We start from the raw sequence: 72,089 nt of genomic DNA on the forward strand, positions 1-72,089 counted from the left end.
AAAATTTTGCCAGTAATATAACTAAGTTTTACTACAGTGTGACTCCAAAATGTTTTATCTCATATGGCAACATACCGTAATACCGCTATACCGGCTGGAGAGTGGAAAATACCTTGATATGAATTTTAGCTCATACCGCCCACCCTTAGCGCTAATTCAAAATAAGTGTTCGGAGTATCGTGTGTGGTTCCTTTTTCCAAAATATGTGTCCTGCGTGTCGAGAGACCCTGTGTGCATCACGTGTTTTGTCAAAATAAGTGCCTGCTGTACACACGTCAAAACAGTTTATGATAAAAGAGACGATCATGTACACAAAATACACACAAGACACTCCCTTAACATTAAACTCTGATTACACATGAGATTATGCGAGTATCTGGCAAACGCCAGCGTCTCTTTTATCATAAACCCTTTAGACGCGTCTGCAGCAGGCACTTTTTTTGGCAGGACACATGATGCACACATGATCTCTCAAAACACATATTTTGACAAAAAGAACCACACACATGACGGGCTAAATACATGTTGTGATGAACTTCGCATCGAGCACCCTCAATAAAAGAAGTCACCAGCCGCCACTGTGTACCACTGTTTAGAAATGTAGTAATGTTCAATACTTGCAGGGTGCTGAAACTCAATTTATGTGCTGAAAGTGCCTAATAATATTTCTTTAGGCTAATAAAATAATATCTGCATTATAATTGTTTTCATTAGGCTATTTTTGGTGCCCCCTCAGCACTTGGTGTCCTACGCACAGCGTGTGATGCGCGTGGTGTGAGTGGTGGCGCTGAATTAATGTCATCGACAAATAAAAAAAAAGCACTTGACAATGTTCAAATCCTTTATCGAGCTGCAAAAATTGCTTTTATTTCCAAAAACATGCAGCAATCGGAAAAACAAAAGTGCGTACATCTGCTAAGACCCTAACGTGGTGCTAAGCACTTTTCCACGTCAAAGACGTAAATATTTAGCCATGGATGTTCCTGTACGCACACTTTACAATCAAACAGCAGTGGCTCATGTGTTTCCATTGGCAAGAATCTTCACTATACTGTGTAGTGGTTTCTCAAGCCATCAGACTCCTCAGTACATACATACATACATAAAACATGCTGTTATTAAATTGTCTTGCAAATCCAGTTGTGTCACAACACTGTTTTTATGTCAATTACATTTCACTGAGTTTTTTCTGCACTTTACACTTTAAAATGCTGTATTTTTCACACTACCTACTGCTGTTAAACGTGTAGATATGTTATAATGATTTTCTTCCGTAGTTAGAGACATATTGTACTGGCTGGTGCTACTTTTTTATGCATAATGCAGTGTATTGTATTGTTTTTGCACTGTTTCTTGTTCGGCACTGTTTGCACTAGGTTGTACAAATGCACTTTATGTGGCTAGGCAAAAATTACATTTTTAGTCCTTAGCACCATGTTTTTTTATGTAGTTCAGTGTCTCTATGTACCACCATGGTCCTGGAGAAACTTCTCATTTCACTGTGTACATATGGTTGAAATGACAATACAGCTTCCTTTAAGAATGTGACGGCAGATGAAAATAATATGTACACAAAGATCACTCATTTTACATTTGATCACTGGGTTGCTTAAAGGGGACATATAATGAAATTCTGTTTTTTTTTCATGTTTAAGTGCTATATTTGGGTCCCCAGTGCTTCTATCAGCAAAGAAAACGTGAAAAAGACCCAGTACAACCCGGTAAATTTGTTTTGGTAAACCATTTTCTGCAAGCACATGAAGGGGATCTTCTTATAATAATAAAGCCCCTTAATCTGACCACAGCACTGCCATTTAGTGCAGAGAGAAAAATTGACAGCAAAATTGAATTTCAATTTCCACAACCACCATTGTGTCGATCAGTGTTTGCATTTTATCAGGTCACTTGCATTTACAGGGACACACCCAAAAATGGGACATTTTGCTCACACCTATAAAGTGGCAATTTTAACATGCTGTAATAAATTATATATGGGGTATTTTGAGCTATAACTTCACAGAAACAATCTGGGGACACTGAATACTTATTTTACATTTCAAAAAAGTCTTTTTAAATAAAAGACAGTGATTCTCACATTGAACTTGGCCAAAATTGGTTAAAGAGCAACACAGTGAAACAAGAGCAGAGACATTGAAGAATAACAGTTTTTCAATCCTGATCTCTTTAATACTTACAAAAAACTTTTCCTGAAACAATTATTCAGTATTATTAAAAATGATACAAAAGATACTGTTATTTGAAATATTAGCTGGCACCTGGGGAAACATGCCATACATAATGTTGTAAACATGGTGAATGTATATTGGGCAAGGCCACAAAAATGTCAGTGTAACCAAAGCCTGCCATTAATTTTATGGACCATGCTGGCTCACAGCTCCTCTGGAGGGCCGATCACAGTCTGACCTCTGTAGATGCTTGTGACATCACCATGTATCCCTTTCCAGGTGGGATACCAGAAGCAAGTGCTTTTGTCCAATCTTTGGTCTCATAAAAAGCCAGCAGGATTTCAAACACTAAAATATAACAGCTTGTTCAATTGTACACTCAATTTCAAAAAAGGTTAAGAATTATGACCTCCGATTTGTCTGCTGATGTGCTTACCTTGATTGATGGCTAAGATTTTGGAGTGGAAGTTTTTGGGGTTGGACCTCTTCACCATGTACTCATCAATAGGCAGTCTTACCATGCGGACTCCAAGCTCTTTTGCTCTTGTAAAGGTTATTTTCTGTCAAAGACAACGTCGAGATCTTGTTTAAAAATGGCTTTTAGATTTAGGTATTTATTCAGTTAACTATAGTATGGAGAAGAAAGTGAATTTATTTTTAATAAATTATAATATGACCACCTTTTTTATGCTTTCATCCACTAAACCCCCTAAGATATAAACTTTATTTTCCTCCAAGTGTTCCAAAGCTAAGGGACAAAAGCAGAATTTCAGAAATCAGAACAGAGTCATAAATTTAAAAATATAAACATAGCAACAAAATGAAAAACAAACTTAGGCTCTATTTGTGTGTGTGTGTGTGTGTGTGTGTGTGTGTGTATGTATATGTGTGTATATGTATATATGAAGAGTTTGGTTCCAAAACGCAATAAATCCATTTTGACAAATTTCGGTAAAAACGTGTTTTCTATACCAAGAAAGTAACAAGATGAAAACCACTATTTTCTGTTACAGACTTTCACATAGCATCTTTAGGTTATAAAAACATAAAAAATTCAAATCCATAACTAGATTTTCAAAAATTTATTATAAAAACGGATTATTTTTTCCACAAAATGCTATAAATCCATGACAAGTTTTTATTCAAAATGCTATAATAAATCTATTGAATCAATAGCCTATATAAATGTGCATTCATATATTCATATACATTCGTATATTCATTTAGTTGACTAGTTGTACACACTAATTAAAAATATAAACATTAATGTCATTAATGTCAAAACACTTACACTTTGTCATATTAACCCTTAAGAGATCCTTAAAAAAACTTACGTATGTTTTCCTAAGGACAGAAAATGTCACCTTCCCAAAAACTGCTCTAAAATATCATACATCAATATTTTTTCCCACTTTAAACGATTCAGTCTTGTAAACTACTTCTGCTTGAAACATACATATAAAATATTAATTAGATTTGTGAAAATTTTAACCCTTTATATGCCATGTTGTTTACATTAACCCCTGTTTTTTTAACAGGAAAAAACAAAAAAACTAAATATTTTCCAAAAAAAACTTTTGAACTACCATTTGATTATTTTAATTATTAGACCCTGGGATGGGTCAAAGATTGGTAGCAACATTGTTCAAAAAATAACAATGCATTAAAATCAGAGTCAGATTTTATAAAAAACTCACACTTGTGATCCTAAGGCCACAAAATGTCACCTTCCCAAAACTGCTCTAAAAATATCATACATCAATATTTTTTTCCACTTTAAACGATTCAGTCTTTTAAAACTACTTCTGCCTGAAACATACATATCAAATATTAATATAATTTGTGAAAATTTTAACCCTTTATATGCCTGTTTGTTTACATTAGCCCATGTTTTTTTTAAACAGAAAAAAAAAAAAATATTTTCCAAAAAACACATTTGAACCACCATGTGATTATTATTATTATTATACCCTGAGATGTGTCAAAGATTGGTAGCAACATTAATTTTCATGCATTGTTATTTTTTGAACAAGGTCAGATTTTATAAAAAACTTCCTTAAGTGTTCCTAAGGCCACAAAATGACACCTTCCTAAAAATTGCTCTAAAAATATCATATGTCAACATTTTATTACACTTTAAATGATTCAGTCTTTTAGAACTTCTTCTGCCTGAAACATACATATGAAATATTAATTAAATTTGTGGAAATTTTAACCCTTTACATGCCAGTTTGTTTACATTAACCCATGTTTTTTCAACAGAAAAAAACAAAAATCTAAATATTTTCCCCCAAAAAAACATTTGAACTACCATTTGATTATAATTATTATTAGACCCTAGGATGGGTAAAAGATTGGTAGTAACATTGATTTTGATGCATTGTTATTTTTTGAACAGGGTCAGATTTTATACAAAACTCACACTTCCTAAGGCCAAAATGATCCTAAGGCCAAAATGACACCTTCCCAAAAACTGCTCTAAAAATATCATACATCAATCATTTTTTCCACTTTAAACTATTAAATCTTTTAACACTACTTCTTCCTGAAACATACATGTCAAATATTAATTAAATTTGTGGAAATTTTAACCCTTTAAATGCCAATATGTTAACATGAATCAAACCACAGTGTTCGGCTGATGTCGTGAAAACTTTTGTGTGACATCGTTGCCCAGATAGTGACCTGTCCTGATTTCTCACTCCAGAGACTGAGGGCTGATTCATTTTTTATCTGTAAACACCAGTCAGAATGAGCAGCCCCACATAAGCCTGCAGTTTCTCTGTCTCAAGATCTCTCCAGTCTGTGACTGTCTCCCATGTAGGTTTGTCATGGCCCCAATATGCTGCAGGATTTCATGCATCAATGAAAAGCTTGAAGTCAGGGCACTGATTTGGGCAGTGGCATAGTGTGTGAGCCCTGGGATCAAATCTCTGGCTGCTGGGAAGTAGCGGAGCGTCTCCATGTTTGTGGGAGACCAAAAGATTTTTCAATTTTTGATGTCCATCCTGCCGCCACTTCATCCATCTCCTCTCCGCTCTCACCTTCTGACAAGTCTTCTGAAGATCCTTCTTATGAATTAGACTCCAGCTGGTCTACTTCTACCTCTGAGGCCTCCGTGTCGACCTCAGAATCCTCGGAGGAAGATGAGGAGCCATCCTCGCTCTTGAAATGCATGATTATTTCAGGAGCCTTGTGTGTGCTGTAATGCCTTGCCATTTTTACTACTTCTGCTATACTGTTCATACTTATAGCAGTGTACTTGCATAAACAACATGAGCGAGAACCAAAATGAACATTGATTTTGTTTCGGTTCTGACCTCTCATCGTTTTTATTACTGAATTAGTTTATAATGCAGAATGTGCCCTTCAAAGAGAGAAGAATTTGGATATGTTGAATATGCCCCCCTGCCCCACTCAACATCGACTCCACCCCGACATCATCACCACCCCCTTACCACTCAGACACACTTTTTTTACACACACACACCAATTTTCAACATTAAAGGTTTATCTTTTCAGCAGCTATGCGGTCCGCAGAAAACAGCAAAAATTGTGACATTTTGATGAATGCATGAAATGGTAAAAAGTAGCGCCACCTGGTGGACAAGTATAAAAATCGAAACTTCAAGGCCAGTATTGACCTGGAAACTTTCTAGAGGGAGACGAGACACGCTGGCTGTGACTGGATCATTGGGGCTATTTACACTTGGGTGGACGAGAGAGACTCATTACGTTTACACCTGGTATTCAAATCTGTCTCTTTGGTCCACTTTTGACCGCTTCTGTCCTGAATACTGTAAGGGGATGGTGTAATGCCTTGCCATTTTTACTACTTCTGCTATACTGTTCATACTTATAGCAGTGTATTTGCATAAACAACATGAGCGAGAACCAAAATGAACATTGATTTTGTTTCGGTTCTGACCTCTCATCGTTTTTATTACTGAATTAGTTTATAATGCAGAATGTGCCCTTCAAAGAGAGAAGAATTTGGATATGTTGAATATGCCCCCCTGCCCCACTCAACATCGACTCCACCCCGACATCATCACCACCCCCTTACCACTCAGACACACTTTTTTTACACACACACACCAATTTTCAACATTAAAGGTTTATCTTTTCAGCAGCTATGCGGTCCGCAGAAAACAGCAAAAATTGTGACATTTTGATGAATGCATGAAATGGTAAAAAGTAGCGCCACCTGGTGGACAAGTATAAAAATCGAAACTTCAAGGCCAGTAGTTTAAAATGATATATTGACATAAAGGTATGTATTAGTTTATGTTAAGATAAATGGGGGGTCAAAAATGGTAGTTATAATGGGTTTCAATGGGACATTTTTTGCCGCTAGGATCACATGTGTCGGTTTTTGCGTAGCTTAGCCATTTTAAGCTAATTTAAAAAACTGAAACCAAAATTCTAAAATTCATCAAAAATGATTAACCTCTCGCAAGTTTGGGCAATATTCAATCAACACAGCCAAGATGGTTTAAAAGTAAAAATCAAAATGGCAAAATTCTTCATATGTATATGTATATATATATGTGTGTGTGTGTGTGTGTGTGTGTATATGTGTATATGTATATGTACAGATGAACGCGTTATTTTGACAGCCCTATATATATATAGGGCTGTCAAAATAGCGCGTTCATTTCGATGAATTAATCTGAGAGAAAAAAAATAATGCTGATTAATCCATTCCGTATTGACCTGGAAACTTTCTAGAGGGAGACGAGACACGCTGGCTGTGACTGGATCATTGGGGCTATTTACACTTGGGTGGACGAGAGAGACTCATTACGTTTACACCTGGTATTCAAATCTGTCTCTTTGGTCCACTTTTGACCGCTTCTGTCCTGAATACTGTAAGGGGATGGTCTGTCTAGACGGTGGGCGAGTCTCTCCGCTGTCTTTTGAACGCAAGCGGGAGTAATGATGAGTTTATATGGACGCAAACTAATATGTTGGAGTCCGCTGCCTGGGTTTAAGTAAACATGCTGCACAGTGTTTTGTACATGTATATGTTAGAGCTTTCTCTGAATTTTCAGCACAATTGATGAAATAGGATTGCGCAATTTTCACACGCTTGCAAAATTAAAGGGAAACTTCACCCATTTGCATTAAGCTTTGTATCGTTAGAACCCCCGTCATGTTTTTGAATGGTCTTGCATTATTCCCTCAGTTTCTCCTAAGATGGGAGAAATACTGATTTCGGTGAGGCACTTTCTTCTTTCAATGATGTAAAAATCGTCATTTTGCATCATTGAAAGAAGGAAATCCTGTATCTCTATTGAGTGTGAAAGACTACAGACACTCATTCCTCATTTTTCCAAGGTGGGGGCTATGGGTGGGACTCACTCACGCTACAGACCTATTACAGATCAGTGGGTGGGACTTACGAAAATTTATGAACACAGATGGGGAAAAAAACGATCAGCCGCTATCTTTATGCTAAGCTAAGCTAAACAGAAGTTGTGAGGCGAGCCAGACTTCATGTTACAATAACAGTGGAAGTTAATCAATATTATATGGAAGAGGGTGATTTCGCAAGCGTGCTGCTCTAATCCGCTGTTCATTGCACCTTTATGAGCCACAATACAGCAAAGAGCTCAGGCAGATAGAGGAACAAAAGCCCGAGGAGAAGGCCAGAGCCTGGGCTTCGGCTGAGTAGAGGAGCCCGTGGAAGACGCAGCAACCATTGGCCTCTGCTGCGTAGAGAAGCTTGGACAGATACTGCCTGTACTCTCGCTGTGTGCTTGCTTTATAACATTTCTGCATCAGATAAGGATATGGACGTTTGTTTGGTGAATTTTCCAGGCAAAAGAGCAACTTTGCGCGTGTTTGTACGTGTTTATTTACAGACGTGTTTCGGCTTACTAGCAGACGCGCTGCGGAGTATATGAGCTTGGACAGACTCGCGCTGTGTGCTTTCTGTTTAACATTTCTGGATCAGATATGGATATGAAAGTTTGTTTTGTGAATGAAATAAGCACGCGTCCGGAAACAAAGACGTGTTTCGGCTTATGATCACAAGCTCCAAGAGCTGAGGCAGTGTGTCTGTGGAGATATTGTGCAGGGGACGCGTTTGTGTGGAGGATGCAGGGATAAACGGACGTCTGACTGTGAAGTGAGTGTTTCTATTTACTTTGTTATACTAAGGTGGCATTTATGTACACAATAGCATATCTGAGCGGTGTTTTATATGTCTATGTGAAAGCAATGAGGCTGATATTACAAAGATGTAATTACAGTAAACAAGAGACAAAAAGAAAATTGGTAAAACTAAATAAACATTTAAAATGCATACCCTTTTTTTAAGTACTTGAAAAGACATTTGTACTGCAGATCTGACACCTCACGTTACTGTTTGAATAAGACTTTGCTACACACCAGACCAGAGTGTTATTGTGTGTAACACAATGTAACATCACGTTTAAAAGCAAGTCATGATTGGTGTCTGTCAGACACAGTGGTGGCTATTTTCTTTTTTATACTAACGTGGCATTTATGTACACAATAGCATATCTGAGCGGTGTTCCGATTAATGGGAGTGGCTTGCAGAGCTGTGCATTGTGGTGCATAGTGGCAGTTGTAGTTTTTCACACAAATGTGCTCTAAAGTCACGTTCTGTCTTTTCTCGGGCAAATATGCACAAAATCGACTACAAATATGACCCACTTTCCATAAAGATTAATGTTCCTATCGGTGAAATGGCCCTTTAAACTGCGGAGATCAGCCGCTTTAGTTTTATCAATGAAAGGCTAAAAATAGCACTGTTCACTGTGTGTTTGCGCCAGAAGTCAGAAAAGACGTAAAACATTGTGTTTAGTACCTCAGATTAGATAAATGGGTGGAGGGAAGGCGGTCGCGTGTTGCTGTTCGAACACATTCAACCACATTTACACTACAAAAGCAATCCGATCAAAAGGGGTTTCGACTACCTCTGAATGTGGTTGAAAGTGGTCAAAAGTGGACAAGCTTAAAACGTTTTGAACACCGTTTACACTTGGCATTAACGTTGTCCACTTGTGATCCGATCGATGAAAACGCATGTTAAAGCCAAGTGTAAACAGCCTCTCAGAGTCTCATAATCGCATTGCAGATTGCCATGTAACGGCTAGCTACAGTACTGATTAGTGAAAGCAAGTGAAATATCTTGAGATAAAGAAAACTGATTTTATGCTTACAAAATCACCCTTTACAAGGCGTTAAGTTGAAGAATTAATAAAGGCTTAAGGAGCTTGGACCAGATTGAGCAGCAGGAAATGATCATGGTCGAGTTTGGTCGAAAAGTGCTTTTCCAGGACTTATGGCAAACGAAGTTGACTAACATTAGCAGGATGCTACAGTATGTAAGTCATCATGATATTTATTGTTTTTAATGTTTGCGGTTTCAAAGTTTGCTAATAGACTGCCCCAAAACTTTGTGGCGCATTTGAGCTGCCACTGCGTAGACAAGATGCTCAGATAATCCGGTATTTTCTGTGGCTTGGTCAACTTTGTTGCAAAGTACTGGTCTGTGAATAGGCACCTTACTCTGTGTGTGTGCGATTGCGTGCATGTGTGTGTGTGCGCACATGCATGTGTCAGATCGGGTTAACCAAAGTGTAAATGGAAGAATGCGAGATCAACCTCCAGAACTAGGGCTGCACGAAAACCGCATGTGATTGTCACGCACATCTCGTCAGTAAAGCCGGTTCCTTGATAAGTAATAAATCACCATCAGCTGCTTTCAGATTGAGCGGCATTTACTACCCGTAGCCGTAGTTTACTGTCAAGCGGGGAAATATTGTATGCATAACCGTGGATGAATCGCCTGAGATTATGAATGCAATATTTCCTAGTTTTCAGTTAAATTATGGCTCATTGTAATAAATGCCGCTCCATCTAAAAAGCAGCTTATGGCGATTTATTACTCATCAAGCAACAGAGGTGTAAAAAGTACTCAAAAATGTTACTCAAGTGAAAGTACAAGTACTGAGTGTAAATTTTACTCAATTAAAAGTAAAAGTATCTGGCCATAATCATACTTGAGTAAAAGTAAAAAAGGAAAACATTAAAATTGTACTTGAGTATTAAAAAAGTAAAAGTAACGAGAAGAATGAAAACTAGAGATTCTTGTTGAAGCTTTTAATCTCCAAAAACATGAAGTGAATGAAACATAAAAGGTTTTATCCTTCTTTACAACTGTTTGTATTTAGTTTTATTTATTTATAAATATTGAATGCTTGATTCTGATTGGCTGAGAAATGTTCCATGGGTGTTGATTATTTTTTAATAATCGCACACCTAACTTTTAAAATGTCTTAAAAATAGGCACCAGAGCAATGTTTGTGGTAACTATGGTATAAGCGGAATAAATGACTCCGGTCCTTTGAATTATTCAAAAATAATGCACACCCGCAGTGTAACGGCACTCCGTTTTGCGTCATGCCGGATTACCACCTAGGGTTTGCATTATTTTCTTATAATTCAGCTGCCCGTCGTCAATTATTCCTTACTTATCAAACTACAGTGTAAGACTACCTAATTTCAGTATGCAACATGCTACTAAAAGTTGTAAAACCTCGAATTTAACTTAAGCAGAAGCTAATTTTCAAAATTCAAGCTCTATCAAGCCTTTTACAGGCAGCCGATGCAGGAAGAGGTGTATTAGATCTTGTTCACACTGTCAGTCATTTCCGGAAATCCATTTCAGTCTGACCATCCTGATCGCTATTGTCTAGCTTTTCGGTTATGTCATGCTGTTGGGTCACGTGAAAAAAAGTCTAAAGCAACTTGGTGTGTGAATGATTACATTAATTAGTTCATTACTGATAATAAACCCACATTATACTCAAATTCATTCATACTCAAAAGGACTACTTTCTAAACACTGGGGAGTTACAAGGCTGGATGTACACAAAGGCTTCGTCTTAAAAGTGGAGCAATTCCAACTACACTCTGGTTCTGCTGACTGACATCCTGTAAGTAGCCGATGTTTTCATATTTAATGAATTTCCTACTGACAAATAAAACACAAGTTTTGAGCTGTGACGCGCCTGTGTTTTCATATTTAATGAATTTCCTACTGACGTTTCAAAAACGAGTTTGACCATATTTGAGTTTGAACACACAACCATTTTCATTTTAACTTCATGGGGCCTCCTTGCACCAGCTACAAAACAAGAGCTGTTGCGAAAAGGAAGGAACCAAGGAAAATCCTTTTTTCACTATATCTATTTTATCTATAAATTTTCTTTTTTTGTTTCTCCCTTACTTTCATTTGGTAAAGTTGCTTCTGTTGTTTTTTCCTCGTGGGCTCGTTTGGGGTTTTCCTAGATGACTTTAAAATATTTAATATTTATTTTTCCTGTCAACACGCGCAACCAGCAGCGGTGTAGAAATTATGGGCGCATTACTTAGGAATTGTGGGTTGTACGATATGATTGAATGTAGCACGTATTTTGTGGCTAAAAAGCATATTACTTTGTGTATTTGGTGTAATACAATGTGTTTGCGTGGTTTATTGTTAAAAAAAATGCATTATTTTCCAAATACTGTTAATTTTTGTAGCACCTCTACGTCCCACCCATCTGCAACAGATCATTTTGTACAAAGCTCATCGTTGTGAGAATTACCATGTTTTGAAAGATGAGAACCCACAGCAATAGTGAGAGCCAGGAGATACTATTGTATTTACTGTCTTATCAATACGAGCCTGACCCAGAGAATGCAGATGACAAGCTGATCGATCAACTTTACCAGCGCAATGTGAGCAGAACATAACAGATTGGTATGGTAAGGATACTTAAACATAAAAACATGTCTGCATTTGTGATAGTAGAATTAGTAGAATAATTGGAGTGTTTCTTGCTAGCCCTATGATAATACATCACGATATCTGCCACACTATGCGCGGTCTCTGCCAAACTAAGTGCAACTTTTGTCTCTTTATTTAAGTCCACAAAAATAGTTTTTGTATAAGTTGAATTGTTCCAGACTACCTTTTTTTTACTGGAAACACTGTAGCCCCTGACTGAAAATTTCAGGAGAACAAGCTAAAAATTTGGGAGCACACATTATATCAATGAATGCAATTATTCACTTTTTCCCCAAAATAACTGCATTACTGACAAATACTTTTATAATAAATAGACTTGATATGCATTTGTTGCACGTCATTATGCACAATTGATCAAACTTTAAGAATAATAAGTGAAATATAGATGTCTCTAAAATCATCAATGAAGATTCCATATGCTTAGTTCTGCAGCTAGTAAATACCAGTAGTTATGTTGTAATTGATTTGTTGCATGTAACATACATTATTTTATTATAATATATATACAATAGTTATATCCAGTGTTATCCAGTAAGCATATTGTGGGGACAATTTGGCATGGCTTTTATACATACTGTTATCCTTTACACGTTTCTTGTCCTCTATCCAATTTTGGTGACGTGGGCACCTAATACCTATACAAGTATATTTTCTATAGACGTGTAAAACCATATTTTTGCCGATTGTTTTACCTTCACTGTTTCACGAGTTTGCCCGCCCATTTAGTCTTACTAATTATTGGTACATGAACTTGGCTTGCTGTTCTCGAAGGCAGCTTGAACCTTAAGTCAGGCTCGAGCCCCAATTTTAGGTAACAGAACAGAAGAAAAACATTTCAGCAAAGGAGGAGATGAGGAGGGGCGATTCCAGAAAAATTGCGGCTGGGCACAGAGATCCCCCTTAACCATATGATTTTAATGATTGATACAGGTCTAAATGTTTAGGTTCCTTTCAAACCTACATTTAAAGTGGACCCGTTTAAATATTATTACTGCAATAAAAGAGTATTTTGATCATGGTGCCGCAATCGCTGGATAATTCTGTTGTTGTTTTGCAGAAGCCTGCAATTACTTTTCAGTCATTTGCGATGTCACAGAGTTGAACATCTTCACGTTTTTACATGATTTGCGAGGTACATTTGCAAATGATTCATAAAGTCATACATCTGCAATTCTTTGATTGGTTGTGTTTTAGAAGTACTGTATGTTCAAACTCTAATGGCAGCAAAGTGATCACCGATGAGTAGAGAAAGAGACACGCAGAAAAAGAGAGAGCGCAGCCGATGTTTTTTGAAGTTAGATCTTAAAGGTCCCATTCTTTCTGTGTTTTTGAAGCTTTGATTGTGTTTACAGTGCGCAATATAACTAGTGTTGCTTTCGTCAACGAACCTTTTTCACGTGATGAAAACGAGACGCAACAAAAATGATGGTCTATGACGATGACTATAATAAAATGTATAATGCAATATTGGTAACGAATAAAAATTAGACTTAAAGTGGTTTACAAAATAAAAACTAAGCTAAAATGTTTCTTCATTTTCATTAACCAAAACAAGCCGAGACGAAATGTTATGACGTTATTTCATCTTTTTAGCCATCCCAGCATCTCCGCGCCCCGCCACCTGACTGCAGATGAACACGTGTGTTGGCACTGCGCAGATCAATCAAAACATAAAAGTAAAGCGAGAGCAAGTAGAAAGCAGGCAATGCTTTGATATCATACGCCTCCGTTTGCACAGTAATGGGCGTTTCACACGGTACGCGGCAACTGCGAGTGTTTAGTTCTTTTTCAATAGTAGACTTGCGGAAAGCGGCAAAACGGGGGCGGTTACAGAAGTGAAGCGGAGTTTGGTCCACACGCCTTGCTTGTGCACCCAAAATCCTATTCCTTTTGTGGACATGACTCTTAATGGTAGGTGCCATTAAAGATAAACAGATTGGCACTAAATGCTGCACAAAACGCTTCCACTACACGAGAAAGGTTGTAGCCACGGTTGAAAAGGTTGAAACAGCCATACACAATTGATGGACCGTTATGACCGGAAAGATGCAGCATTCGGTCTCCAAATGGTAAATAAAAGTCCAAAATAAAGCCTGTGCATTATTTGCAGGTCAGTTTACAAGCCTGTTAAAATGTACAGCTTTGATTGCTGACACCACCAAATCATCTGCGTGATGTAAAATTGCATAACAAAGTTAAATTTATATCATGTAACAGTTGTTTAAATGACATTGTGCTGCGTTGCGTTTTGAAACATGGTAAAGATATCTATGCTTAATACATTTGTTGTATTATGCTAATAACTACACTTATTTATTATTTGAATGAACAAAACCTACTTAGGGGCCAGTCACACCAATAGCGTTTATGGCAGTTGCAGGCGCCTTTTTTGAATGATATTCTATGGGCAGGGCGCGTTTGCGCGCTGTTTATGCGCGCCGAGCGCCTTGCGTTTTTTTGCCGCCTGCCGCGGACGCGTTTTTGAAGGAGCGCTGAGAGCGGAGAAGCGCCCGACGTCATTCGTGTCTTTCCATTGTCCAATCGAATGAGGGGAGAGGCGGGCCTTACATTGTGGCGAGGGAAGTTTACAGTTGCTTTGAAGAACCGGACTCCACTCGCTCACTCTCTCCTGCGTGTTTGTGCACCTCTCATCCTCAAACAAGGTCAGAGCAAGCGTCCTCTTTTTAAAGTTTCTGCTGATATGACAGTTAACAGCAAAAGAGCGCTCACGCTTCAATATTTGATTGACAAGACAGCTGACTCAGTGGTTGCTTAGCAATATGAAAAGCCGCGTCGCACTGCTCTTTTTTTAAAAAAGGCAGTGCGTCGCGCCTTGCGTTTGCAAGCGTTTAAAGCGCTTTTGGTGTGACTGAAGCCTTAGCTGAATACTTGAGTGTTAAATCAATCAAACACCTGTATTATTGAGAACATAACCATACATATTAACTTTTGCTTTTATTAATAGATATCTTAAAACTGACTTTTAATTTACTTACAAGAAAGACATTTATTAATTCTCCAAAATTGCTTAGATTTATACTGACATGTAAGATCAGCTTTGCAACATTAGATTAAGCCAAAGTCAATTAACTACACAGGTACAGATACAGAAATATAGGCTACAATATATAATTGCATATTTGTATGATTGTAGTTTGTGCTGCTGTCAAAGCACAATTATAAATTATAACAATAGATAGCATATTTTTATTCTAACACATACTATAGTTGTGTGTGACCATTTGACCAGTAGCGGCCCTGTGTGTATGTTTTGGCATAGACTACTTCTGTTTTGATTATGTAGACTTTTATGTAGACTCTTACAAAAATCAAGTCACTCACTCAGACGATAGTAAAATAAATATCTTGTAAATTCAAATCAGAGCATCTACCATGTCTGGAATGGATGTATTCTTGAGTTTATAAGGTAACAATAATATAACAAGATAACTTTTGTTTGAAATGGTTTGGCTAAAAGCAGGGTTCCCGCGGGGTCTTAAAAAGTCTAAAATACAGAATGCTAAATTTAAGGCCTTAAAAAGTCTTAAAAACGCCCAGATTTTTATCCTAGGTCTTAAATTTAATTTACTCAAGTCTTAAATTTCTTACCTCCTTTCATTCCCGAAAAGCGTTGTCCGCAGAAAATAAAATAGTAATTTAAAACGCTGAAGAACTAATCAGTGGCGGAGGCAGAAAGATGGGTGGGTCTCTAAAAAAGAAACCGGCATCCGCACTTTGTCATAATCCACGCAAATCGTGCCATTAGCTATATTACAGGTATTGTCTGACTGTATACTGTGGGCTGGGCAAGAAACAAACCTTAAACTTAGTTTTGTGTACGCAAAAATCTTTTCTGGGTTAATTTAACCAATTAGCCTGTGGCTTATCTGAGTATTTGCCAGGTTCTGAAACAGAGGACCCAGAAGCTAACAGACTGCATTAGTGATATTAGAGGCTGTTTACACTTGGCATTAACATGCGTTTTTGTCGATCGGATCACAAGTGGACGACGTTAATGCCAGGTGTAAACGGTGTTCAAAACGTTTTGAACGCGTCCACTTTCGACCACTTTCAACCAATGTTCCCTTTAAGCTGCGCGCGTGCGCGGCCCGCGCAGGCCAGTCAAAGTGGCCGCGCAATAGATTTGTCAGACCGCGCACATTTTTCAGACCGCACATAAACATTGATGCATTTGCCGTTGTAAAAGAATTAAGAGAGAGTGAAGACGAGTGTTCTAGAAGGAGAAGAAACTTTCAACCAATCGCTGATCTTGCTACGGTGACAGACACTTTTATGAGCCAATGGTAGCAGCGCATTCAGTTCACACAGGTACCGCTTCCAGCACGAGCACAAAGTGAGAGCGAGTCAGATGAGCGAGTCAGATGAGCAGCTGCACGGGGCGATCTCAAGAAACTAAAATATTTATTAAGAGGAAAAAGTGATTCAAAACAGTGATTTAAAACAAATTATTGGATTCCTGAAGTGATGTGATAACTTGGAAAAGCTGTCGCTAGAGTGAGGAGAGAGCAAAATAGAGAATTAGAACGGAGGCAGATTCAGAATCACAGAGCATCAAAACACTGCGAATGAACTTCTTCTTTTAAATAAGAAGTTAAAATTTATGCTTTGGTGAGTTATATTCTAAATATTAACTTGACATTATGGCATAAGTGTTGCAAATTTGGCAGCAAACTATGAGTTTTATTAGTTTGTTTACATTGGCCGTTATAACGAACGAGCTGAAGCTATTTACATTTGAAAGTTAACAGTCAAGTAACGTAAATGTGATTAAAAAATAACATTTGTTCAATAAGTGTTGAAACCCTGAGTTAGGTTGTTATTTGAAATGTTTACATGATGCTTATTTATAAATCTGTTGAATTGAATATTAATTACTGTTCTGCCTTGTGTTTTTACAAGGCTGGGTTTTTTTTGTGAGAATTGCGAACATCTGTAAAGTTCTCCTGCTCCATCTTGGACACGCGAGACAATTAAGTATATACTGAAGGTGTATACAAAAAGGCGAGACAACCAGAACTGTGCTTTGAATTCATCAGAACTGGTAGGAGGATATTTTTCCTTTTTGTTTCGGACAACTACAGTACTAGGACGTGAATTCGCTGAAACTTCATTTTCCGTATTTTCTTGGATTTTCTTCAAAGGACACTTACTTTGAACTGAACTATTTAAACTATTTAAAGGAACGGTCCTTTGAACCGAGTCAATTGATTCATAAATTCAACCCAACTGAGTCATTTAAGTGAATCATTAATTTGGATTACAAACAAAATGAAACAGTGTTACACTTTTACAAGTATTTTATTTATTTATTTATATATTTGCTCTGTAGTATATGAGAACTGATTTTCAGCTTGAGTTGAACGGTTCAATCTGCTAAACCCAGGTACCTGGTAAATTTCAAAGAGAGGAGTATTGGGATTTATTGCATATTGTTTCTTGTATTTGAGATTTATATTCCTTAAGCAAGATACAGAAAAGAGAAACACTTTCTTAAATTAATATTTTCAATATAAATCTACAAATAATCAGAAACCAAGACTCTGTGTTGATCTTTTACTTACCTGTCATCTCTCCAGTAGCCGTGCCTTTCTCTTCTGATACACAGGCCCACATTGAACATTATACGTGTGTATACACTAAACCCCGTTACACGCTACACTGTCATCTCTTTGAATCTCCTATGGTTAACGCAAGCTCGTGGTCATTTTCGGCAGGTCGTGTGGTTGCGAATTGCTCACAGTACTAAAAATGTGCGCTCAGAAAAAAAAGAATTTGCTCAGTGCTGTAAAAAATTAGAGGGAACATTGCTTTCAACCACATTCAGAGGTAGTCGAAACCACTTTCGATCGGATCGCTTTGGAGTTGCGGAACGCAATGTGGTTGAATGCGTTCAAACAGCCACACGCGACCGCCTTCTCTCCGCCCATTTATCTAATCTGAGGTATTAAACACCAATTTTACGTCTTTTTTTGACTTCTGCCGTGAACATACGGTGAACAGCGCTATTTTTAGCCTTTCATTGATAAAACTACTGCGAGTGTTCTCCGTAGTTTCGTTTTGAAAGCGTGAAAGTTGCGCGATCCTATTTCATCAATTGCGCTGAAAATTCAGAGAAAGCTCCAACAAATAAACGTACAAAACACTGTGCAGCATGTATACTTGCTAAACAAGCAGCGGGCTCCGACATAATATAAGTTTGCGTCCATATAAACTCATAATTACTCCCGCTCGCGTTTGAATGACAGCAGAGAGACTCGCCCACCGTCTCACAGACCACCCCCTCACAGTATTCAGGACAGATGCGGTCGAAAGTGGACAAAAGAAACGGATTTAAATACCAGGTGTAAACGTAATGTGTCTCTCTCGTCCACTTGTGATCCGATCGATGAAAACACATCTTAATACCAAGTGTAAACAGCCAGTTAGGGACTGGATGGCACATACATTTCTTATGCTATACTCCAATAAGACAGAGATACTTATTATTGAACCGAATCGCTACAAACATAATATGTCAGATTACAAGTTGCCCATAGATGGCTGCACGGTTGTGCCATCTTCCACGGTTAAGAATTTAGGCGTGATGTTCGACAGCAATCTAGCTTTTGATAGTCATATCTCCAACGTCTGCCGCACAGCATTCTTCCATCTTAGAAATATCTCAAAAATACGCCATATGCTGTCTGCATCAGATGCAGAAAAGCTTATCCATGCTTTTATGACCTCTAGAATAGACTATTGTAACTCGTTACTCGGGGGATGCCATGCAAATCAGTTAAACAAGCTACAGCTGGTTCAAAACGCCGCCGCAAGAGTGCTTACTCGATCTAAAAAGTATGACAACATCAGTCCAATTCTGGCATCTTTACACTGGCTACCAGTTAAATATCGCATACAATTTAAAATATTACTAATCACCTACAAAGCCTTAAATGGCCTAGCGCCCTCGTATATTAAAGAACTACTATCAGAATACAATCCATCACGTAAACTGCGCTCACAAAATTCTGGTCACTTAATTATCCCTAGAATATCAAAAGTGTCTAAAGGTGGTAGATCCTTTTCCTACTTAGCCCCTAAGCTCTGGAATGATTTACCAAATAATGTTCGAGTATCAGACACAGCCGATCAATTTAAATCTAAACTTAAGACATTCTTCTTTAACAAAGCATTCACATAGAATGTCCAGTAAATGTACTTTTCCCGCAGTAATTATTTTTGTCTAGAGCAAAGCACTCACATACCTCATATGGGTAATATGCTATTGCCGCAATAGTTAGCCTGTCTGGAACCGAGCTGAATTAAACCACTATAATGTATGACACTTGCATTACATGCGAACGGCCCCTACGCTAATAGAATTCTGTTTTTGTCTCCCTGTCTCGTCCTCGACCCCGAGGACAATGAGACAAACAGACGCAGTTCCTGCTGCTGTGAAGGTCATCGCACCACTGATCTACTGGCTGTCCTTCAACGTGATGCCCAGCCGATGCGCGACCAACGACCACCGGCTGAACCACTTTAATCCGCTTACCCGCTTCCTATCCTTACCGTGTCTATATATATAAATATATATTAATTTCTCCCTAGGGTTTTTTGTCCTTCTAGGAGTTTTCTCTAGGAGTCCCACCGGGTTTTCTCCTAAGGGGGTTTTTTAGTCCCAGGGAGAGTCAGCCAACTTTGGCTTAACTTAGCACTTTACTGTATACGTTACATTATTAATATGCACGCTTGTACGGTTTTAACCTTAGCCGCTATATTCTACTTCTTATACTATCTATTGATTTTCTGTGTTCTCCTCTACATCTTCTCATGTAAAACTGCTTTGCAACAATTAACACTTGTGAAAAGCGCTATATAAATAAAGTTGAATTGAATTGAATAGAAGCGAAAAAAAAATCAACTTTATTGAAAATCAACTTAAAACAGTCGGGCCGTCGAGTCACGATCCACCAACAGCGAGTCAACTTTAGTGTTACACAGTTTTCACTTTGGAGGATTTTGTTTACCTCACTGCTCAAAGCGCTTTTACTCCTTTGACTTTAATTGCTCTCTGCTGCAATGCACTCGAACCTAATGCGCTTCCCCTTCAGCTCTCAACAAACAGCAGCGAGTGGCGGACGGAAAGCAAGAAAGTACCGTAATAAACCATATATTGCCAAAAAGCGCAATTGTCTTCTTTTAGGAACAATTCAAACTTTTCATAGCGCAAATGCTTCAGGAGTTACAGTTAAATGAATACCGGTAGAATCAGAGCGTTTCTTAATCTGAAGGCTGTATCTTCCGGGAGTCGAATAGGAAGGCTGCTGCATACATTATCAAGCCTGGTTTATTAGTTAAGTTAACTGAGCATTACATTCACAAGTCATAATAAGCATATTACAACAATTTATGATTAACAAAACAATAATAATCAATATTTTAAAGTTAATTTTAATGTTAATATTCTGAAATAAGACCTAGAAATGCGATCTCTGGCTATAGCCTTCGGATTGAGAAACGGTCTTCGTGGATAACGTTAGCAACACATAATAAACCACGAATAGCCTTTTAATGGTCAATTTTGTTTTCTTAATGCAGATAAACATGCATAAACATTATGGGGTGGTTTCCTGGACAGGGATTAGCTTAAGCCAGGACTAGGCCTTAGTTTAAGTAATCTCTTATTAGTGGATTTTATTTGTCAAAAAACATTGTTGATAGAATTTTATAAAAAATACTACTTGCACATATTAGTGTGATATATAAATATTGTAAATCAATGCATTTCTTGACTATTAATTAAGAAAAATCACAGCTCTTTGCCTCTAACTCAATGTATTTTCAATGGCTCACTATGAGCTTCCAGGAACTAACTGAAGTCTTCATGAATCACGTAACAGCCGAGCTTTTTGGACTACCACTATCAGAAGTTTCTTCCTAAAGAGGCTATGGATAGAATTTGTCAGCGCAAACACTCGTGGTCTAATAGGGTTAAGCATAATGTATTTCTGTGTATTTTGAGTATTTGTTTTAATAGTGTGTTTATTTGAGATTTTTCTATAACTGAATCAATAAAAATAGAACGTCTTGAGAATTTCTGAGATCATTCGAATGCTTCTAGTAATGTGTCGTGTTGGTCTTAAATTTTACTCATAATGGTCTTAAAAAGGTCTTAAATTTAACTTGCTGAAGCCTGCAAGAACCCTGTAAAAGAAAATATTGTTTTGTCTATACTATTAATAGGTCATTATACTATATAGGTTAAATAGAATTGCAATACTAAAAAGAGAGTAAAATACAATTTCACTGACTAAAACTAGACTAAAATGTCTTCAGTTTTCATAGACTAAAACTAGACAAAAATAGTCATGGACAAGTCTGACTAAAATACCCAAGACTTTTAGTCAACTTAAACTTGACTAGACTAAAAAGAGTATGAACGTGACTTAAACTAATAAAAACTAAAATTACAGCTTGACACAAAGACTAGACTAAAACTTAAATTAAAACAGGCTGCCAAAAGCAACACTAAATATAACATGTGTTCATGTTTCACATGTAAAAAACACATTATTTTTCACACAATTTACTTATCTCTGATCTCTATACAGATCTCTATATCTCTATACAGTTTTCACTGTCCTAACAATGGGCTGATGTCTTCCTTGTTCTATGAAGTCCCTCCTTCAGAAATACGTATGGAGTACTAATTGTGTAGCTTGTTAAGTGTGTTGTGATTTAACAGCAGTTTAGCTTGCCTTTAGCTTAGCTGGCGACTAACATATCCCTGTGGGCGGAGCTTAGTCAAAAAACTGTTCTACTGACGTCATTAAAGCAGGAAGTAGAGGGCTGTAGTCCAAACCGGACGTTCGCAGTAGGCTTTGAAAGGGGAATTCTTCCAAAGAAAATAAACCGCCTGGCAGTGAACTTTGAGCTTTATCATTTTACAGGTATAATTTATGCTATTATAGCAACATTGCACACTAACTATGGTTTAAAAAAATGGGATCAGAAAGAATGTGATCTTTGAAGGACAAAATACCCGGTTAATCCGTTACGTAGTTATTATACAAATTTTTTTAGGACGTTCTTAAGACCCGGTGGCAACTTGTCCCCGGCCAGGTGCGACCCAGTGGTTGGGGACCTCTGGCGTAGACCATCAGTAGATTACTGAGCTCACGGTGACAAAGAATAGACGCTTGTGCAAATGAGTAGTAAAACATGGTCACACCTTTCAGTTTTTTGTGTGCTCACAATCTACTCGTCTTGTAAAATTAAATAATTCGAGAAAATTCCAAATTTTCAGGTCCCACATGCACGAGTAATAATAAATGCTTGCGCTGTCTCATTTGGACGCAGTCTGTAGCCCTGAGGTAAATTAACAACATATTAGCAATGTGCAACATTTCAAGTACATTAAACATTTTACGTTTAAATTAATAGATTTTCTTTGTAAACTGACACAGGTAACAACATAACAATGTGTTTTTTATAAACCTGGTACATTTTTTATTTTACCAGCCCATCATATTTAAAAGGAATAAAAGCATTTGGACTTAAACGTGGCTAAAGCACCTTATACTAATTAGTGATGTGCACGAATGCTTTAATTTTCGAGTGTAGATCTGCAATAATAATTCAATAAAAAAAAATAATAATAATAATAAAAAATGGTTTTCGAATGTTTGCAGTGTTAATTTTGGCAGCAAATTCTGATTTAGTCTTAGTCTTTTGAATAACACACATTTAGTTTAAGTCTTATTTTAGTCATCTTAAATATTTTAGTCTTAGTCTAGTTTTAGTCGACTAAATATCATAAGAGTTTTAGTCTTAGTCTAGTCTTAAGTTTTTTAGTCATTGGAAGTATCCTCAGTCTGTTATGGAATGGTAAGGTTTGAATATGCAATACAGACACAGATTTAATGGTTGTTGTAGAAAACACCTATTTTATTTTATTCTTAATGTCAAAAACACTGACCGTGGCTTTCTCACAAAAGATAATCTCACATAAAATAAGCATAAGGCCCGCTCTACCTAAAAAATATACATGGTCCCAGAAAAGATATGCATTCTCTTTGAAGGACATGCACACACAGACACACACGCGCGCAGACACGCAGGCACGCACTTTGTCCAGTCATGTAACAGCACAACATCTATTATAATAGTAACGTTACACATTTCATTTAATTTGAGGACACTGAATATTTATACTTAAATACCTGTCTTAATTCAGACAATCCAATACAGTTTAGATGCGTATTCCTTTCGTTTCTATGTTATTCCAAGTTAAGCGAAAACATGGTGGTTTATCTGATAAAATAACCTTAGCGTTAGGGGTGGGCGATATGACCAAAATCTTCTATCACGATAGGATTAATTTTATATCATGATAACGATATGTATCACGGTAGAGTTTTTTATGTTTTAATAAGGTTTAAATCTTTAATACCATAGAAATGTTCATAATTCTCACAAAAAACATATACAAGCATAGAAAGAAGATAAAAACAAACAAAACTCAAGCTCTCTGAAGATACACAGTCAATAAGAATGATAATAAATAATTATGCATGTATGTATAGGCCTATATATATTTTTATTTAAGGTAGAAAAGTGATTTAATCAGGAGCAGTGAGAGATTTTTTCTCAATGCTGTTTGATTAACACGAGTGACAGACAGGAGCAAAATTAGGTAACTTCCCCTTTAAGACCAAAGTCCGGATCCAATACACTGTTACACATGCGCTTTCTCTTTTAGCTGTTTACTTTCTCTTAAGACCTTACTGGTCGTGTTTATGATGATGCTTGCAAAGACGGGAATTTTGACGCATATGTGTATTTAAGGCCAATAAAGCGGGAAAAATGCTCACGAGCTTAATAAGCAGAGGTCGCGCGACTTGCGCACTCCTCACAGACAGAAAGAGCAGCGGTTGCGCGACTTGTCCGCTCCTGACACACAGAAAGAACGCACGCATACAGATCTGTTGTCTGTGTTTCAATGGCTTAAAATAAGTTGTTTTAAAACTGCAGTGCTTAAATACGTGTACAAACGTTACGTTTTCGCGACCACACGCACAGGAGCGTGACGTGGGCACGTAACCTCGATAGAAACGATAGTCCAAAATCTCTACCGGTTGACAAATTTCTACCGGTTAATTTTGGTTTATCGCCCACCCCTACTTAGCGTGTATGCTTACCTCCGCATGTATTTCGGGATGAGTCCTCTTTACAGGCAGTCTTGTTGTAATATTAAGTGTGACCAGATTAGACGTTAGCTCTGACATTTTTGTTGTCAATGAGACATGTCTTCGGACCGGGTGTACTGCAAACAGGGCCGGCGTCAAGAGGGGGCATTCGCGGGCAGTGCCCCCCCAAACAGGTTGTTGTCAGGCATGAAAACGGGTCAGGGGTGAAAAAGGTGAGAAGGGCGCTCGAGGGGCGATGTGGCCTCTCATGGGGCCGTGAGGTGGGAGGACCCCCCAGAATAAATATTATGGCCTCATTAGGGAACATGCTGTAACTTAACTTATTTATTCTTCAGGCATGTGATTGGCCAAGGACAAAAAAGAAGGAAGGAACGCAACATCCCTCCATGTGCGCAGAAACAAAATGCACACCATAACATACGCAAAAAATACATTATGACCATTATTTCAATTATTTAATTCTTTCAAATTTAAAATGTAAACATTTAACTAGTGACAGAAACCATGTTTAATTAAATGGGTTGATAAATGTGGAAAGCTGTAGCAAGTAGCATTGCCTTACTATTTTAAATCTGCAATAATTTTATTTTGCCATAATCTGACCATCAGTCGCAAGGCCATACAATTTTAAGTTGGCTTGCAATATGGTGGACCTGAAGGCCTACATCTAATTTAAAATGAATTAATTTTACAATATAGTACTGGTTAAATGAATTAAATTATGGTTTTTGAGTCATGGGTTGAATAATTTTCAGATAAGCAAAAAAGTGATGTGGGAAAATAAAATAATATTTAATTTAATAACAAATCAAGACATTACAAGCATATAAAATAGAAAAGAACAAAGTTACAAATAAAGTGAGATCTAACAGTATTGATTAGGTTGAAAAAACAGTATCAAATTAACATAACACTGTTTTTATTATATAAATTAAATATAATTGATCTTTTTAAAGCTATAAAAGTGATTTTCCTTTTGTCTTCTGTAGTTTGATTAACATAAGGACTCAAACATATGCATTTCTTATGAGACGAACTGTCCCTTTAACAACGGAGAAGCGATCACTGACACATGATCAACTGCTCACTTATAATAAACGACTGTTTTTATGAGAATACTTGCAGAGACTGTGGTATTACAATATAGTTTGTGCGTATATCTCCTGTCAAGCCCAAAAAAATATGCGTTTGCTTTGCGTGATTTTTGAAACGCGCGTTGGGCGTGGGCTTTTGAGTTTGTGCGCGTATGCGCACTGAAAACAGTTCACTTTAGCATCTTTGTCGCTCAAATAGTCTAAAATCGCTTAAATGTTACTGTAAACTTTCTTATTAGCAGTATTAATAATAGTATGTTCTTATTACAGCATTTCATGCAATATTTTGCAGTTTCACCATATTTACATTTAAGTACTTACAGCCGTAGACCAATGACTTACAAGCGAGGAGTACGTCCATAATTCGTTCCAATCCATTCCAACAAAAATATTTTAGGTCACTTTGCAGTGTCAGTCTGTGTAGATATGTTGTTTTAATTGGTTGATGCCTTACAATTCCACAATGATAGTTTTACAGCGTTTTGTGTTGACTTTACGTCCCGAAGGCAGTCGCTCTACGCATCTTCAACAAGCTTGTATGACGAAGAACACAGAAATGCGGATGACATCACAGTACCGCGAGAGCCGTTCGAAAGCAGACTTCCTTATGACTTCTTGATTCACTCTCGTAATACTTTGATGTCACCTGCCTGCCTGTCGGGTTTTGCAACGCAGCATGAACTCAAACAAATCTAATGTGTGGGATACATGTTGGATGACAGCGAAGGGCGCGTCTACAAACAACGCGCGCATCCCCCCCCCCAAAAAAAATGTGCCCTTTTTTGGCTTCAAAACGGCGAATTTCGCCGAAAGGTGAGGGATTTTCATGCCTGTGTTGTGCCCCCCTACAAAGTTTTTTATTATTTAATATATATCAAGAATAATTAAAATAAATTAAACATTGAATGTTTCATGACCTGTAATGTAATCAAATGAGGAAAATATAATTGAGGTTTTCTTTAATTAAAATAGACCAGTTTCTCTGATTGGATGTATTGCCGCGTCTCACCCGTCTTGCGTCTTTAGCATATTTGTGACTTGATACTAGCAACGTGTTTTTTCACGGCATTTTATGGATCGTGTAAAATATGGATATTAGAACATTTAGAACGAACCAGCACCGCCTGCTCCATATGACTTCATGCAAACACAGACTGGCTCAAACTCAGAGATTAGAGGTCGAGGTGGAATTTACAAATCTACAGGACACAGTTTTAAGGAAGTTTTAATGTTCGTATACGCCGTCTTCAGCTATTTTAAAGGTAAGTTAGCGTTGTTTTAAATTACGTAAGCTTAAATGTGAAGTGTGTCTATAAACCGTTAACAGCATTACGACATGATTATGGTAAAGCGGCTTTTTTAAAGCTGGGACGCGGTGTGCGCTGCGCTATGAAACCCATTCATTTCAATGGCTTGCGCCGCGCGAGGGCGGTTTGTTGTTGCGTCGAGCAAAGCGCGAGCGCAGCGGAGCTCAGCTTGCGCTCACGCCGCGGTCGAAGTTCAATAGTTTTGCGCATAGTTTGTGGTCTTTTGCACTTTATACGGGAAATGAGCTGACAGTCTGTATCAGTTGTATGAGTGTGTGCTTGCACTGTATTTATTGTTTTAATGTCTTGTTTTTGCAAGTTGTTGTTGCTATTGCGTGCCCCCCGTTGGAAGCCAAGTGCCCCCCTGTTAGTTATGGTCTGGCGCCGGCTCTGACTGCAAAACGTTAGCGTGTTGCTAACGAGCGAAGTCATCTGACATCAGCCAAAGCTGGGTAACTAAGACTGTACAACTAAATATAATGTAAACAACATTTTGTGAAAACGAACTTTGCCGCGGGTTTTTAAAATGCCTCTGCTGCCTGCATAGATCAACCTACCCTCAAAGATTCGCTCTGATTGGATTTCTTCACAACTTGTCCCACAAAATGAATCTTCTCCATTCGTCCCTCCCTAACATTTTCGTCTTATTTTTATTCGTTGACTAGTGTCAGATATATTTCGTTACAGTCTTCTTCATCATATCTGACTTTTATTTAGTTTTTATTTAGTTTTCGTCCGTGAAAAAGGTTCATTGACGAATATTTTTCGCCATTGTCTTCGTCAACAACAATTAACACTGAATGTTTGTTTGTTTTTAATGTGCCACCAAAGGATTACGACTTATTTAAAGGAACAGTATGTAAGAAATTTATATCAATTAATCATAAAATGGCCCTGACATGTCACTAGACATTAAGAAATCATTTTCATTTCAAATACTTATATCACTAACAAAAGTGGTCCGGCCAGGATATTGTCATTTAAAAAGTGGAGTTGCAGCCCTCAACTGATGTTTATGTCGTGTTGTGTACTGGCCACCAGTTGTGAGATTGCAGTACCAGTTTTGGCCACAATCCTACATACTGCTCCTTTAATGCTTTATCACTTAATCTATACTGTCTTTTACATACTTTATTGTTAGATATACATTAACGTTTATTTGCATGTATTTCTGATAGTTTGGCAATTCAGATTGCAGAATAATTTAATTTAGTTTTATCTCCGGGTTGTCTGTTTTTGGCCACCGGCTCACGTGTTATTTAGACTGTTTAAATTTTACAAAAAATATCTGTTCTATTTTTAGTAATTTGTTTTGGTTTGTCCAACTAAAAAAAAATAATCACATAACTGACATTAAGAGATTTTATTAAGTTACTTTAATCATTTATTTTAGAGATATTTACAAAGCCACTGAATAATTTTTTACAGTGTGTACCATATGATCTTACGGTAGCCTATTATTAAATGCATATAAATAAAAATATGTAAAACTAAATAAAGAAGATATCATACACGGACTATAAGCATACGTTTTCTTGTTCGGTCCACGTGGGTTTAAACACCGTTTTTCTAAAGAAGAATTATAAAACTTTATTGATGGTAGTTGAGAAGAATTCCTCTTTCCATATCTAAATCATTTTGAGCAATATAAATGTATCATATTGTTATTCTTATTATATAAGAATACGTATTTTTTTACAACATTTTTAACATATTGAAAATACAAGTTAAGCGTGTTGTGTGTATTTCCTAATTATAAGCTTTTGGTGAAATTGCACCAAAACTAAACGTGCTTAAAAATCTTTTTTATGAGCTCAAAAATTTGAATATAATGTGCTATTGCGGAAAATTGCCCATCTCTAAAGGAGAATATTCATCTTTAAAGTTGAAGAAACAAAAAAGTAATGTGCTGATAAGCATGTCAAAAAAAGTACAGTTACATATTCTGCAAGCACTCATTTCTCCATAATGATGCAATTTATTTTTCAATAACATATTGTAGATGTCGGGCAAAGATAACCTCTTATAAAATAACCTCTTATCTTGTTATTTTTATTTAATTTCAGAAGTCAACTGTTAATCACACTTCATATGAATTTTGTGAACATTTAACAAATTATCAAACTGTTGGCAAGACATCTAGCCCCCTGGAATATTCGAGGACTAACGTGAAAAACTATGTATGTTAATCCATTAAGACAGGTCAATTAAAATATACAATTATTATTAAAACATGTAAGGGCAAACAGGTGCACCCAAAATATAAACACAACGAGTTTAATCTATAGATTAAATTACACATTAAATGCTTATAAGTAAAATTTTCAACATGGTTAAATGCTAAAACTAGTTGTTAAGATAGAAAGAGCTTGGAAAAAAACTTTAAAATGACATCAATACCATGTTTATGGGTTCAAAAATAACAAAATACTGGCCATTTGAAACTCGAAAGTCATTACTTTATATTTTTAGGGCCCGAGCACACCATGGTGTGAGGACCCTATTGTTCTTCAAGGAGTTTTTTTTTTTCTTCGACTTCAGCAGGACTTTAGAGGGCCTAAACATACTCGAAAACTCATGAGTGATGAAAATTTACATGTGGTGTAGGCTTTGGAATTAGGCGTGGGAAAATGGCTCTATAGCGCCACCTACAAATTTTCAACGAAGCTGCCCTCGGACTGTGTTTAACGTACAATTACGAAATTCGGTACGCTTCTGTAGCATGACAAGACCTACAAAAAAGTCTCTTGGAGCGAAGCCGTAAACCAAACAGGAAGTCAGCTATTCTGAGTTATTTTTGTGATTTGGGCGCAGTTTTTGTCATTTCCAGGCGTCATACTTTAACTAACTCCTTCACAGTTTTCGTCGGATCATCTTCATATTTGGTGAGTGTCATCTTAAGGCCTTTGTGATGCTAAATTGCGAAGGATTTGACTCTACGTAAAAATTTGTGTCGGTTCTGGCCCGACAAAGTTTGATGTTTTCCAATGAAACAGGAAGTTGCTGGAACTCATGCATACAATGTCCGATCTGTCCCAAATTTCACATGATTGCTAAGAGTCCTGACCTGAACACATCTACATAACAATTTTCATTTATAGCCATAGCGCCACCAGCTGGCAACCTGAAGGAACATGTTTTAGCGCCACTTTCAAATATTGAATGAAGCAGCCCTTGGACTGTGTTTAATGTACATGTACGAATTTCGGTATGCTCATGTATTATTACAAGCCCTACAAAAATGTCTCTTGGAGCAACGCCCTACACCAAACAGGAAGTCAGCTATTTTGAATTATTTCTCAGATTTTGGCTCAGTTTTTCTTATTTCCAGCAGTCATACTTTAACTAACTCCTCCTACAGTTTTCGTCGGATCATCAACATATTTGGCGAGTCTAATCTTAAGGCCTTTGTGATGCTAAATTGCGAAGGATTTGATTCCATGTTAAAATTTGTGTCTGTTTCGGCCAGCCAAAGTTTGATGTTTCGCTATGAAACAGGTTGCTGGAACTCAGGCATACAGTGTCCGATCTGTCCCAAACTTCACATGATTGCTAAGAGTCCTGACCTGAACACATCTACATGTCAATAGTCACTTATGGTTATAGCGCCACCAGCTGGCAACAGGAAGTGACATGTTTACATTGATTATGCAATGTCTGATCCGTCCCAAACTTCACATGATTAATAAGAGTCCTGGACTAAACACATCTACATGTCAATAGTCACTTATGGTCATAGCGCCACCAGCTGGCAACAGGAAGTGACATGTTTACAATGATTATGCAATGTCTGATCTGTCCCAAACTTTACATAATTGACAAGAGTCCTGGACTGAACACATCTACATGCCAATAGTCACTTATGGCCATAGCGCCACCTGCTGGCAACAAGAAGTAACATGTTTTACACTGAATATTCAAAGTCAGATCTGCCCTACATTTTACATGATCAATAAGAGTCCTGGACTGAACACATCTACGTACCAATATTTACATGTAGTCACTCATACTCACACACACACACTCGCTCACTCTCTCTCTCTCTCTGTGTGTCTCTCTCTCTCTCTCTCTCTCTCTCTCATGCTATCTTACACAATGCTACCTCGCTGTAATTTGTAATTAGCAACAGGAAATGTGGCACATTATACTACACTTTTAAATAGTTCACCTATGTTTACATGCTTAAATGCCTATTTACTACTGTTCCCTTTAATTCTTATGCCACAGCGTGGCGGTGTCATGTGTGCGAGGGCCCATTGTTTTCCATTTGCGGGTGGTATAACTCCTGTGCGCGTCATTCAAATTCATTGAAATTTCGTTCACTTGTAGTTTAGCAATTAAACTACATTTATATTGCAATTTCTGTAATGTTTTTACCCTGCACATCATCTGAGGAAATCCGAAGTTGCGTCGAGGGGAACCAAACTGACAGCCGTGACAGCTGAGATTATCACGTACCTACAAAAGGGTATAGGAAAAAGCTTGCGTCTGACCTGCAACAAAATCATTCTGGCTTGGTGGGATGTCAGCCAGCGAGTCCTCTGATTCTGACCTTGTTCTTTTACTACTTTTACTACTCATAGTCTAAAACCGGAGGGCATATTAAGTGTTCATTGTATTTTCATTTTAACCGAGCAGCTATGGTTGCGCATTTTGCACACCTCTCCAGACCACGTTGTTAACACTAGGCTTGTTCGACTTCATGCGGCGCCGCAAGAACCGACAGCCAGATGACTTCAAAGTTATGCAGGAATGATTCAAGAAATCATATTTCGTCTCGCTCTCGTGATACTTTGACGTCATCTGGCTGTCGATTCTTGTGGCACCAAATGAAGTCAAACAAGCCCATTGACAGCAGCAAAAGCGACGCATGCGCTTTTAACTTGTAAAACTCAAGGGTGTGTGGATAATGTAGTCTCTGCTCTCGGAGGAAGCGTGCATTGTAAAGGGCACTTTGAAAAGTGGCAGTGCAGCAAAATGATTAAATTAAACTTTTGATTTAAACGCTACGCTAAAAGCACGTTCTGGGTGCACAGAGAGGTGGTTAGCTCAAGAGCTATATTTGGAAGTGGCAGCACTGAGTACTTGCGCCTACCGGCCCACTAAAAGGAATAGTCTATCCATTTTCCATATTTAACTATGTTATTAACTTAACTAAGAAGAGTTGATACATACCTCTATCATCTTAGTGCGTGCACGTAAGCGCTGGGGCGATAGCATTACACTTCGATAGCATTTAGCTTAGCCCCATTCATTCAATGGTACCAAACAGAGATAAAGTTAGAAGTGACCAAACACATCAACGTTTTTCCTATTTAAGATGAGTAGTTATACGAGCAAGTATGGTGGCACAAAATAAAACGTAGCGCTTTTCTGAGCGGATTTAAAAGGTTAACTATATTGTACGCCGGAATAGCACTTTTGGGAGTACTTCGACTTGGCGCAGTAACACTCTCCCTCTCCCATTATGAGAGGGAGAAGGGGAGCGGATTTTTCAGTCGAAGTACTCCCAAAAGTGTAATCTTCCTGATTTAATCACGTAAAACACAAGTCTGATAATCGCAAACATCCAAGAGTTTGTAAACCAATTGTTTGTAAAACATATTTAATGGTAACTTAACTTTACTAAATATTTTTTACAGTGTATAAATAAAACTACATGAAGAAAGTTAATTCCAAAATGTAATTAATTGCACATAGCTGCTAGTTTTAGCAGCTAGTTTACCAATGACACAGAGTCAAGAAATTAAAAACCACCCACCCCCAGGTCTGCTAATTCTTTGCCAACCCCCAATGCTAATCGATCTTCTCTAAGGGAATCAAAAGAAAACCGGTTTTTCCAGTTTTCACCAGCGTGTTGGGTTTTAATCCAACCCTTGCAGTTCCTTTGTTTAAATGCTATTTAAGCAAATCTACTACATACCCTGTAAGTTATTTCAAATGAATGCTTATAACTTATCAAATTAAGTGGATATCGGGTAACTTAATTTGACATATGTTGATATAACCTGGGCTCTCAAGTCCCACGCATTCGCTGTGAGACACACGCATTTCTGTTGGTTCACACGCTCACACGCCAAACCTTGTAGGCTATTTCTCACGCTGAGAAGTAAGATAGAACTTTTCCTGCTATACAATTAATAAAGGAGGTGCAGGCATACACAGAGCATTTCTGTCGAGTTTAGCAGGTTTTGCTCATAGTAATCAATACACCAAAAAACCATGGTTACTACACTTTTACCACAATAAAACCATGGTTCATGTTCGTAAGGGAACGGGTGACCAGGCGGGCTCCGTAGCTCTGCCCTTCGGTGTCTGATGGTCAAACATAAAAAATTCCCTTTGGATAATTCCCATTTTTTTGTCTCATCAATTTATTTATCTTTATTACGAAGTTTGTTATTTGTTATCCTTTTAACCGAGAGCGGTACTCTGATGTCATACGCCGATCAGTCAGCGCCGCACCATAAGCACACAACGCGTCAAGTTCTGAAGGAAAAGCAGACCTTCGGGGATCCCACGCATGCAGATACCCTCAGAAAACCGCAGATTTATTAACCCTCATCCGTGTGTGCATGTTTGTAAGTAGTAGAAGCCTGCGTGATATTTGCTGTGACAGTTTTTAATAAAAAGAGAAAAAAAATCAATTGATATTTGACGTCTATAAACAATAATAGGCTATATTTATATACAAAATAAAGTTATATGGTTATGACTTGCACATTGTGTGTTGCTTAGTTTAAAGGCGCAAAAGAGGATGTTTTTCGCAGACTGAGAATCCAAAAACGGTTACTGAGTTTTTTAAATGAGCGCATTCGTAAGAACAGCCTCCCTCCTTCACAGCTAATTTCTAGGGAACGCCTTCCAAAACTCGTGCACGAATATTTGAACACGAGTGTTTGTTTAACACCGGCATATGCTGTGTCGCGTGACTCGCGTCAGTGGATTCATTATGTGAAATGGTGATAATAAACAAATAAGACGTTAAAACGTTAGATCAGTCTACGCTACTACCATTTCAACTAGCATGTAGCAGACTGGTTACTGCCTTACAACTACAGTACAAGAACAACGTCAATATACTTGAATAACAGTACAACAATAATTATTCCCCAAAGAAAGAATAATCACTGTTACCTGTCGGGAAGAATTTTGCAAACTGCGCGTCAGTCTTGACACCTCTCTGTTCCTTCATTGCTCTCCATCGTTGAAATGTTTCTCCAATAACGACTCTGTTTACATTACGTTCTTCTGATAATTTTCTCCTATTCCCAGCGGCTTAAAAAAGTCTTTCTTTTGCGTCCTCCTTCGAGTTTCTTCTCTACCGTGGTACAAATTTGAGGAGGAAAGCAGGATCGACAATGAAAACAAAACGAAAAACTTAAGACGGAGTTTCATGCGCTATGCGCATGCGTCGCCTGTGTTTAGTTACTGGAGCGCGCACGTCTCTCACAAGGATCGTAATGGCAGTGATTGACAAGCCAGAGGGGCAATCGCTTATGCGATGACCGCATGAGCAATTGGGTGATGTTTTTAAGGCACTATCTTGTGCACAAATGACGTATATTAATAATATTACTTTCAGTGCAGCTAATAAATAGTCTTTTATCATTTAGTAAAGACAGTTTCAAGTAATATTGCAAAAATGTATAAAACAAACATCCTCTTTTGCACCTTTAATATAAAGTGCTCATTTGGTTTGGTGAATTTTGAGTGTGGCAGTCATTTTGTTAGCCCCAATCAATCACAAATCATCGCTTCTCCTATTTTTTAGTAGGTGAACTGAATCAAATCTGCTGTCATCTGCAGTTATATACATTTTACAGAGACCAGTATTCATTAGATTTTAAGAACTTTTTTGCCACTTTTAAAACTGTAAAACTAAATGAAAAAGATATCATTTGCCGAATGAGCATGTAAACATATGTTTTCTTGTTCGCTCCACGGGTTTAAACACCGTTTTTCCTAAATAATAATGTTTAAATTTTATTGGTGGTGGTTGAAAATAATTCATGGATTAAAGTGAAAAAAATTCACAAGTCATGTTCCTTTAACTAAAACTTAATTTAGGCGAGACCAACAGCATTTTAAGGGGAGATTTTTTGCCATTAATTCCATATTAAAGTCTCCTGTAAAATACTATAAAACATTATACTCCCAGCCACAGAAAAGTAACGACAATCAAATCGATACCTTTTTGGCCCAGATTAACCTCCCACAGATCACTGATGAACAAAATGAAAAATAATATCTAAAATAACAGAAGAAGAAATTCAGTTAGCAATCAGGAGAATGAAAGGGGGGGGGGAGTCCCCAGGGACAGACGGCTTTTCCACAGAATGGTACAAAGCAATGCAAGATCAACTAATTCCAATATTATTAAAAACATTTAATTGGGTGTTGGAAAACAAAAATACCCCCCATGGAAGGAGGCAATGATCTCGATCACAACGAAAGAGGGGAAAGACAAATTGGACTGTGGGACCTACCGCGTAAGTCTTTTAAACAATGATTATAAACTATTCACCTCCATATTATCTAAAAGAAAAGAACTGATATTACTAGAATTAATACATAAGGACCAGACTGGCTTTGTCAGACAAAGACAGACCCAAGACAACATCAGGAAAACATTGCACGTTATGAGACAAATCACACAACAGAAATTGGAGACACTGAGAATAAGTTTAGACGCAGAGAAGGCATTCGACTCTGTGAGGTGGTCATTTTTATATAAGATACTTTCAAAATTTGGCTTCCATACAACAATAATTGACACATTTGCAGCCCTATACAATAAACCAACAGCTAGAATAAAAATTAATGGAGATCTAACAAATCCATTTATCCTTGAAAGAGGAACAAGACAAGGGTGTTGTGCATCACCGCTCCTCTTTGCCCTTTTTATAGAACCCATGAGTCAACTAATTTGGCAGAGATCGGATATAAAGGGGGTAACAATGAAATCTGGAGAGCAGAAACTGGCCTTATTGGCTGACGATTTATTGTTAAGCATAACTCAACCTACTCAGACACTTCCAAAACTGATGAAATTATTAGAAGAATTTGGTCATATTTCGAGTTATAAAATTAATATCAACAAAACTCAAATATTAAAATTTAATTATGATCCACCAGCCTCGATCAGGGCTCGCAAAATCGCTAGCCCGACGTCCCGGGGCTATTGTGAATTCCTGTCGGGCTACCAAAATGTATCTTTGCCCTGCCCGTCGGGCTATCTTGGGTAGGAAATAATATTTTGATGTTTTTGCTTTGTCTCAGATTTAGTTAGGTAATTGTATTGTATGTATTTCGGCATCCTCTTGTCAGTCATTATCCTCACGTAACAAGTGAAACTGTCAGGAAATGAAGTGAAAGCATAAATAAACCCATCCTTTAATGTGCACTTCTGAAATGCGCGCGACCCTCTGCAAGCGACCCTCTGGACACGCTTCTGCCAGCTTCGCTCTTCACAAGCACCTGCCTGCTCTTGTGCTCAGCGCGAACTCAAGTCATTTAAAAAAAAAATTACTTCATAGACTAACATTGTTTTAGCGTTTCTTTTTTCTTTCTTCAGGTTGTAACTTAAATATATGAGAAGGAAAATAGATTTGAGTGATTTCCGATCTGACACGTCTACGCTATTAAGAGAATATGATGTTAGAAGCTTTTGATAGGTGACTAAACAGCAGTGGTAAGATATTACGTTTACCTAAAGCGAATAGAATGTGTGTTTCTCATTTCGTTTTACCTCAGAGTCTAACATTATTCTAGCGAAAATAAACGGCTATGGTAAGATCTGTTAACCTAAAGGGAATTAAATGTTTATTCCTTTTTAATAAATATCTGTTTAAAGTCTTCTATATTGTGTTAAAGTCACTGGTTGTTTTTAAATATTTGATAAAATACCATGTTATCTAAATATGTGTTGAGGTATTTTATTATATTAAATTAAATTAAAAATATCCTGTGTTATAATACATTCATATAATATAACATTCAGTAATATAACATTCAATTATTGAATGTTATAGGAATGCAAGGAAAAAGGGCCAGAATTAAATTTAAGACACTGCAATTAAGAAAAGAGAAAGGTGGAATGGGCCTTCCTTGCCTACAGGATTACTATTATGCGGCCCAACTGAGACCCTTAGTATGCCTCTGCTCACCAACATACACTGCAGCATGGAAAGAAATAGAAAGTACGATGCTAAATGGAATCCCAATAACAACAAATTACTGGAAGAACAAGCCATCCTGGATGATTCTATAACAGGCAGCTTTCTGAAGTCCTGGCAGGCAATAGTCAAAATCCGCAGATTAGGAGAAGCATCTAAAATTATGAGATGGTGTGCCTATGACTCAGACTTTGCACCAAACAGAATTGATGACAGATTTAAGATATGGATCTCAAAAGGCTTAACTACCTATCATTAATTTACTCACAGAGGAGAATTCAAGAGTTCTGAAACCCTACAGAAAGACTATCAACTGGGAAAAGATGATTTTTTTAGATACCTGCAAGTGAGAGACTATTTTAACAAAAATCTTAAAGGGGTATTGGGAACAAGTGAGCCGAGGTTTTTGGAAGTGTTCTTATCATTAACTAAACCCAGACTGTGCAACAAAATCATCTCCAAATTATATAATGCTATACAACTATCTAAACAAGACAATACAGATTACATAAGGAAGAAGTGGGAAAAGGAAGTAAACATGATAATCACACAGGAGAGCTGGGGGAAAATATGCCAGCTACAATGGTTATCAACCGGGTCAAGCACATGGCGGGAGTTTTGCTGGAAAAACATTGAGAGATATTTTATCACACCCATTCAGAAACGATACCAAGGTAGCAGAGATGCCTGTTTTAGACTGTGGTTCTAATGGAGCCAATCACTTTCATATTGACTGCCAGACATTAAGACCTTACTGGGAAGAGATCCATAAACACATTAACAATGTATTTATTGTAAATATTCTATTTAATTTCGAAACTGTGTATTTGGGTAATCTAGAATTTGAAGCATGGAACACTAACGATAAAAGATTTCCTCTGTTATGAGGAAATGGTTAAAAGTAGACCCACCCACCACTGACGAATGGGTTGAAATTGTCCACAAGATTTATGTTATGGAAAAATATCCTTTTCCCTCAAAGTTGAAAAAGAAAAGTTTTATAAGATCTGGGGCCGTATTCACAAAGCATTTTATCTTATCACTAAGAGTACTCCTAAATCGCACTAAAAGATTTTAGCTAGGAGTTTTCTCTTAAAAGTTATTCACAACGCCTTTCAGACCTACTTTTAGTAAGGAAAAATTATAACTCCTAAACTAAGAGTGAGTCTTCGTTGCTACGGATGACGTCAATTCTCATGCACGAGCTGCCTCGCAATGACCACGGTGATTGGTTGTTAGATGACAGGGCTGTCATGCGGAACATAACACAGACGCACCAAATCACAATAATAATACAATATAATAATAGATAATTACAATATCGAAATATGTCTGTGTCCTATACAAAATAATAATAATAGTAATCCCATCGAAATGCATATATAAAAGAAAAGTCGTGAATTAATTTAAATTAAATTAAATCAAGCCTAATACAAATGAAAACCGCCAATTGCCTAATAATAAAACGACATTGCATTAACACTCGCTTGATTAATGTACATCCTATTAGCCTAAATAGACTACTTAAAGCAAGGAAACGTTGCCCATATTAAAGAAGCCTGCCTAATGTAATAAATACATTTTCGCCAAAACGAAAAAGAAAGCCCAAATGGATGCAGGATCAGTTACTGCTGCTGGTCCAGTTGGTGCTGGAAAAAAGACACGTAATAAAAGGGAAATTCGGCACTGAGATATCAAGCAAAACTAAGCGTGAGACATGCGAGAAAGTGATGCGCGGGTCAATGTACAAAACAACTGGCACCCGACCAACGTTTTCAACTAACCCGCCCGCAACTCGGACCGCAAAAAATAAAAAATAAATAGTGTACCCGACCCGCTCCCTGGCCCGCATTTTTTTAAGTAGTAATTGTTTAATAGTTAATTGCCATCTTTATTTCAAACGACCCGGCGAACGCGACCCGAATATCATAAAAATATTTTTGGATGACTCGTGACCGCGGGTGACCACATGCATCCGCTCATTTCGGATCAATCCGCGCATCACTGGGGAGAGGATTTGTTGCAGATCAATGCAGCATTCCCGCTTATGTCGCGGACCCCGGACGAATGCGAGACATTACAATCGCAGTAGAGGGTTGAGATTGCAGCATTTAAACAGACTAGCATGGCAACAGATATGCCTATAATATTAAATATTTAATTTCATTATTGTTTCATGTAATTCTAAAAAACTTCCTGCTTGTCATGAGTGTAATGAATTATGAAACAAATGTCATAAACAATATGCTTACATTAAAGTGTGCTTTTAAGTGTTATGTGCAATGCTTTTGAGTTGGTGAAATTGTCCATGTTAAGGAGGATCAGCACCTAAGGCATTTTAAGATCCTTTGTGAATAGGTCTTAGTGAGTTAGGAGTCCTCTCGACTTCTTTTAAGCTGTCCCAGACTTAGGTGCTACTTTTAGGGCTAAAATGCTTCGTGAAATACTTTTAGTGAAAAAAATTAGGAGTCCTAAAGTTAGGAGTGACACGCCCAGTATTTTTAGGAGTTGCTCCTAAATTCGCCAGTTAGGAGCTACTTTTAGCCTTAAAATTCTTTGTGAATACGGCCCCTGGACTAAATGGACTGAGTATGTTAAACCAATTAGATCTGATTTCATTTGACTGTATTTGTGTTTTGTGTAGACCTGCCCTCTTTTTATGTTATGGTTTTAATTACTTGAAGGGATGCGCTTCCCGGTTCTATTCTACTTTGTAATAGTTCCCAACTGGAAAAGTATTGGTCCGTAAAAGGAAATTTCAGAAAGGCAATACTGACAAAGTCATCTGAAATATTTGTATTCATCCCTACCTATGTACTTGAACAACTTAAGCTGTACCTAATGTATGTGATGGGAATTTTCCTTTCAATAAAAAGATAATAAAAAAATAAAAGGTTTTACTGGATGGATTTGTAAATACAGATCATGAGTGCATGTGTGCCATATACACATTCAGTTCTTGTGCATGGATTATGGTTAAAACAAATGTTTTGTAGAGATATACTGCATTTGTATTAGTTATTATGGCAACCCCTAACTGCACAAATTATGTCGGTCTTCCTGAATTCCATAATAAACATTAAACAGCCAGTCAAAATGGCACACTTGTGTCATTCGCAATCGACTACCATTAGCTTTAGTGGCTCACCAAAAGCAATAAACAGGAAAGCTCAAAGATGGTGGCGCTCACATTTATGTCAAGAAACAGGTAGATAAATAATAATTGAGACACCGACGGTCAAAATGTACTACAGTGCTTTGCCACGTCACAGCCTGTGACGTTTACACGATATGGAGTTTAAACCCGGAAGACAAAAATATCATAAAAAAACTAAAACTTCATTGAACAAGGAAGACATCAGCCCGTTTTTAGGACGTTGAAAACAGCCAGTAAATTGTGTAAAAAATACTGTTAACACACAAAACATGAACATGTTATATTGCGCACCATAATACAATCATAGCTTCAAAAACATCGGATGTGGACTAATCACAAAAATTGCCTATTTTGGATCTAAGATCAAAAGATCGGGAAGCTGTGAAGGAGGTGCTGCCCGGCCTTTCGCAGAGTCAGCGTGCCTCACATCACCCTGGCCACAGACGTTCGCAGGCAACCGAGGCGTGCTGCGAGCGAGCACCTGTCGCGATGCAGTTTCATGGACCGCGTTCGAGTGAATGGAGACGCCATTGCCCAGCATGAAAACGGTAAGAGTCCGCTTGTTATTGTAACCTGCACTACTTGCCACATGTACAGTTAAGCTTCATCCGTCAGCATAGAGGGTTTTAAATGTGCTAAGTGTATTGAAGTAGGCTGACGGAGAAGGTTGGAGAACTAGAAGGGCGCATCCGAACGCTAGTTGAGCATAGTAAGACCGCTAATGTTAATGTTACAAACACTGTTTCGGGTGCGCCTAGTGTTAAGCGTAATACACATGGCTCGGTTCCGACTTCAGAGTCAAGCGGCTGACTAACTGGGTGACTGTCAGGCAGCATAGTCACATTCGGCGCCAAAATTACGCTCCTGTAGTAATATCAAACAGATTTTCTCCACTCGGCAATACACCAGCTGAGACATCTGTTAAAAGTGCGCTGGTTATTGGAGATTCTATACTAAGTTAACATTGAGGCACCAGCCACCATTGTCGATTGTATACCGGGAGCCAGAGCGTCTGACATTAGATCCAAACTTGAAGTGCTGGCTAATGCTAAACGTAAGTTCTCTAAGATTGTTATTCACGCCGGCACGAATGACACCAGACTTCGCCAGTAGAAGATCACCAAAGATACTATTAAAGAGGTGTAAGAAATTGCAAAAACAATGTCAGACAATGTAATATGCTCTGGTCCCCTCCCTGCCTACCGGGGGGATGAAACTTACAGTACATTAGTGTCTCTTCATGGCTGGATGTCAAAGTGGTGCCCTCAGCATAACGTAGGGTTTATAGACAATTGGAGCATTTCTGGGGAAGACCTGACCTGATAAAGAGAGATGGCCTTAACATAACATTAGAACACAATACATTAACAGATGAAACTCAAATGATAAAATTTGGCCTTCTTAACATTAGATCGCTTACCAGTAAAGAACCTATTATCAATGAAATAATTAAAACTGACTAAAACTTAAATGCACTCTGTTCAACAGAGCCCTGGCTTAAAGCACAATTACATCAGTTTAAATAAATCCACCCCACAAGACTATTATTATAAACACGTTCCTCGTTTAAAAGGGAGAGGGGGTGGGGTAGATACAATATACAACAAAATATTTAAAGTAAACCATAAATCCGAACTAAAATTCAATTCGTTTTAACTAATACTGTTAAATATGAAAATAACTGATTGTAACAACAAACAGCTTTCATTCATTTTAGCTACCATCTACAGGCCTCCGGGCCACCACACAGATTTTCTTAAAGAAATAGCAGATTTCCTATCTGAGCTTACAGTCAATGTAGATAAAGCTCTTATCGTTGGTGATTTTAATATCCATGTGGATAACCCAAAAGATGCAGTAGGACGTGCATTTATGGATGTTCTAAATTATCTCGGTATTAAACAAAACGTGTCAGGGCCCACGCATACTCGTAAGCACACATTAGACTTAATTCTGCCACTCGGACTCAATATTAATGACACTGAAATATCACCCCAGAGCGATGCAGTTTCAGACCATTGCCTTGTGCAAACGCCAGCTCCATGGTATGACCATCATACTGCAGCCCTTAAAAAAGTAGCTAGAAAAATGGAAAGAAACTACCGAAGTACAAAGTTAGAGGTATGGCGTTCAGCATGGAAAGAGAGTGTTTAACACTACAGACAGGCTATAAAAAACGCCAGATCTACCCATCTCAGTACGCTTATTAAAGAAAATCATAACAACCCTCGTTTCCTCTTTAGCACAGTTGCGAAACTGACTAGAAACAAAGAACAAACAGAAACCAATAGTAAACTCCAACACAATAGTAACGACTTCATGAACTTCTTTACTAACAAAATTACGGTTATTAGGGAAAACATAGAAACTATGCAAGCAGCCACCACTCTACCCAATAGTACATTTAACACAAGATTACCATACGAACATCTTGAGTCATTTAAACCTACTAAAATAGAAGAGCTCTCTAAATTAGTAGCGTCATCCAAATCTTCGTCATGTATATTAGACCCGTTCCCAAAAAATTACTTATAGAGGTATTTCATGTAGTGTCAGACACAGTACTAAATCTCTTTAACTCATCTCTAGAATTATGATACGTTCCAACAGCTTTCAAACTAGCAGTTATTAGACCGCTCATTAAAAAACAAACCTTGACCAGGGAGATCTTAATAACTTTAGACAAGGGCTGTCACTTTTGAGAAAAATCAAATTCGAACGGATTTCGAATATCATGCAATTTATCCGAATATATTCGAATATCTGGGATCAAGCAGATCTCACTTGACTCTGTCTTCTATGTGACTCGCGACAGTCAGCACATCATCATTTAAAATCCGTTTACAAGCCAAATGCTGTTGTTGTTTAATATAGAGTTTACATTGCGTTGAAAAAATGATGAAATTATCTTCATACATGCTATTTTCATAATGCGAACGTATTAACGCAAGTTTTTTATTCTGCTATAATGTTTAACACTTATAGCAGTGTTAAATATGTTATTTTATATACAAACTATAATTCTATCTTGACATGCACATTAGGTTCATTTTGGTCCAATTTGATTTCCTCTCTTGCGCACAGTTGCAGTCGTCGGTCTCACTCTCAGCCTCCTTCCTATTACGAGGTGTTACTGTAAAAAAATGCGGTACACATGGCATTTTAAAAACCGGATGGTTTATTTATAGTTCGAATACGGATATTTCACGTCATGTTCGAATGCATATTCGAACATCGAATAAAAAGTGACAGCCCTACTTTAGGCCAATCTCAAATCTACCTTTTCTTTCTAAAATATTAGAAAAAGTAGTGGCAAGCCAGCTACGCACATTCATAGCGAATAATAATACATATAAAAAGTTCCAATCAGGATTCAGGCCCCACCGTAGCACAGAGACAGAGCCGCTTAGAGTAGGGATGGGCAGTTATCTCATTTTTTCATTTCAATTAATCCAAAGGTCTGAAGAACGAGTACTCGATTAACTGGGGGTTGGGGCAATCAAATGGGCGGGGCGTATACGTCATGGTGAAAATGAAAATATTTTTATTAAAAACACTCAATAAATCTTAATTTTGAAGAAACTATGACAGAACAATGAACACATACTAGATTCTTAATTAATTTAATGTTTTTAACAGAAACCTCTGACAGGAAAAGCTGCATGATGAAGTGAAACCAAAGGGTTAATAAACACAAACTGAAGCGCTTTCTATATGACACACTCTACATAATATTAAGCCTTTATACAACATAAATGGATTATACAACATATATCTGCACAAAATGCAAGACTTCAACTAAGTTTTCAACTAAGTTTTGTACAGAAAGTTTAACTCCCGTTGTGGATGTGCACCATAAACAGCGTGCTTTTAAACACGTCCAGTCAAAGCACAAGCTTCATAACATTAAGCAGCTTTATGGGCTCTATCTTACACCCGGCGCAATGCAGCGCAATGCGCGACGCAAGTGTCTTTCGCTAGTTTCCACCCTAATTTTCACGTTTAGCGCCGCGTTGTTTAAATAGCAAATGCATTTGCGCCCCCTTTTGCGCCCATGGGCGTTCTGGTCTGAAAATGAGGTGTGTTCAGGCGCATTGTTGGCGCGTTGCTATTTTGAGGCAACTAAAATAGACTACGCCATTGACCAACAAAAACCTGGTCTAAAGTCTAAAGTCAATGGCGCAATGTGTTTTATGTTATTTAAAGAGCGCATTAGTAAAATGCGCCTATAAACGGGAGGACAACGCGGGTTTGCTTATCACAAAGTAGGCTACATGAATGCGCAGCAGCACAAAAATGCTTTTAAATATGAAAGATTAAAGGATTGAATGTAAAAGATTATTATTGAGTCTCTTGGACATATTTATAAATGAGGACTGATTATGAGACGTTAAGGCGCAAAGAGCTGCTTCACCAGCCTGGTAAGTAAATAAATGCTTTGCTTTGAACAAATGCGTCTGTTTTTAAATGTTTTTTTTAATGCTACCTCACGGATTTATTGTATATAATGTACCTGTGGATATGGTGAGATGAGAAACATTTGTAAGTAATGCTTAAAAAACTCTTTGCTAAAAAAAAACGCTGTCCAAAGTGCTGAAACGTGAGGAGAGCCGTTTGTAATTTCTTTATCTCCTGTTTGTTACAAATAAAGTATTTTTAGAGTACAAACCTTTTCTTACATACTTGTAAATTATGTTTTGATGATATTGGATAGCCATACATTTAAAGCAATTACAAGCCTGCTTTTTACTTCCATGACTAAAAGAAAACGGGTTTTAAAGGTTTTAATAAAAAATAACAATTTCAATACAAGTGAAAAACAACACAATTATTTAACATTAATCTTAAACTGGGGATCGTCTTCCTCCGCTTAGTTTTTCAGTTTACAAAGTCCGTCATTTAAATAGGGATTAGACATAGCGCCAGCGCAACTTGCTTTTAAAGGGGATGAGAGCTGTGACTCTCATTGGTTTACTGCACGTTACGCCCAAAATACTCCCATTACAAAAGGACCTACCCTTTTCGACCATGCGCTCGGCGCAAAAACAATTTTTCCCGTCGTTAAATTAGCAAAAGTGGATTCGGACACGCCCATTTAGACGTTGCGCTGTGCGCTTTAGACAATGCGCTTAGATCGTTAAAATAGAGCCCTAAGTCTTTTGCTATCATTTTAGCGATTAGCTGTGTCGTGTCGTCCCCTTACCTGTTCTCACTCAAGATGTAATGTTAATGCTCGTATGGCTCTCTGGTATCTCTTGACATTTGATGTTTAAATATGACATGATAATCCATTGAACTTTTGACGGCCCGGTACATTTTGCACCTGACCGACTGCATTTCCGAAAATCATGGCATCCTTTTAAACCATAGAGCCTCAGTGATGTGAGGTTTGCCGGCTTCACAGGATCGGCGAGATCAGCGGGTTGCCGCGCATCGGTGTGTTTTTTAATCATGCATGGTAATGTTATGTCATACGCCTGTCTGCGTAGCTCAACACGACATCAAACATGCATCTCCAGACCCAGTCTTTACTACCACAGGCGCTTGTAATGCTAACCAGACATCTATATGCTGCCATAACCACAATTAATAAATAAACCCACATGATCATCGTTTCGTGATCAATCATTGATGCCACGTTCGAGAACTCGAGCAATCGAGTACTCGTGCCCATCCCTAGCTTAGAGTTACAAATGACCTCCTGTTAACAGCCGATCGTGGTGAAATCTCAATCCTTATATTACTAGACCTTAGTGCAGCCTTTGACACAATAGATCACAGAATCTTACTCAATAGACTAGAAAACTATGTTGGCATCAGTGGTCAGGCGTTAGCCTGGTTTAGATCGTATCTAACCAATCGATATCACTTTGTTTATATCAATGAGGAAGAGTCATATCACTCCCCCGTAGAATACGGCGTACCACAGGGATCAGTTTTAGGCCCTATCCTATTCTCGTTATATATGTTACCTCTAGGAGACCAGGGAGCTACACTGCGACCAAAATGGTCGCATATGCGACCTTTTGAACTGCCGTTGCGACCCTAATTTTTAATGGGTCGCAAATGTGCTACCTAATGTTTTAGACAATATGCTATGATTTACTATGAGCATTTATTAAAACAGAAATGTGGATTTTAAGAATACGTTTTATAACATGCTCTGAGCCATCAACACGTTGGCTTCATTTTGCGTGAAAGCACGTCGTGTCTCTCCCTATCAGTGTGCGTTTGCGTGCTCAGCTGTTTCTCAATGAATTGGGTGCGACGCGACGCAAGCGCAGTGTCTTCCATGTTTCTAAACTTGAGCAGAGGTCTTTCTTCACTGAGGACGCGGGACCCGTATGGTTCCGGGTTTATATTTTAAATGGTCTGTCGGGTCCGGTTAGGTCCTAGTTTAATTACTTTGGGTCCCAAATCTGATTAATGTTGTGTTTATAACCCGAGTCGATCGGAAAACGGCCATGAGCGCTACCGCGCTAAAGCTCGAGTGCAGTTTCAGCGTGCCTTCGGTTTCTATGGCGATGGTTCTTGTTACGACCACGCGCTGCATTTGCTTTCTCACATTTTTTTATGATCTTATTATTAATAAACCATATCTTTTCTAAAACCATATCCATATTAAGTTTGGACAGAGATTGTAGCAAAAAGCAATGCTAATGTCAAGCCAATTGCACTGAACGAGCAAAGCAATGTAAAGTTTGTCACCGGGACAGCAAGTAGACTTTTAAATCTGAAATAATGAGTGGATTAAGCTTTTTCAATCGGCAAGAGAAAAATAGAAAGATAGAGCAAAAGCAGTAAAAGTGCCTATCTAATAGAAATTATTACCATTATAACATCAGTCATAACATCAGTCACATTTATAATCTATAGACCTGCACTGTCTATTAATATACTATACATAGTATTGTATTATATTGAGTTTGATAAAAGGGGTCTAATTGCTTCATATATCAGTGCAAAAACAGTAAGTGTTTTCGTGGTGCTTTGACAAACAGTGTCAGCTTTGTTAATGGCAAAGAAAGTTTGGGGTGGTTAGATTGATGAAATATAATGTGAAATTAATATTAATTTTCAACGAATCAAAGTATTGTGTTGTGTCACACATTATTAGTTCTACGTCACATGTATAGTAGACCATTATTTGTCAGGGGGTAATAATTGCCCTTTTCACCGACTACCACCACCAAGTACATTTCAGATCTGTGGGAAACACTGCAACGTTTAAGAAAACAAGGCGGCATTTGGTTTAAAAGATGGCAAGTAAAATAAAAAGCATATCTGTATGCAATACAGTTTCATTATTGTTCATTATTATCCAGAGCGCCTTAATATAACTTGAAAAAAATATGTGCGACCAAATCATATTTTGCGCCAGTAACTGAAAAAGTTGGTAGCGCAAGTGCCACCAGTGGAAAAGGTTAGTGTAGTTCCCTGGAGACATTAACTGAGATACTTATTATTGAACCAAATCGCTACAAACATAATATGTCAAATTACAAGTTGCCAATAGATGGCTGCACGGTGGTGCCATCTTCCACGGTTAAGAATTAGGGGTAATGTTCAACAGCAATCTATCTTTCGATTATCATATCTCCAACGTCTGCCACACACCATTCTTCCATCTTAGAAATATCTCAAAAATATGCCATATGCTGTCTGCATCAGATGCAGAATAGCTTATCCATGCTTTTATGACCTCTAGAATAGACTATTGTAACTCGTTACTCGGGGGATGCAATGCAAATCAGGTAAACAAGCTACAGCTGGTTCAAAACGCCGCCGCAAGAGTGCTTACTCGATCTAAAGTTATTAAGATCTCCCTGGTCAAGGTTTGTTTTTTTAATGAGCGGTCTAATAACTGCTAGTTTGAAAGCTGTTGGAACGTATCATAATTCTAGCGACGAGTTAAAGATATTTAGTACCGTGTCTGACACCACATGAAATACCTCTTTTAGTAATTTTGTGGGAACGGGGTCTAATATACAGGACAATGATTTAGATGACGTTACTAATTTAGAGAGCTCTTCTATTGTAGTAGGTTTAAATGACTCAAGATGTTCGTATGATAATCTAGTGTTAAATGTACTATTGGGTAGAGTGGTGGCTGCTTGCGTAGTTTCTATGTTTTCCCTAATTAACATAATTTTGTTAGTAAAGAAGTTCATGAAGTCGTTACTATTGTGTTGGAGTTTACTATTGGTTTCTGTTTGTTCTTTGTTTCTAGTCAGTTTCGCAACTGTGCTAAACAGGAATCGAGGGTTGCTATGATTTTCTTTAATAAGCGTACTGAGATAGGTAGATCTGGCGGTTTTTAAAGCCTTTCTGTAGTGTTGAACACTCTCTTTCCATGCTGAACGCCATACCTCTAACTTTGTGTTTCGGTAGTTTCTTTCCATATTTCTAGCTACTTTTTTAAGGGCTGCAGTATGATGGTCATACCATGGAGCTGGCGTTTTTTCTTTGATTCTCTTTTTTCGAATGGGAGCAACGGCATCCATCGTGCTAGAGAAAACATTGTTCAGGTTTTCTATTATAATATCCAGATCTTCACGGTTATCTGCTACACGTTTCATTTGGGACAGGTCTGGAAGAGTGCTAATAAAGCTATCTTTAGTGGTGGAAATTATCGTTCTGGCTAATCTATAGCATGTTGTAGACTGAGCGGTCCTATCTAGAAGTATTGTGTATGACACAAGGCAATGGTCTGAAACGTATTTAATGCCCGTCATTGACAAGCACACATATCCCGCACTTGAGCGTGTTTGTGAGAAAGAATCTCATTGACCACAAGCACACATACATAGCCTATCCCACGCATTTGTGAGCCGTCATTCACAAGTACACTATCTCTGCGCGTGCTGTTTGCTTGACCGTTTTTAATGATAGAGAGCACAAACCATTTGATATTTGAGATGAAATTAAACTTACCACTAAGTTAAGCAGATCTCACACCGCGGAGCTCACTTGACTCTGTCGTCTGTGTGACGCGCGACAGTCAGCACATGATCATTTCAAATCCGTTTACAAGACAAATGCTGTTGTTGTTTAATATAAAGTTTACTATTCCGTTGTAAAAATGATGAAATTATCTTCATATATGCTAATTTCATAATGCGAACATATTAACACAAGCTTTTTATTCTGCTATAATATTTAACACTATAAACAATATGTCATTTTATAAACAAACTATAATTCTATCTTGACATGAAAATGAGGTTCATGTTGGTCCAATTTGATTCCCTCTCTAGCGCAAAGTTGCCGTCGTCGGTCTCACTCTCAGCCTCCTTCCTTTTACGAGGTGTTACTGTAAAAAATGCGCTACCCATGGCATTTTAAAAACCAGATGGTTTATTTATAGTTCAAATACGGATATTTCACGTCATGTTCGAATGCATATTCGAATATCGAATTAAAAGTGACAGCCCTACTCCAGACTAACTTTTTTCACTAGGTGCACAGTGGCCGCCAACTGAAAATTTTAGGGGCGCAAGCAGAAAATTTACGGGCACACACCGTAAATCAACATGTTACCAAATATTCACATTTCTACTAATTTCCACTGTATTACTAATAAATACTTTAATGCTAGATGCAGAAAGTACAATGTTCTGTTTTAAATTCAGTGTCACATCACAAAAAAAGTTACATTTACTGGTCACACATGTGCAACTGGATATAAAATGCAGTGGCACACTCTCAAATTTCGGTGGCAAAATGCAGTCTGGAGCCCTGCCATGTAAGTCACTTTTTTTCTCAAACAAGTCAATGACAAATTTACTTGTCCGAATGACAATGACCACATGACAATGCTTAATGTCAAGCCCTGATCTGATGCAACAGATATATTATTTTGGATGACACTTTTTCCACATACAGAAAATTGCTCTGTTATTTTAATCCACAAATAACCAAAATTTTAAGTTTCAAACAGAGGTGGCAATAGAGAGACAAAATATACGGATTGCAAATTGAAAGTTAGCTGTAAAGAAAAAAAATGATGCTGACAGACCTTTACATTAGGCTTGTTGCGATAGTCGGTGAAACGGTGATTACCGGTGCTTCAGCCTCTCACCGGTTAGATCACTTGCCCACCGCGACACCGTCTTTCACCGTCGTTTTGATATTTTTTTGTAATTAAATCTTTTAGTTTCGTTAGAGAGAGCAAACATTTACAACTGAATGTGTCTGCTGCCTGAATTCAGCAGAGCTGAACGCGCGTCATCACAGAGCAGCGGCTGCGGGTGTCAGATTTCATTTATTCCTGTCAGACTGCGGCGAGCAGACGAAGGCAGGAGCTGCGTGCTTACTCGTTTTTGTTATAAGATACATATATGATGTTTAATATAGGCAAGATCGTTTTGTTGTTGTGTTTTTCCATTAAGAATAATAATAAACCCATTATTCAAGCAGCGCTTTATGGAGGAATAGCCGGTTGCTCTGCTTGGGACTGGCGGGTTTCTGTCAGAAGTACCTGCGCACATTGACTCAAGCACTTAAACCAGCTGTTGCACTCGCATTTGCACGCAAATTCATACGCGATTTAACGCAGCGTACGGAAGCGCTGGATTTAAACAACAGTTGCATCTAATTCAAAAGTGAAAGTAAAATGCGCACTTCTGTGCATTTATAAGCCCCTCCCACCCGGTGAAACCGGTATCACCGAGTTTGTCACGCGCTGATTAACCGGTGGGAAAATTCTGTCACCGCAACAACCCTACTTTACATATACGAAACTGGGACATTCCTTTAATAAAAAGCAAAGTATATCAGATACGAACCTTCACTTGCGTCTGGGGTTAAATATATCACATCATTTGAGGGAAATAGATGGCACCAACTCTCCCCCGTCACATCAATCTGTCAAACACAGAAACTATAATAAGTCATCTCTATAACAAAACTTTACTTTAGTTTTCTTTAATAAATGAACAGGTTAAAATTAAGGGATACACTTAAATCAAAACATAGTGACAATCAGAGGAAAAAAGTTAAGAAATCTTTTACAACCAAATAATTCTGGAAGCCGTCATTCATCCTAACACATTCTTTATACAGCAGATTTTCCTCTTTCAAATCTGTCAGGAAAAGGTGGAACGGGTGTAAAGCCTTCTTGTTGGATCCATAGAGGCGCCTTATCTGACCTGCAAGACGGCTGATTTCCTTTAAGAAATAATTATTATAGAAAAGAGTCCATTGTTTTTACAGCATTGTAAAATTTTGACATGACCGTAGTCAAGAACTCATAATGTGTTGTGTTTTTGCACAGCTCACTTTATGTGACATGTGATCGGTCATGCTGAGGTCCACACACAGACGCAGTCCTGAATCTCTGGCCTCCTCCAGTCTCTGCTTTGTAATTGCTTTAATGACACGCTTACTTAGCTGCGGTCCATAAATATCTGCAAAACAGACAAATTGGTCAATGACTGTTGACAATGAGGCTGTTTACACTTGGTATTAAGATGTGTTTCATCGATTGGATCACAAGTGGACGAGAGAGACACATTACGTTTACACCTGGTATTTAAATCCGTCTCTTTTGTCTACATTCCACCGCTTCTGTCCTTAATACTGTGAGGGGATGGTCTGTCGAGACTGTGGGTGAGTCGCTCTGCTGTCATTCAAACGCGAGCGGGAGTAATTGTGAGTTTATATGGACGTGAACTAATATTATGTCAGAGTCCGCTGCTTGTGTATCAAGTAAACATGCTGCACAGAGTTTTGTACGTGTATATGTTAGAGCTTTCTCTGAATTTTCGCGCAACTTTTACACGCTTTCAAAACGAAACTACGGAGATCAGCTGCTTTAGTTTTATCAATGAAAGGCTAAAAATAGCGCTGTTCACCGTGTCTTCACACCAGAAGTCAGAAAAGATGTAAAACATTGTTTTCAGTACCTCAGATAAGATAAATGGGCGGAGAGAAGGCGGTCGCGTGTGGCTGTTCGAACACATTCAACCACATGTGCATTTACACTACAAAAGCAATCCGATCGAAAAGGTTTTCGACTACCTCTTAATGTGGTTGAAAGTGGTCGAAAGTGGACGGATTCAAAACGTTTTGATCACCATTTACATATGGCATTAACATTGTCCACTTGTGATCCGATCGACGAAAACGCATGTTAATGCCAAGTGTAAACAGCCTCTAAGACATGTTATTATATTATAATAAGAATAAGTATATATGACCATGTCTGTAAAATCCAGGCTAATGTTTCATAATATATAATAAGTTGTATTTCAGTCATTGATTAGTTCATTTTAAGATATCATGTTTATATTTTCTAGGACTGCATAACGATTAATCACAACTTATTGTTTACAGAATAAAAGTTTTTGTTTATATGATAAATGTGTGTGTATTGTGTATTATAATTACGTATATAAAAATACACTGGCATGTATATATTTAAGAAATAATTACATGTGTATATGCAAATATCTTAAAAATATACATGCATGTGTATTAATACAAACTTATTATACAAAATACACACACCCATATATGTAGTAAACAAAAACTTCTATTCTGCAAACGATTAGTTGCGATTTATCGTTAGGCAGCTCCTAATATTTTCACACCATGCCACATTGATATATTATTAAACAATATTTGCAAGCACACAAATTGTCAATGTAACTAGAAAAAAGTATGACCTTAGAGAGTTGAGAGATATTTTTTTGAGCTGTTTTTGTTCAACTGAAGAAAATTAAGTCAGACGCAAAAACATTTGGATTAGAAAAAGAAACACCGGAAATATCCCAGATATAATTCTGTTTAAAGGAAATAGATATTATTGTTTCCTTCATCACAAAAAATGAGTTTAATATTGCGACCACTACTTTATGTTTTTGAACCAGGTTCTGTAGATATTTCCATAGAGAAAACCAAGTAAAGATATAACTAAATTGTAAAGATACAACACTATGGAATTTTTGAATAAGGTAACAGGACAAAACAAAAGTTCTCATGTAATTTAAATGTCCACAATCCAATAAAATATTCTTCACAGCGTGAGCCATGCACAGCCGTACCAAAGTGTTTAAAGGAAAAATATCACCTTTATTTTGACTGTTGAGCTTCTTCCTTTGTTTCTCCTCTTTTCTTTTACTTTTCTTCGTCTCCACTTTTCTTTCCCAGTTACGCTGCTTTCGCATGACATTTTTCTGCAAAAGTAATACAATTTTAAGTCACTGTTACGTAATAATCCTGAGAAGCACCAATAACAGAGACAAGAAGTCATCTTACAGAACACGTCCTTTCCTCTCTGTCAATACCAGCGGGTTCGGTTTCCAATTCGATACGCATAAAATCAAATAACTCGGAGATCAAGGTGTCGTGTGGTTGCAACAATCCTTCGTCGTAACAAGGGGCATGTTGTGGTGTTTCGTTGTCCATTCGTTTTACTTTAAATCCAAGATGATGTGATATTTCCTCACAAGAAAAGAACAATACTTTAAATAAAATAGCTCAAAAATCTACACGGCAATAACAGTGGAGGGTCACAAATGCAAGTGCCGTTTACATGTACGTTCGGTGGTGTGGTTCCAAACATAAAACTTTTCCCGGCATATGTAATGATGAAGTAACAACATTATATCCAGTAAAGCTATGTATAAATAAGAAATAAATAGAACAAAAGTCTTTAAACGGTTTAAGAGAACTGACGAGTTTTTTAAACAGACTTTACATCCACTTCGAACGGACAAGTCCTGAGTGTCGCACTGTGATGACGTAGACAAAAACGTTTGTCACTATTTTGTAGTTTAACGGCCCCGCCATTTTGGTCCAGGCAAGAGTGAATGAACACAGGAGAATAGAGGGTATGCATTGACGTCACGTTGAGTGGCAAACGTTCAACAAAATGGCTGGTTTTCATAGCGGATGCTGCGAAACTGCCAGTAAAACTGACTATTATCAGCTTAAATTAATTTAGTTGGACTTGATAGCAGAGGTGGACAATACTTAGTTACATTTTTTAAGCATCTATGCTTTGTTAGGTTGTTTGTATTGGGAAAAACATTACTTCACTACATTCTAAAGCATAGAATCATACTGCGTATTCTGCAATATTGCATATTAAAATTTATTTAATACCTAATTACATTAAAATTGTGTACTTTTACTTGAGTAAAAGTATGGTAATGTACTTAATTATTAAACGTAAAACAAAAACTTGTATTTCTGAAATGTAATAGAGTAAAAATTATGATAATATGCTTTGGAATGTATGTTTTCCAAAGAAAAACAAGAGTAAAATACAAATACTTGAAAAATACTTTTAAGTAGAATGTAAATCCTCTGTTTGACGTAGAATGTAAATCCTCTGTTTGACAGTGACCCTAGCAAATTATCAACCCACCTGTGGTCTGTGGACGTTGGCATGAACGATCAATTTACTTCTCCTTCCTTTTCTTTTGGCAGTCTGTAAATTGATAGCTCAGAATTCTTATTAAATCTGTTAGTACAGTCTATCGCACAACAGCTTTTTACCATTTTGACGCTTTTTCACTGTGTTTTTGCTGATTTCACACTGTGCACAAATGCTGCCGCTCTGTCTTTTGCCACTCAGTGGGCGTACCGCAGGCCTGTCGCCTAAGGTGACGTCACATGTGACCAGGGGAGGACTTAACAGGGTGGAGGCCCCTGGGCTTGAATAAATTTTGGGCCCTACACTATCAGAACGAAAGCTGTCACTGGGACGGTACCCTTTAAATGGTTCCTAATATTGACCATTTAAGTACAGATATAAGTACATTTGTACCCATTATATGCACTCTTTAGGTACAAAGGTGTACTACTTGAAAGGGTACCACCCCAGTGACAGCTTGTGTAAATTATCTTCAGTGCACACATACAGTAAACAACCTAAAATAAAAAATATATCATAGAACTATATTTAAGGGAAGTTTCCCGACAGGGTTTAGATTAATCCAGCACTAGGCCTGTTGCTAGGTTATATTAGGGCAGGGGTGGGCAACAGTTTTAGACTGAGGGCCACATTTACTTTGCCAAAGTAAGCGGAGGGCCACACTTGGGAAAACTGCAATTAGACATAGTTACATGACTAATTGGTAAAAATTAATTAATTAAGGCTCCTCTACAGTTACTTTGACAGCCTATTTCAAGGCCTGAAATTTAATTTTGCTAGGCCTGTCTGACCTAGGCTACTCTAACATTACAATAACTGGATTAAATTTCAAGGATTCATTTCCTACCCTGCATATTGTCCTTACGAAAAGAAACCATGGTTTTACTACAGTTAAGACCAAAAAACCATTGTTACTGTAGTAAAACCATGGTTTTGCTCATAGTAATCAATTGACCAAAAAACCATGGTTACTACACTTTTACCACAATAAAACCATGGTTACTACAGCAACAGACACACACACACACACACACACACACACACACACACACACGATTTATTATTATTTCTTTTATATTTTATATTGACAACCACAGTGTTTCCCACAGGATTTTGAGAGACTGTGGCGGTGATGACGTCACACCCCGATTAGCATATATGTGACATCATTGCGTCGTGTTTTACTCTTTGATTTGTCACATTATATTGCATTTTAACACAACTGAATGCTATTTTTTTACATATTATCTGTTCTGTTGTCTATAAAATAGTGACTAAACAGGACCCAGTAACTCTTTTTTTTTTAATCAAACCAGCTCTTTCTTTAACTGCTGCTAAAAACGCGACATCGTCTGAAAAAATCATCATACATTTACATTGAGGCTGTACTTATGTTGCTCTTCTCATCAGTGTTGTTGTGTTATGAGCGCTTTTTTATTTTAAATACGAGTGGTAGTTTTATTCTATGTCGCAGACAATTTGTTGCAAATTCAAAAATATGAGAAAATACACGGTTGCTGTTACTACAGAACATGTGCACGGGCATACCGCATCATAGGTGGGGAGAGAGCTCGGACACAGACTCACACCCGAACGGGTATATGTGGGAAACACTACTGCTAACCTTTTGTTAAGTCATGATGAATATGATAATCCGTCTTCTCTGTTATAACATCCGTGACTGTTGACGTTAATAACGCGAAAAAGAAAGTACACGCAGGAACGTGGAGTTAAAATACTTTTCACTGTTATGTGAGAAAGCTGCGCTGCATGCAACATGAGAGAGGGGAGGGTGCGGGGGCGCGCGCGCGCTGTTGAGGTGCTGCACGTAAGGAGAGAGAGAAAGAGAGAGAGACGAGGCACGCTGAGCGCTGAATGCAATGAATTAAGACGTTTTAAATGGTAAAAAAAAGTGTAAATGGGAATCATGAAAAATCTATGTGGCACCCAGTGTTGATTCTGTCACTGAAAAATCAATGTATGGAAACACTGCAACCATGACAGTTTCATCGAAATTGCGAGTGCATCGCGAGGGCCGGATTGAAGCCCTATGCGGGCCGGATCCGGCCCCCGGGCCGTATGTTGCCCATGTATGTATTAGGGCATTCAAGTAGTTTTACAAACAAACCTTACAAAAAACATTACTGGTGTGCGTCAAACATGCATTTTAGTCTGGGACTAGGATAAGACCTGTCTAGGAAACTGCCCCTATGTCTCTATAGCAGAACATAAGCCCAGTCTAAAATTAAATCATGTATTTTTAGGGATGTCACAAATCCAAATTAATCATGCACATTAAAAAATACCCCATAACAACATTTAAAATCATTGTGTAAGACTTGGCGTAAGAAAAGAATGATATGTCTTGATAAACATTCACTTTATTACACACCATATAATGTTATAAACATAATCAACAAGTGTATTTTGTGCATATAGCCTAAGTGGTGCAGTGTTTAACAATGAAAAACAAAAGATTTTAGGATGTAATTTAATAATTATGAAAAGACCATCATGTAATATTAGACACCAAAAACCAAAGTGGAGAAGACGATCATTAATTAATTTTTGCGTCTGATATGAACGTAATAAATTTAAACCTTGAACGTATATATAAAAATGAACACTTTTCAGAAGTTTAATCTGTTAGCAAACATGCTGAAAGAGAAACTAAAGGAAAGTTAGGCTAGCTAGTGGATTATATCAAAAACCATCAGGACATCAACATGGCCATAATTTAGTGAATCCTCACCTCCAGATGAAGTCATAAACTGGACTGATGATTTAAATGTTGATATAATCATGTGCGTTGTTAACTCTCCGGATTTTGTTATGTTTCGTAGCTCTGCTTCACTCGTTTATTTCTCCACAGGGACTGTTTGGTTAGTGTCGTGTGAGCTGCAGACTGCGAGCAGATTGGATTTCATTTGGCGCTACGTAGACCGCTTGGTTATGTCAAAGTACCGCGAGAGTGATTAGAAAGCAGACTTCTCTGTGTGATTTCTCGAATCGCTCGGCAGGACTCTGATGTCATTCTTTTGGCTTTTGTTGAACAACATGAATACACCCGTCTGCTTTACAGTCACTTTGTGCCGTGATAATTTGATTTCATATGATGATCGGATCGCGCAGTGCCGCATGAAGTCAAATGCACCAAATACCAAATAGCCGACTGTATATGAGGTTAAACCCGCCAAAGCAAGTGGAGCATGCGAATGGTGAGTGATTCAGATGTCAATTTATGAAGGAAAGTGTCAAAGGTTTGTCACACACTGTTAAGTATTTTCAACGCTTTTTTAAATGGGTATACGGAAATCCTTGACCATTAGTGGGTAAATTGCGTATAACGGCGTATCACGTTAGATTACAAACAAACAAGAAAAAACTAATTACAAGACCATAGCCTACTCTAGTAATCTTTTTCATACTGAGCGCTTTATTTTAGCGTTGCTCTTTCTCATTATCTGTAAACCTCATTCATGACTCCAATTTCGCGTATTCGCTATTATACTAGCAACTATGGTTTTTAAAAGCGGTAAACTCAGCGCGTCATATTCAGCAACAAGATGACTGACATATATATATTAACGAATTAAATGCAGCACCAAACAATTCCGCACCAACCAATAGGCTCTTAGGCTGTAAAATAAAAAATGAAAACGACTAAACAAATCAAACGAACGTAAGCAAGCAAGCATGGAGGCCCCTATTGGCCGGGGCCCCTGGGCTCAAGCCCAATCAAGCCCAATGGTAAGTCCGGCCATGCATGTGACCTACAAACAGATTTAACAAGAATTCGGAGCTATCCTTTTACAGACTGCCAAAAAACACAGTAAGGAGAAGTAAATGGATTGTTCATTCCAACGTCAACTGACCAAAGGTGGGTTGACAAGTTGCTAGGGTCACTATCAAGCAGAGGTTTTACTTTCTACTTAAAAGTATCTGTATTTTATCAGTGTTTCTCTTTGGAAAACATACATTTCAAAGCCAATTATCATAATTTTTACTCTATTACATTTAATAAATCCAAGTTTTTGTTTCACATTTAATATTTAAGTGCATTAACGTACTTTAACTCAAGTAAAAGTACAACATTTTAATGTAATTAGTTATTAAATTAATTTTAATATGCAATATAAAAAAATACAGTATGATTCTATGCTTTAGGACAGGAGTGGGTCCTGGAGGGCCACTGTCCTGCATAGTTTAGATCCAACCCTAATCAAACACACCTGAATTTCATTTCCAAGTATTCCTAAAGACTTTAATTTGATTTTTCAGGTGTATTTAATTAGGATTGGAACAAAACTCTGCAGGACAGTGGCCCTCCAGGACCAGGGGTGTATTCCAGAAAGCAGGGTTAACTTACCATCATATTAACCCTGAACTTTGGGTTGATCAACCCCAAACTTGCTTACTCAGGGTATGTCGGTTCCAAAACACAGTTTAAGAGTTAGTTCAATCAACCCTCTGAAAGTAACCCAGAGTTAATGCGCGCCCACGGTAACAACACAAAGGCATTGTCAGTGGATCCCAGATTTCACGAGTCACCATGGTTTTTAAATGAGAAGTAACATTATAAACATCAAGCATCGGGTTAGTTCAGGCATGCCACGTCAGTCAAGCATGCATCAGCTGATAATCAGCTGTTCATGACGCGCACCAATCATCCACGACATCCGTAACAACCGACCTTTTAAATTCCCATTCATTGAGCCGCTTTCTAGCGCATTGCTCCTGTCGCTGCTGCTGCTGCCATTCAAACTCCCTCCTCCAACCCCGACTCCACCTGTTGTTCGTTTGTACCAATTTAACGCTATCTTCATTCTTCCCTCTCTCTCTCTCCCCCTCTCTCTATTTTTTTATCTATTTATTTTTATTTATTATTATTATTTTACACTTTTATTTTTTTATTTTATTTTATCGAACTTGTAAGTTTGCACATTAATACTATGTATGATTAGCCTATTTGTTGTTCTGTTCTATGGGGGGTCTATTTTATTTTCTAGCCGCTGCTCTCCTGGCTCTGTCTATGCAAGCGCATGGACAGGCGAGTGAAATCTTCGCCCAGAACAGAACCATACCGCCAACACTAACTGTATGCATATAATTTAATAAATATTTATTTGACAAAGTGGTCCTGACTGAACAATACTTTCTGGCAAAATTAATTTTTTATGATCGGTTTTATGTATGATTTTAAATATAGTCATTATGAATATCTTTTGTGGCACATGAAGTGCATAAATCTGTCATACAGCTTATTTACAGATTTTTAAGAAGGCCTCTGATTGTATTGTTTAAGCTATATATAAAATGCACTATGATAATATTCACTATATTGTACTTATTTTTATTTCTGCTCCTTTGGATGACCCTGTTTAGTTTTTGGACTTTCCATTGTAAGACACTGTATCACCATCTTTTTTAACATTTACTGATAGTTGATAGATTAATGCACCCTCTTTTAATCATAGCTTCCTTACAGTCCTTATGGATTTTCAATAATTTTGTGTAATTCTTTTCAGTATACTACACTAAGAATGATCATTCATTTGCATTGGACAATTAGGATCTGCTGTGACAGAAGTAGAGAATAGAAATGTTAGTGCCAATTGTAATATGTTCTAATATGTCCTGTATCATCTTATATAAACAAATATCTCAACTTCCCTTTGGCTCAAAATTGATAGCTCAGGAGAGGAGCTGCAAAAGGCTCATTTGAAAGAAAAAAGGTGATTTAGAAAAATACCAACTATATATCAAATGTAGAGAGGAGGCTAAGGATCTGAAGTGCATGATACTATGACATATCTTTTTATAATCTTATTTCATGATGTACATGATTCTAACTGATAATAGAAGATCTCTGACCACTATGCCAAGTCTGTGATTCAGTGGGTGTTACCCAATGAAGTCTGTGTTTTACTTGTCATTCTGTGGGTCAGTGTTAAATCATGCCCGTGCTTCATCTGTGCCATTCTGTGGGTCAGTTTTAAATGCCCATGCCAATCAAGAGACTGCAGGCAGGGGTACCTTTGTCCCACAGTAATTATTATTATGATGGGCATCATGTGTTTCTATTTGTTATACATATTTACTGTAACATTGTCACTTAAGTAACATATGTTAAGATTTCTTTGCAGACACATTTTTTATAACTTATTATAAGATTCATCTAAAATTTTCTAGTAAGTGAAAGAGAGTGATGAGGTTATTTATGAATTGACAAAATTGATTTGGAAATGTACTTTATTTTTAACATTAATTAAATGGTGAAAGTGTGTTTCATACATTCACTGATATTTTGAGATATATATTAATAACGGAAATTATTAAATGTATAGTAATTAGTCCAATCACAAATATAAATCCATGTTATTAAAAATGGTTTCTTTAAAGAAAATATTGTACATTTTCTAAGACAGCAATAAATATTCCAGAATGTAAATGTAATAAAATAAATGCTTTAACATTGTAATATTATGCAAAATATATGCTTTAATACAAATGTACCATATACACTAATCACAAGTACACGCATGCACAGACATCCTCCGGAGCCTCGTTTCATTAACTAAAATGAACTTACCCTGCAACATAACCTGCTCCGGAGCAGGTTATCTTCAGAGAGTCAGTTGCTATAGTTACTAACATAACCCGAAAGTTACCTCCGTTTTTGGAACCGAAAGCAGAGGTTATCCGCTTACTTACTCCTAAACTTACCCGGGTAAGTCACATAACCAGCTTTCTGGAATACACCCCTGGGTTCCCCACCCCTGCTTTAGAATGTTGTGAAAAAAAGTAACATTTTTCCCAAGACAAACACCTAATAAAGCACAGATGCTTGGAAAATGTAACTTGTAATGTAACAGTATTGTCCACCTCTGCTGTCAACTCCAACTAAATTCAATGTAAGCTGATAATAGTCAGTTTTACTGGCATTTTCGCAGTAGCCGCTATGAAAACCAGCCATTTTGTTGAACGTTTGCCCCTCAACAGGGTGTGCTCCGGCATGGTCACGTGGAAAAGTGACGTCAAAGCATACCCTCTACTGGGGCGCTATGGTTTTTCCGGAAAAAAAAGTAGAATAACATTTAAAATATACCGATATCAATGGCTTACGGTTAATGTATAATGAACAGACATAAATTAAATATAACCAAGAGTAAATTTGTACAATAAGATTTGATTTACCTGTATAAATAATTCCTAACAAACTTGTAGGTTTGTTGTTATTATATTTACATTTATAATCATTTAGCAGACGGTTTTGTTCAAAGCGACAAATAAGGTACAGTAAACAATAGAAGCAATTATAGCAACACAAGAACAGCAATACATAAGTGCACCAGAAATGTCTCATCAAGTCTAACAAAGTATACATAGCCAAGGGTAAGTTAGTAATTTTCGTTTAGAATGTATGTAAGAATGTACAGATAAAGAATAGTAAACCCTATATTAGGAAGTGAGGTAATGGCAGAAGAGATGGGATTTTATATGATTCTTAAAGACAGTTACAAAGTCAGCAGATCGTGTCGCGACCGCCAGATAATTCCACAGATGTGGAACAGCTCTAGAGAATTTACGCGATGTTTTCTTCCCTTTTTAAGATGGCACCACAAGCCGTCGCTCTGTGACGAGAGGGTACGTAAGGCTGCTGACCCATATATATATATATATATATATATATATATATATATATATATATAGTTTGTTTGTTGTAATTCGCTATTTTAGCCCCTAATTTCTGATTCATGATTTTACAAATCCTTTGGTGACAGGACATTGCGAACGTCCTCTTAGGTCCACATTGTAACGTTCACTGGTGGACCTTGTGGGGACGTTTGCAATTGGTCCGCATTGTAACGTTGGCTGGCGGACCTTCCGGTGACGTCCCCATAAGATCCGCTGAATAAAGTTCGCTGGCAATTTCGTACTTCATCTGGCCCGTGTTGCTTTTCGGCATCATCAGACAAGGCCATTGGAACAGAGAACCTACAAAAGAAAAAACAACTGAACTAAAATAAAAACTAAGATTGGATTTTACCAGGAATGTGGCTATTCCTCAACATATCTCTTTAATTAACTGTGATAATGTATATTAAGCAGATTTAGTTTTTTAAATTGGCATTTACTATGGCTTTAATACAAATGTACCATATAGAAATAGAAAAAACATACATATGTGCATAGTTGTTATGCAGTGCCGGTCTGTGCATTTCACATCTAGGCCTTCAGTGGTGTCCTTTTCTGAATGAATACATCTCGTAATACCATCATTAAGACAGCACAGCAATAAAAACACAGTAACAGTTTAACTGCAAAGTAAAATGTCCGTTCGACCGAAGTAGTGGACACAGGAATAATCACCACCAAACACCAACAAACGCATACATTTGTCTGTCTGTCACATGCTCTCACACAGATTTTTATGCTGAAGGAAATCAAGGATTTCAACAGGATGTTTTACTTCAAAATCAATCATGGCATACATCACTGTCAGTTTGTTTATAGCCAGCACAGACCAAATTATGTTCCGTGCTGCACTGAAAAAAGTGCACAAGGCATGTCATTTCTCTAAAGAATTTGTTATATTTTATCTAACTCAAAACATTTAATTTTCTGTCTAGCCATCAGTTTAATGTAAAAAGTTTGGTTGATTTAATTTAAAAGTAAGTCTTGTTAGTGTAAAGTAAATACATTTCTGTAAATTAAATAAAAACTTATTTTTATGATTACAATTTTTCTCAATTGCTTTGGCTCATTTCTTGAAAAAGAAATTATATTTTCAAAACAACATGGACATACCTCCAAACCACTTGGCAATTTTTCACAAACGAATTGAATTTCTCATTCATTTCATCAAATTGCAAATGTCTAAGTACATGTGTCTGTCATGATTTCGATCTTTCGACCGCTCTGTCTTTTTTCCTTCTCTGTGTTTGTGTTGTTTTGTGTTTTGACAGTTCCTCACGTGCGCGTCTGTCACCAGAGCGATCTCATCATCACTGATTTCGTTCACCTGAATCACTCTCCTGTTCCTCATTTTCTACCCAATTCGTTTGGTATTTAGTCTCCCCTTGTTATTTTGCTCCTTGTGAGTTTGCCATAGCTTCTGTGCCTGTGTCTTGTCATGTCATGTTCGCCGTTTTGGATTATTTAGTATTTTTTGACCTTTTTTGTCTTCTATTATTTTCCTCTGCCTGTTCTGTCTGCTGTCTCTGCTACGTCTCTCACTAGGAAACAGCACCTCGGCTCCTCTCCCCTCCGGTGTCCCAATTGTCCTCTCTCTGCCCTGCCGGTGCCCAGCTACGCCTCATCCTGTGTGTGACCGCTGTCCAGCAGCACTGAGGGAGTTCGTGACCGCCTCCCTGCTGTATCTGTTGGCCTTCATTTCTGATCGCTGTCCAGCAGCACTGTGACGGATCATTATCATTGCCCAGCAACCTGTCGGCCTTAATTGCCGATCGGTCATCTCGTCTCTCCCCGATTTGAATCAGTGGTTTTCTACGTCCAGCTTGGTGTGTGTGATCTCCAGTGTGTGCTAGTGACTTTCATTCTCCTGACCAGCACGGCTGTTGTGATCTCGAGAGTGTGTGATAGTGACTGTCTTAGCCTGGTGGTTGTTGATCTCCAGTGTTATCAAAATTTTGCTCCCTGGCTCTGCCCATTGGTTTTTCTCTGTCTATTATTTGATCTTTATTAAAGTTTGTTTAATCTGCTATTGGATCCTTGCCTCAGTGTATTTTTCTCAACACAAGTCCTGACAGATGAACTCGCCATTGATGGATCCAGCGAAAGTGGACAACGTACGCTCTGCTTTGGCACAACAAGGGGCCTGGTTGGGACAACAGGACGCTCAGCTCTCTACCACCTTGCGAGAAGTGGAACGCCTGTTGTGGCAAAAAAGTCTTAGCTTGAATCTTCATAAGAAAAATACTCAGGAGACAAAGGTTCCAGGTGCCAAACAAAAATTACTTTATTCGCTCGAGCCAACAAAGTGAGACAATCAATACCCCTCAAAAGGTGCTCAAAGATCATCCGCCCTCCCAACATCTGACTCCATTTTTATACACTAAGATCAAACACTTCTTATCTGAGATGACGTACATTCTTTTCATTGGTCTCGGTCTGCCACAATTAATTTTATTTGTTTGATGTGCAGCTGAATCCTTCTTCATATCTAAAATGATGTATTCTGCTTATTGGTTCCCATGGCCTTGGCCTAGCTTGCACAGATACCTTATTGTTAATGTAGCGAAGTACAGCTGGACGAATTCTCTAATCTTAAAATGACGTACTCTGTTTGTCGGTTGTTTCGACCTTGTTTCTCAAAATAATTGTGGCGAGAATAATCAGGGTATAGTCGTAGGATCGCACCTGGTCTCTTTTAATTAGGAAACTGAGAAAACGAAAGTTAACTAATCTAGAATGACGCCCTCTTGTTTATCGGTTATGTCGACCTTTTCTCATGAGAACAATCAGGGTATAGTGTTTTAATTAGGAAACTGAGAAAACGAAAGTTAACTAATCTAGAATGACGTCTTCTTGTTTATCGGTTATGTTGACCTTTTCTCATGGCATAATGTAGAAGCAACAAGCCTTAGGCCTAATATAATATTAATATAGTATATGATCAATAATATACCCAACAAAAACTACTATACGCCTCGCCGCCTGGGTCTCCGATCTCAACACCCGGCTCGAACGCATGCGGCTGGAGGCTTCCAATCCTCACCGCTCGTCTGATCCTGAGCCCCATGTCACCAACCCTCCCATCCTATGACGGAGATCCAAACACCTGCCGGTCATTTTTGTTTCAGTGCTCACTGATTTTTTTCTCTTCAACCCCGCAGATACGCCGCAGAGGAAACACGAGTGGCGTATGTCATCACCTTGCTGACGGGTAGGGCGAGAGAGTGGGCTATGGCAGTCTGGGATGCTCAATCTCCTTTTTGTCTTTCCTTTGATAATTTTGTTTGGAGATGTTAAAACTCTTTGATCGCTCAGCACAGGGGGAAGCGGCCGCAGCACACCTGGTCCGTCTGGTTCAGGGGAGTCACACGTCACGGATTATTCCATCCAGTTCCAGACTTTGGCGGCTGTGTGTGGTTGGAATGAGACTGCTCTTCGGGCTCAGTTTTTAGAAGGATTAAGAGACGAGATTCAAGACAAGATTGCCACTCACGACCTTCCATGCTCTCTCGATTCTCTGATCGGGCTCGCTCTGCGGGTTGATACCACCACCTTGTCCCCTTTCGAGGCTTCGATGGGTTTTCAGCCACCTCTGTTCCCATCACAAGAATCCGATGCGGCGGTTCCGTCTGCCCTAGCCTTTGTTCAACGCTGAAAGCACACTTGGAACAGAGCTAGAACAGCTTTAATTCAGGCAGCCAGATGAACAAAAGCCGCTGCTGACCGACACCGCCGACCTGCGCCTCATTATATTTGTGGTCAGAAAGTATGGCTTTCTTCCAAGGATCTGCCTCTCCGAGAGCATTCTCGCAAATTTCTCGCAGAGGAGAGGTGTTGGGTTCCAGCCCGGGACATCCTGGATCCAGGGATGATTGCAGATCTCTACCGGCGACTAGGTAAGCCCCTTCCGGTACCGCCTGGTGGTGGTCATTAGGGGGGTACTGTCATGATCTCGGTCTTTCGACCGCTCTGTCTTTTTTCCTTCTCTGTGTTTGTGTTGTTTTATGTTTTGACAGTTCCTCATGTTGTAACAATCAGCCCTATTGGTTGTGTCACAAAATATATAAAAGGGGTCAGACTTAACTGTGTGAGATTAAAAGAGTTAAAATGATGAGACAAACAAGTGAAATGAAATTAAATAAGTGTATTTGGGCCATTCTACAGAATTGGTGCAAATTGACACTTCAAAACTTCTTGAAAAAAGTGTGTTTTTTCCTGCAAGCTTTGTAGTCATAAACATAGTAGAACATCTAAGGAACACTAATCTACTGATTGGACACTTTAGTGTCCTAGCGTGTTTTTATACAGTTTCGAAATATTTTCTCTCTCCCAAAATGTGTCACTACCGAAACACAACAACATTTGATATAAAAATTAGGTTTTTAATAGCCTATTCTGATTTTCTTTACATTAACCTTCTAAATATATTTTTTACATTTTTTTAAAGACAGTTTCATTGTTATATCGATTAGAAATATAATTTTAACAAAACTATAAGAGTGGTTTATCAAATGAAATGTATTTTGAAAGCATTATTTCTCTGTAATTGCCATACATGCACTGATACAGATTTGAATGTCAAGGATTCATTAGTTTAAATTTTTATCTAACTAAATAAAATTATATCATCTTTTCTGACAACAAAACCTATTTTATTTTTCTAGAACATTATTTGTTTCGGTCGTGACAGTAATGTTTCGGTAGTGACATCCATATCGGATTGTCCATATTTTGTTTAAAAAAAGTAATTAGTTAGTCAAAAATGATTGGCATTATGCAGTCAAAACATACATTTCAAAAAATATCTAAAGCAACACCACATAAAAGCACTTTGCACTGACATTACGCTGATGACGGATAGTTCAGACCTTAAAGGGATGCAAGATAGCCGATTTTTGCGAGTTTTATGTGTATCGTGTATATTTTATGTGTTTGTGTATATTGGCCAATATGTGGCTGCTGTGTTCACCGACATTATCACTGGCATTATTTACAGACAGAGTGCTGGAAGCCACAAGCGATTGCAGGTCATGTGACTAAAAACAAACAACCTTTCCGTGACAACATTGAAAGCTCGGCCTAACAGCTGATCATAACTGGACAAAGCGGGTTATTTCTATATAATTTTTTTATTTATATATATTTGTAGTAATAAAGTGCTAGAAATCAATATCCTTTGCTGATAGTTCCTCATCATTGTGGAGAGTGCAGTTCATGGTTCCATAGAACCATCACCTTTTTTACTATTTGTTAAATATAGTTTTTTTTTAAGTTCAATAAATGTTACTTTTTTAAATTGAGACATTTATAATGTAAACTGAGTGAGCAAAAGCAGTATCGGCTCCAAGTATCGGCTCAAGAAAATAGGCAGCCTGTATCGGCTAAGGCTAATGAAACAAAAATCGGTATCGGCATTGGCACAAAAAAATCCATATGGGTCAATCTCTAAAAAGAACTATACACACAGAACTGTCTTTTAACCATCTTCCTGTGTTTGTCCTGTCTTTTCCTCCATTCTTTTCTGACATTTCTTTGCTCCCTGTCAGATAATTCTTTGATACTTTGCAGCATCCCTTCTTCCCTGCGTTTTTGATTTCGTTCTCTTTGCTTTTTTAAGTATTCTTGGTCAGGGCTCCAGACTAACTTTTTTTACTAGGAGCAAAGTGGCCCCCAACTGAAAATTTTAGGGGCGCAACCAAAAAAATTAGGGGCACACACCGTAAATCAACATGCTAACCAAATAATCACATTTCTACAAAATTCCACTGTATTACTAATACATACTTTGATGATAGATGCAGAAAGTACAATGTGCTGTTTCAAATTCACTGTCACATCAGAAAAAAAGTCAAATTTACTAGTCGCACATGTGTGAATGGATGTAAAATTCAGTGGCACACTCTCAAATTTTGGTGGCAAAATACCACCAATTGGTGGCAGTCTGGAGCCCTGTTGGTACCTTTCTGGGTCCTCCCTCGATCTTTGTCTGTATTTTCTCAGTCTGTCCGCTCTACTTTCATCTTTCCGTCTATGCATATTGGCAATTCCTCTCTCTCTGTAGCTATCTCTACAAATTAACCAAAGATATTTACATTTACATTATTAGTGTGAGCCTGCCCTGTCTACACTTAACAATGACATGTCAATTTACTATGATACCATGTGCTATCTGTTATATATATTATATGAAGCAATCAGTCAAAGTCCCGCTAAATTAGCACAGAAAGTTTTCCATGAGACCAGAGGTAGAATCATATAGCCTTCATTTATCTCAATAATGAGTCAAGCTACTATGAATTAATTAAATTAATCTGGCCTAGTTTGTAGTCCTAGTCAAATCACATACAACATTACAGAAATATGACTGACAAATTATTTGTACTAAAAAAGAATATATGTGCACTTGAAAGTTTCTATTTATTTATTAAAATAAAGAAACAAGTGTCATTTTGTCATTACCGAAATAATCACGTCACAACCGAAAAGTCAACAAATGTTTCGGTTGTGACTGTTTCGGTAGTGACAATTTAAGCTAACTTTGATCCTACTGCTAAGAAGCTAATTAGTACGTAGTTAGCCAGCACAGTTCTCGACATTGAAACATGAGTAAAACCTAAATGACCAGTAGAAAAAATTTAAAAAAATTAATTAATCATTAAAAATGTGTGATCGGTAGTGACATTGATAAATGTCACACACTGATTTCCAAACTTTTGATCACATTTACTTTAAAACCATGGGACTGATCTAATCACCATGCCACCACGAGGGAGTGAGGCACAGACAAAGTTTCTGGTTCAAAATTGAGGGGAGTGGCTTAAAGCAGTATTATATTATTGACCGAACTATGCAATGTTTCGGTAGTGACGTGAAAATGCGGGACAGTGTTTTTTTACATGATTATTCATGATTTTTACTGAAAATATACAATAAATATATTTTTGGTTTTAATTAACAAAAGTATTCAAAATGATACTTCTTTAAAAAATTATAAAAAATTATTAAAAAATTATTTCATATTTTTTTTTCTATGGTGAAATTCAGACCTTGGGGTTTGGGACAACCACCTCTCAATTGAAACCACTATATAAATGATGATATTTTATATATAAAGCCTGCAGCTACCTCAAATATTACTTTGGGTTTTGATTGCTATTTGCTTATATTTTTTTATTATCAAAAATGTTCCTACGTTAATGCTTTTTAAATTAGTTTTTTGGTTCCGGGACAGCAATTTGCACGAATTCGGTAGAATGGCCCATTTACAAGATCACAATGAACTTAAAACAACACATTCAAACTTAAGACTGTTAAAAGAAAGGAATACAAGAAAACCAAACCTAAAACAATCTAAAAGTACAAGCCTGTTACAAGTCCAAATGTGCAAAGTGTTCTCAAGTGTGTATACAAGTAAAGTGTAATCCACAAACGTTCTGGAAGGGTAAGTCCACAATGAGAAACTCCACAATCCATCATTTGCTTAGCTTTAGCATGTGCTATCAATGTGCTTCTGCTGCTTTCTTTTATACTGGCATTACTCACATGACAGACAGCCCAAACAAAATAAAACACATAAACACATAAAATAGCAAAAGGAATCAAATGGATTAAAAAGGCTAAGAAAATATGTAAAACCTTTTTAAAACTCAAATATACATAAAACCACAATATATTGTATAAAATGAGCAGTACAACATGTTTCTTGTGTGACAGTGTCACATAGTTCCCCACCTTAGCTTACCGCCTCGGGGAAGGAATTAGACCTTTAAAAGTTACCGTCATCCATTGTCCATGAAATGAGTACCCTTCGCACCTGTGCATTAAAATGTCCTTGTATCATAGTAGTTTGTGCTAGGCCCGCCCACATCAGCACTAGCTTGCCGGAGGAATCTGTGGAAATCCAATAGAGAGGTGGAATCCAATACCAGCCTGAGTGCCCCTGGGTAGACAGTACCTTTCCTCCCAGAGTCCTATTACACCCAGCTCCGCTGGCACACCATTCCCCCTGGTGTTTCCTCCTTTCCGGCTTGTGGGTCTGATGATGGATGATGTTAGCAGATGAACAGTGATGATGCTGATGTTGTGGTTGCTTATGTGAGTTGGTGACAACATACTCCTTGTTCTCCACACCTTAAGACTCGCAGTTAGTGATGAATGCCCAGACGTCTTTGCGGATTGTAGGCCACCAGGCTATCTCCAGGATCCTGAAGAGAGTTTTCAGCTTTCCGTGATGCCTCTCCTCAGACCTATAATGAAGGTGCTGTATCATCTGGGGGACCAGGGCTTGAAGTATGATGAGTTGTATCTTGCCCTGGCCATCTTCCCTCTGGAGTTGACGATACAGCAGGCCCTGGTGGCTCCTCATACTGATGTTGGTTGTCTGGGCGGTGGGTGGAGAGATGGTAAGTCCCTGGAGTATGTCGTCACTAGCCTGCGTGCTGCAAAGTTCGTGTCTGGTGAAGGGGAAGTGCAAATCTGGCCCAGGTGGTAAGAGGGGGCCGTGTTCTCCGTCCATGGCTCTGTTGACTGTCCGTGAAGTAGTAGAAATGGTGGGACTGTTGGTATGAGGAATACCAGGGGAGATCGTGGGAGGCACTGGGCTGGCAGTCGATGCAGGTGGAGAGACTGTAGCAACTGAAGTTCATTCTTTCTTCAGCTCTTTCGCCAACTTGTTGTCCCCCCTCTTAAAACACTCGACCACCTCTTTCTCCAGTTATCAAAATCTATTTTGTGTGATGTTCTGTAGATCGTGGCTTTAAAATGTTATGAGGAATAATTAAACAAATGTTGCCTTACATTTTACCTAAAAAAATATATATATATATATATATATATATATATATATATATATATATATATATATATATATATATATATATATATATATATATATAAATGCATCGTCAGTTTTGTCTTCGTTTATTACTTGAAAGACAGTTTTGGTCACTTTATCAGAAAGTTGTTTATGTGTGCTGCTTGTGGAAAAAAATAAAAGTTACCAATTTGTACCTGGTCTGGCCCCCTCCCAACCCATGCACACAAACATAGATGATTCGACTATCGGTCGACTATGGAAAGATTCGACAATTCTGATTCAAATATGTAAATCCTTAGTCGAGGACACCCCTATTACAAACACAAGGTACTTAAAACAACACACTAAGGCCCAATCCCCATTCTATTTTATACCCCTCCCCCTTGTCCTTACCCCTACGCCTACCCCTTCCCCTTGAAACAGCGTGTAATAGGTGAAAATATTCACCTAAGAAGTGGGACACCACTACTAGACCGTTACACGTCATCATAAGTTGTTGCTAGCTCCTACGTCATAGATGCTCGGATGAAATAATACAATAAAATTTTATATTTAATGAAATTATTAAAAAAATATATGTTGTGGAACTATCACAAGGTCAATAACATTAGCAAACTTTTTTCATGGCGATTTTTACAAATCTTTTTTCTGAGAACATAACCGTATACATAAAACAAGTGATTATTTGTTATTAAAATACTTTTTAATGTCCAAAAATACTTAAATTTATGGGCCATATTGGAAATTCATCATACCCCTTCGTCTGAAGTGTGGTCGTGAAAAATCTTTGTTTGAAGGGCTATCTGGCCCTTACCCCTACTCCTTCCCCTTCAGCCAAAAGAGAATTGAGACACCCCTACCCCTTCACGTGAACGTGTGAAACAAAGGGGAAGGGGTAGAATTGGGATTGGGCCTAAAACTTAAGACTGTTAAAAGAAGGGAATATAAAAACCAAACCTAAAACAATCTAAAAGTCCAAGTGTGCTAAACGTCCAAGTGTTCAAAGTGTCCTCCGGTGTATATACAAGAGAAGTGTAATCCACAAAACGTGTTTGGAAGGGTAAGTCCACATAGAAAGAAACTCCACAATCCAACAGAGGTTTAGCTTAAGCATATGCTATCAATGTGCTTCTGTTGCTCTCTTTTTATACTGGCATTGTTTTCTGTCATGTGATTACTCACATGACAGGCAGCCCAAACAAAATAAAAGACATAAACACATAAAATAGC

General features: G+C 37.8%; 1 protein-coding gene across 1 annotated transcript; it reads right to left on the reverse strand.

Moving 5' to 3' along the window:
• Nucleotides 1-2,147: 2,147 nt before the first annotated feature.
• trmt10b (tRNA methyltransferase 10B) lies at nucleotides 2,148-53,713 on the reverse strand. The gene is made up of 8 exons (XM_065255004.2): nucleotides 53,224-53,713; nucleotides 53,036-53,141; nucleotides 51,244-51,371; nucleotides 50,980-51,132; nucleotides 50,751-50,829; nucleotides 2,867-2,934; nucleotides 2,623-2,746; nucleotides 2,148-2,534 (listed from the first exon to the last, which is right to left on the reverse strand). The coding sequence occupies exons 1-8, from the start codon at nucleotides 53,371-53,373 to the stop codon at nucleotides 2,413-2,415; spliced, it is 930 nt and encodes a 309-aa protein (XP_065111076.2). The 5' UTR covers nucleotides 53,374-53,713; the 3' UTR covers nucleotides 2,148-2,412.
• Between the last annotated feature and the right edge of the window lie 18,376 nt (nucleotides 53,714-72,089).

The sequence above is a fragment of the Paramisgurnus dabryanus genome, chromosome 2 (genome assembly GCF_030506205.2).
Source record: "Paramisgurnus dabryanus chromosome 2, PD_genome_1.1, whole genome shotgun sequence".
NCBI lineage: Eukaryota > Metazoa > Chordata > Actinopteri > Cypriniformes > Cobitidae > Paramisgurnus > Paramisgurnus dabryanus.

Coding starts and splice junctions, on each gene's coding strand:
- trmt10b (XM_065255004.2), bottom strand. CDS start 53,373: ATGGACAACGAAACACCACAACATGCCCCTTGTTACGACGAAGGATTG. Junction 53,142..53,223: donor GAGAGGAAAGGACGTGTTCT/GTAAGATGACTT, acceptor TTACTTTTGCAG/AAAAATGTCATGCGAAAGCA. Junction 2,747..2,866: donor TGGATGAAAGCATAAAAAAG/GTGGTCATATTA, acceptor TGTCTTTGACAG/AAAATAACCTTTACAAGAGC.